At 38.3% G+C, this 68,251-nt stretch overlaps 4 protein-coding genes, 2 long non-coding RNA genes and 1 pseudogene across 8 annotated transcripts; 3 read left to right on the forward strand and 4 right to left on the reverse strand.

Annotated features, from left to right (window-relative positions):
* Window positions 1–632: 632 nt before the first annotated feature.
* Window positions 633–16,735, reverse strand: LOC109154579. Its single transcript, XR_002049747.1, has 3 exons — window positions 16,723–16,735; window positions 11,934–11,935; window positions 633–734 (listed from the first exon to the last, which is right to left on the reverse strand). It is a non-coding gene; the product is annotated as an uncharacterized LOC109154579 (long non-coding RNA).
* Window positions 2,901–7,690, forward strand: LOC109154578 (40S ribosomal protein S15a-5-like). Of its 3 annotated transcripts, none has more exons than XM_019302360.1 (4): window positions 2,901–3,082; window positions 4,441–4,618; window positions 4,935–5,095; window positions 7,306–7,690. In XM_019302360.1, the coding sequence occupies exons 2-4, from the start codon at window positions 4,489–4,491 to the stop codon at window positions 7,402–7,404; spliced, it is 390 nt and encodes a 129-aa protein (XP_019157905.1). In that variant the 5' UTR covers window positions 2,901–3,082; window positions 4,441–4,488; the 3' UTR covers window positions 7,405–7,690. The 3 variants fall into 3 exon arrangements, with proteins under 3 accessions (XP_019157905.1, XP_019157906.1, XP_019157904.1); XM_019302361.1 differs by having other exon boundaries at window positions 4,464–4,618; XM_019302359.1 differs by having other exon boundaries at window positions 4,481–4,618.
* Window positions 16,736–29,341: 12,606 nt separating the features above from the next.
* Window positions 29,342–30,324, forward strand: LOC109154467. Its single transcript, XR_002049699.1, has 3 exons — window positions 29,342–29,483; window positions 29,955–30,038; window positions 30,152–30,324. It is a non-coding gene; the product is annotated as an uncharacterized LOC109154467 (long non-coding RNA).
* A 689-nt stretch (window positions 30,325–31,013) lies between these two features.
* LOC109154429 (mitogen-activated protein kinase kinase 5-like) lies at window positions 31,014–31,976 on the reverse strand. Its single transcript, XM_019302223.1, has one exon. The coding sequence runs from the start codon at window positions 31,974–31,976 to the stop codon at window positions 31,014–31,016; it is 963 nt and encodes a 320-aa protein (XP_019157768.1).
* A 5,455-nt stretch (window positions 31,977–37,431) lies between these two features.
* LOC109154430 (serine/threonine-protein phosphatase 7 long form homolog) lies at window positions 37,432–39,467 on the reverse strand. Its single transcript, XM_019302224.1, has 4 exons — window positions 38,904–39,467; window positions 38,722–38,809; window positions 38,472–38,623; window positions 37,432–37,516 (listed from the first exon to the last, which is right to left on the reverse strand). Exons 1-4 carry the CDS (start codon window positions 39,269–39,271, stop codon window positions 37,432–37,434), a joined length of 693 nt encoding a protein of 230 aa, XP_019157769.1. The 5' UTR covers window positions 39,272–39,467.
* A 10,570-nt stretch (window positions 39,468–50,037) lies between these two features.
* On the forward strand, window positions 50,038–52,516 carry LOC109154354 (annotated as a pseudogene).
* Window positions 52,517–59,211: 6,695 nt separating this feature from the next.
* LOC109154432 lies at window positions 59,212–60,210 on the reverse strand. Its single transcript, XM_019302225.1, has one exon. It carries the CDS (start codon window positions 60,208–60,210, stop codon window positions 59,212–59,214), a length of 999 nt encoding a protein of 332 aa, XP_019157770.1.
* Window positions 60,211–68,251: the final 8,041 nt, after the last annotated feature.

The raw sequence follows: 68,251 nt of genomic DNA on the forward strand, positions 1-68,251 counted from the left end.
CAAAAGCTTTGTTCGTTAACACTCCTACTTAGGGCCATTCTGTTGCACCCAATCAAGGAACACCTAGTCTTAGTCCTAGGAATGGAAATGGAGCGGGATGGGTGCAGGGGATATATCCCCCGCCCCGCACCCGCATTCCCAACCCATTCCCCGTACCCGCACCCACACTTGCGCGAGTAATGAAATTCCTACTTCATACCCGCCCCTGCAAGGGTTTTGCAGGTGCGGGTGCGAGTAATACCCAACCCGCAACTCTAATTATTAATATTACACTTAAATCTAATAAATATTTTATATTACAATTCTAATTATCACATGGATTTTTATATAAGTTTGAACATAGCTATAAAATTTAATAATAGCCAATGAAGTTAGTCCTTATTTGGAACTAAAATTGTGTTGGTAGTATAAATTGTATTAAGTATTTACTCATTATGTTATTTGTGTTGTTCCTATTCAAATTTCATAAACAAAAAACTAAGAACTTTAATTATTATACAATTTTAATTATAAAATATAAAAAACTTATGTAATAAATGAATACTAATAACAATATATATTTTTCAAAAAAAAAAATAACAATATATATAAGTGCTGGTGTGGGTGAGGGGCGGGATACTCCCCCACACCCGCCCCATACCCGCACCCATTATCCAAATTGTGCGGGTATTTTAAAACCCGTAGGGGCGGGGATGCGGGGAACCCATTGGGTGCGGGTAGAATTGTCATCCCTACTTAGTCCCCTCCATTGACTTAATTGCTTCTTTACAATTACTTGTTGCTTCACTTTACTTGTTACTTTGATAGTGTTCTTGAGACCTAGCTTTCTACGACTCTTACGCACTTGTGCTTAGCCTCGCATTGTTCAATTCCCATTAGCCATCCTTAGAGAATGACATTCCGCGGAAGTTTCACCGTTCTCAAACCTTCTTTCCATCCCACGCATACTACAACTATCACAACCCAAATTGAAAACGGACCCCACATATATTTGTACTACAAAATATACTTACAGCTCGTTTGGTTCGCTGGGAAATATTTGAAGGGAAATGGAATTGAAATTCCATGGAAAATAAATTCTAAGAAAACAGATTCCATTGTTTGGTTGGTGGAAAAGAAATTACTGGGTATATGAATTCCATTGTTTGGTTGAGTTTGGAATGGTAAAGAATAATGAGTATAATGGCCAATATAACCCTACACAACAATAATAATATAATAATAATAAGAGTAATTAATAAAGAATGATGAGGGTAAAATTGTCATATTAGTTTTCCATGGAAAAGGTTTTCCATGGAAAACAAAATACCTAGCATAAGCTAGGAATTTGTTTTCCTTGCTCTTAAGGAAAACTTTTTTCAATGGAAAATGTTTTCCATCCAACCAAACAACATAAAGCATCATTTTCTTTCACTTTTAGGAAAACATTTTTCATGGAAAATGTTTTCCATCCAACCAAACACCCCCTTAATATGTCATTTTAACTAAAATTTGCAACCGAAGAAAATAACTGGTGGTGGTATGACGACGGTGGCAGTGGTGGTGGTGGTGGTGGTGATGGTGTGGTGGCGGTGGTTGCGGTGGTATGGTGGTGGTGGCGGCGGTGGTGGTGTGATGGTGGTGGTGGTGTCGGCGGCGATGGTGTGATGGTGGTGGTGGTGACGGTGGTTGCGGTGGTGTGGTGGTGGTGGCGACGACGATGGTTGCGGTGATATGGTGGTGGTGGTGGTATGGTGTTGATGGTGTTGGTGGTGGTAGTGGTTGCGGTGGTATGGTGTTGGTGGTGGTAGTGGTGGTGGAGTGATGGTGGTGGTGTGGTTGCGGTGGTATAGTGGTGGTGGCGGCGGTAGTAGTAGTGGTGATGGTGGTAGTGAGGTGGTGGTGGTATGGTGTTGATGATGTTGGTGTAAAAGTTGGAAAATGACTTCCCCCAAATCAAGCCTATTTGGTAGTTGTAAAATGGGAAGTCATTTTCCTCCAAATCAAGCCTATTTTCCAAAGTCAACGGAAAATGATTTCCGTTGACTTGATTTTCCAAGCACATCCAAACAATGGAAACTTGGAAAATGATTTCCAGAACTCATTTTTCAGGTTTCCAAACACACCCTAAGAAAAGCAGGAAAACATTTTCCATGGAAAATGTATTCCATCCAACCAAACACCCCCTTAATATGTCATTTTAACTAAAATTTGCAACCGAAGAAAATAAGAAAAGCTACTGGCTCTATTAAGTTGTAGTATCTGTTCATATACTTTCTCAAGCTACTGAAACACAAAAAACCAATAACGCCTCCATTAAGGCTCAAACTCATAATCTTCCAAATGGAAGTCCAACCCGAGTACCATTAGACCACATAGTCCTAGTGGTCGATCTTACTATTCAGATCAATATATTATAAACTTTTACCTTTAACTAGACTCCGTACAATAACACATATTTTTTTAGATCTTATGAACTTTATTATATTATTACTAGTATTATCTATGCGTGATGCGCAAATATCGATGTCCAATATTAATACTTTATATTAAAAATCTTAAATTTATTTAAATTTTTAATATTTATATTATTACCATTGAAGAAAATTAAAAAAAAAAAATATTATGGCTATATGTGCATGGCAATAATAGTTGAAAAAGATAACGGAAGTCATAACTGTATGTGTATTTTTAACCAAAATATTGTATAATACAACTCTTATTACATAATGTATAAAAAAAAATAACGAAAAAAAAGGACATAAATGAAATGTATAACATTATTTATTTACACTTATTAGTTTTTACTTTTTAGATTATTATATATTATATATGTTAAATAATACGGAGTAATTAATATTTAATAATCTACTTATTCATCAATGAAATATTGTCCCTATGCATATCAAAACCTAGGAGATACAGTAATTTTCTAACCCTAACCCCTAAACCCAAAACTTTGAGATGGCACTTCTCTAGTCTCTATAATACCCTTCTCTGTTCTCCGCTTCTTCATACAGCGTTCGGCAGACAACATCGCCATCCCGGACAGACGCCATCGCCACACTGTACCTGAATAGCATATTATCAAACTCCATCTCAGGTGAGTCTTCCCCTTACCACATTGAGTTAATCTTTTCTGAAAGGATGAACCTGTCGAAAAGGAGACTGACTTACAATTAACGACCTCCGAATCTAGGATGGCATAGGCTGCTGTTCCATGTTTGTTCTTGTCACTGTTGTCTTTCTTAAACATATCCCCTTCTTCATGTTCAGAGGATTGTCGCTATTTAAGTTTTCTGAGGAGTTTATAGAGTTACATCTCGTATGATAATGCTAAAATTGATATGTAAGATTGTAAGAACACGAAAATGCAGAAAGGATAGTGGGTGACCGTTAATTTTCTTAAGATAGGCTTTGGTGAATTAAAGCGTCAGATTTGGGAAGGGAGTATGCTATGTTTCAAATACCCACCATGTGTTCGACATAATTCCTGTGAGAGATTATTAGTTTTGATGCTTGATATTTCCTGTGTTTGAATATGGAACTGGGATTCCCTGTGGAGACAGGAAGGATTCATAATCCCAGTTGGGGCAAGACCTGTGGATTCAAATTTAATTTGCTCATTTCAGAAAGCGTAGAATTACAGAATGGTTTTCAAATATGTTATAATTTTTATTTTTTTTTTAATTTTTGTTTGAATTTGCTTCATAATAATTCTTCATTAAGTATGCATTTCTTGGTTTTAATTTGTTCCAAGCGCAGATTGTGAATCTATTAATATAAACTTACACCATATCAAGCATTGTCTACTCACAGTAAGTCAGTAACCATAGGAAAAATCACATCAAATATAGATTATGAATTACTCCGTATATAGTATATATAATTCTTAATTATATTAATTCAAGACTATCAAGAATGGGTTGCTGTGATTTTGCAGAATTTTCTATGCATTACTTTTGCTTTAATTTTGTCTACGCATTACTTGAGATGTGCTCCATAAAATTTTATAAGTAGGTAGATCCTATGTTCTGTTACAAGTATACTGTTGACGATATTGAAGGTCAATTAGAAAATCTCTTTTGGTGTATGGCAGGCTGATTTCCTTTGACAGTGAATGAGCAGAAATCAGAACTGTAATTTTATATTACCTGTTGTACTTCTCAGATTAAAAAAATGCTAGAAACACAACTTGCAAGCACGTACACAGGGTGGTTATTCTTGTAATTTAGTGATGTATGAATGCCACCTGCACTTGCATAAATCTCATCTCAGGCTAATATAATTGGGATGGATGAGAGCTCACAAATCACAATGTGCATGAGCAACAACAAAAAGACAATGATGATTGCTCCCCTTCTCTTTTTTCTTTTATTTCCTATCTTCTCTAAAGTTGCGTAAAGCATGTCATTCCAAGGATGTATTACCAACAGATTATTTGAGAAAATTCCACTTTAGTCCCATGACTAACAGACTAACAGACTTACGACACAAGCAGTGGTGGAAATGGGGAGGAGAATACTGAATGACGCATTGAGGACGATCGTCAATGCTGAGAAGAGAGGGTTTGCGTCTGCCCAACTTCAACCCGTATCCAATGTCATGGCTAATTTCCTTCAGATTATGAAATATCGAGGTAGGATTTCTGTCTGCTATTATTATTTCAAATTGTTTCTGCAGGTTCATACATTTTGCCAAAAACTAGCAACCACTTCTTTCTGCATTTTTCTTTGGTTTCTTTGTTAGATCATTGATAGCAGTAATTTGGATGAATAATTTAAAAATCTACGTTTGAATGCCTTGTGTTGATGAAGCTAGACTTAATTACTTGATATGATTCTGAACTTAGCGGTTCAGAGTTGTTAATTTCAATGCATTGATACTGATAACTTTTTTTTTTTTTTTTTTTCCTTTTAATTTCTGAATGGCTTACAATTGTGCTCCATTTTTAGGGTATATTAAAGACTTCGAAGTAGAGGACCCTCATAGAGTTGGGAAGATAACTGTCCAATTGCTCGGAAGGGTCAATGATTGCCGTGCTATCTCGTATAGACAAGATATCAAAGCTCAGAACATTGAGAATTATGCAAAAAGTACCTTACCAACTCGTCAGGTCTGTGTTCTTTCTTTTGATCGTTGTATTTTAGCCTGAGTGTTATAATTAAATGGTTTAAATCAAGAAATCTGGACTGGCCTTGTAAATTGGGTCTTCAAGCTTAACAGTTAATGACTAGTTTATTTTAGTATAGGTGATTTATCTTTCTTCTAGACCATTAATATACATGAATGATTAGTAACTTGCTTATTGATGTGCCACTTCTCCCTTCAACTCATATTTTGCACCACTTGCTAATATGTTGAGTTATATTCTCTTATTAAGTACAACTGCTTCTTCTTTACCATTGTTAATCTATTCAAGTCAATGTATTTTAGAGCACAAAGCACAATAAAGCAATAGGACTTCAATGGCTTAAAGTGCAAATCGAATCAAACAGTTTCCCACAAAGAGAGACAAAGGTGTAAAAGATGTTTTTAAAGTCTCAAACTAGTAATTTTATATGTTAAACAGTGACAGTTGCTCTTTAAAACAACATATAAGTGTTTCATCAAGTAGAACTATATACATTATTATGAAAATCATGCATACCATTTAAAAACCATGTTCACATGATTGTAATTTTAGTTCAACAAAAGCCAACATTATTGTTGTTTAGAAAAGTAAGTGAACAGAGAGGTTTAGAGAAGAAGCCAATAATTAGAGAGTGGAAAAACAGGAGCTTGACTAGGATATGGATTTTGACCAGCCCTGGGATTATCCATAAAATGAAATGGAAATAAGAATTATATGTAATAATAAAGGGGATCCATACCTGGCAACTTGTGGAGCAATTTTTTAGAGAGATGCAAAAATTTTAAGTCAATTTACTGCCTAGTTTTAGGGGCTTGTGGTTATCTTTTAGAATACTTAATAATTTGAGGCTAATTTCAGGGGATTGGGGGTTTATTTTTAGCAAATTTAGCAGAAGTGAGCTTTATCAAGAAAAGTGTTGCATAGTGCAGACATCAAGCAATCGCTTCACTTTACAGGTTTGGAGTGATTTCTTCTTGTGTGCATTACTTCATCCTCTTTAAGTGATGGAGTGCTCACTTTTGACTCAGTATGCAACAATTGTGAGTGCACTGAGTGACAGAACCACCTAAATATAGCTTTATATTGCTCATGCCCTTGAATATGTTGTTTAAGATATAGCTGTATAACATGTGGTGAATGGATCTTCAGTGTCTTTGTCACCTATTACTTGAACTGTTAATTTGGAATGTGCCATCATGTGAAACTTTCATAATTAGAATACAAGTTAGAAGTTTTCATTGTTGTATCAGTGAAGCCATGAGGATCAATCTGTATATTTTAGTAGTTATGCTTCATTTAAAACTCATGACATACTTTGCATTCTTATATCCTTTTTGTTTTCTTGTTAGTGCTGGTTTTCTTGTTATGAAACTAGTTTACTTGTCCTAAGCCAGTTTTGCTATGGTTTAAATGCTAACATTGATCAAAGTGAAGTTTGTGCATTAGATGTTCCTTTTTGTTGACTTTGCAAAACTAGATTTATTCTCTATTATATGTAATTTTATAATTGCCTAGTAGAAATCATAAAAGATGTGATGATATTCATCATGGTTTTAGTTTTCCTTGACCTAATGTCTGGTAGTTAAAACTATGGCTATCCTAATATGATTCTTAGGGATAGCAATTTCAATCTGCCTGGTAGATATCCAACCCACATGCATTGGGTTTTTTTGGTTGATAGCAAATTGTGGGTCTTAAAAAATTAAACGCCCAGTGGGTTGAGTTGGGTTGGATGGCGGATGCGGGTTTTAGATACAAAACCCGCATATAATCCCACCTGACCCATCATGTTATATGTATGTAATTTTTACTAATTTTATTTCTAAACTAATAAGTTTATTTGAAAAAAATTAACAATTTAGTTATTATGTTTGAATATTTTTATTATTTTACGTTTTAATAGAATTAGTAAATTTTATTATGTATAAATCATTTAAATATTACGGAGTATTATTATTATTTTTAAAAACTTTTAATAAGATAATAAGCAGTGGTTACACGCATCTGGTGGATTGGGGGTGGGTTTAAAAAAAATCCACTCACTACAGGTCCGGGGTGGGGTGGGTCGAGTGGTTGATGTCCCTAACCCATTGCCATCGCTAATGGTGCTATGCGTTCTTTCCTTTACCCCTCTTGTTATTACCTTTTGTTTTATTCTTTTAATTTGACTAATACACATCTCTGCAATACAGTGGGGCTATGTTGTGATTACAACACCAAATGGAGTTCTTGATCATGAAGAAGCAATTCGGCAAAATGTAGGCGGTCAAGTTCTTGGCTACTTCTATTGAGCAAACTGAAGACATTAGTACAAGAAGAGGGAAGATCACTTTTGTTTTTGTACATTGATGGAATTGAACGCAAATCACTGTCATTGCAACAGCTCAAAATCATTAGTGTCATGTAAAAGACTGAACCTATTTTGTTGTAGCAGAAGACACTAAAATAAGTTGTTCGTTTGGGTGGATAGGGATTCCTGATTCAATTCCTCTGAGTCTTGTCCTGGTGGATTTTGACGCAGATTTTCTGATTATAGTCTGTTTCTTGTGGTTGCCTAATGCAAACATGATTTTGACCTCTTGGATTGTCATGCCGGGTCTTGTGTCTTGACAGTAGTGTTGTAAAAATCGCGCCTAGGCGCTAGGCGGCGTCCGGCGGTGTCGAGGAAGGTCGGAATCGGCCTCATCCGCGGCCGGGCGCCTAGGGCCTAGACTGCTTAACTGGTCGATCTGTCTCATTTTTTTTTTATTTTTTTTTGCGAAGAATTGTTATTTAGAAAGTCAGAAGTCAAAGGTAGTCTCTGCCACCCCACGTGACCATGCCCATCCGTTGGTTGCCTCCGCCTTGGCTCTGGGGTTAGATGGGTTTATAGTACGGGTTAGATGGGTTTTTGCGAAGAATCAGAACTCAGAAGCACTAAAGCAGTCTCTTCTCCCCCATTCGGCCAATCTGCAGTATGCCAAAGCGCCACCCATGTAACACCTTGTCAATCTGCAGTTTGCCGAAGCGCCACCCTATGCGACCACGCTCCACCGCCAGTCATCGGACCACGCTCCTCTGCCAGTCGTTGGTTCAGGAGTAGATGGGAACAAACTTCAGACTGTTGAGAGAATTAGAGAGATGATGCTTTGATATAAAATTAAAGGTTGAGACTCTTGAAAAAGATTAGACTTCAGAGATGTGAGGCAGTGAGGGTGGGAACAAACTTCATATTAGACTTTTTACTTATGGGAACAACACTCACGCAAAGACTAATGTTGAATTTAAAAAAAAAAAAAAAAAAAAAAAAAAAAAAAGACTAATGTTGATTTTTTTTTTAAAAAAGAAATTAATAAATAAATAAATTGGACGCCTAGGGGGCGCCTAGCATCTTTTTTAACATTGCTTGACAGGGCTTTAATGAACCGAACGAACGGAGGTTGTTTGTGTTCGTTTATTAAGAATTTTGTTCGTGTTCGTTTGTTAAGGTGTTTGAAAATCTTGTTCGTGTTCGTTTGTGAAGTGTTCGTTAGTGTTTGACAACGTTTGCGAACACGTTCATGAATGTGCTTGTTAACGTTAACAAACATGTTCGTGAAGACAAACATGTTCGTTAACAAGCACGTTCACGAACATGTTCGTTTACGTTCGTGAACACTTAATAACTAAACACTTGCACATGTTCATAATAACAATTCGTTCGTGAAAAAAGAAATAATCAATGTTCACAAACAATAACCAAACAAACAACACAACTACAAAACTAATACAAATAACTGAGTAAGTCCAATCGTAGCATCTAATATCAAAATAAAATATCAAATAAAATAAAAACACACACATAATTTGTTTGTTCACATGACAAGCCAAAACATAAAAACATAAAGCATGAGATATTTAAATTATGGATCCAGCATCTAGGGTTGTTAACGAACGGACATGTTCGTTTGTTAAGATTTGTAGAGTGTTCGTGTTCGTGTTCATTTGTTAAGGACTTTAAAAATTTTGTTCGTGGTCGTTTGTTAAACGTTCATTAGTGTTCGTTAAGCGTTCATGAACACTTAATAACCAAACACATGCTTATGTTCATGATCACAATTCGTTCGTGAACAATAAATAATCTATATTCACAAACAATAACCAAACAAACAACACAACAATATATATATATATATATATATATATATATATATATATATATATATATATATATATATATATATATATAGAAATGGGTTCCCGTGTGGTTGACTTTCTCAAGTGCGGTTGCTAAGGTGCGTGGTTTTCCTTCTTAAGGTGCGTGATTTTCATTCTTAAGGTGCGTGGTTTGTGTGCTTAGGGTGCGTCAGTGTTGAAACTTAAGGTGCGTCAACCTAAAGCTTAATGTGCGTGGTTTTCCTTCTTAAGGTGTGCGATTTGTATGCTTAAGGTGCGTCAGTTGTGTGAAACTTAAGGTGCATCATTTTAAAACCTTAGGTGCGTGGTTTGTATTCTTAAGGTGTTTTGTTTGTGTGCTTAAGATGCGTGGTTTGTGTACTTAAGGTGTGTGGTGTGTGTACTTAAGGTGCGTCGGCCTAAAGCTTTAGGTGCGCGTGATTTTTGTTCTTAAGGTGCTTTATTTGTGTGCTTAATGTGTGTGGTTTGTGTTCTTAAGGTGCTTTATTTGTGTGCTTAAGGTGCGTCATTATAATGATTAAGATGCGTCAACGACACGGGAAGCCATCTCCGCTCTAGAACCCTTCCCCACACACACACACACACACACACACACACACACACACACACACACACACACATATATATATATATATATATATATATATATATATATATATATATATATATATATATATATATACACACACACACACATATACATATATACATATATATTCATTTATTCTTTCATTTTGTCATTTATATATAACAATCATATGATAGTTATAATATAAATAAATTTAACTGTATAATAATTTACCTGAGATAATTTTGATAACTCCATTGAAATGCATCAGTAAAGAGCAAATCTCTTCAACTCTTTGCCAATCATCATCAGAAGGAAATCATTTGTAATTTGGATCTCGAAGTTGATGCCAAGGGAATACTTGCTTGAAATTCAAATCACAAGACAACATAGCAAATGTTGCATTCCACCTAGTGCAACAATCTAAAATCAACTTCTTGCTAGGCACCTGAAACTGTTTGCAAATCTCATTAAAACTATGCAATCATTGAGGTGAGACACTAATATACTTGACTCTATTTCTGTCATGTTCAATGCTAAGACTTAATCTCATAAAGGCCATCTTGCACAAGAATGTTCAATATGTGTGTGTGCACAAATGAACATAAAACAACTTATCATCTAGTGGCAAAGTTGTATGAAAAGAATAAGAGTCATGCAACAACCTCATAACTGAATCATTATAGGAGGCACTATCCACCGTGGTTGTCTGCACTTCCTCTTCAATACCCCATCCTTGCAAGCATTTGTATATTGCATCACAAACACATGTACCGGTATGAGGGAAAGCACCTCAACAAAGTTTTGAACTCTTTTATGCACCTTACTGTCCATGTCCATAAAATGAGTAGTTATCACCATGTATTGAATATTCTTGTGACACCCCAAAAATCCAAAGTCGTACCCAAAGTTCCGAAACTCATGTCTAACAGCTCAGATTTTGAGGTGAAAAAAGCCACGCAGATACTTATGTTTCACTTATTAGGAGGATTTCTATTCCCCGAAACAAATAAGACAGATATGAAATTATTTTTGCTTGAGTATATTCGTGATTTTGAATAGTGCGGTCAATATAGTTGGGGATCGGCAACTTTAGCGTATCTGTACAGGGCGTTGTGTAGAGGGGCCCATCATGAAACTAAGACCGTATGCGGATGCTTATTATTGGTACAAATTTGGGCATAAGAGCGATTGCCTATGGTTAGGCCACAAGGCGTTTTGCCTCAGGAATTACTTGGAGATTTGCTACTTGCAGCAAGGTTAGTTGTAAACTTTGATTAAATGCTTGAATTTTTATTGTGTGTGAATTACTTATTGTTCTATTTTGAAACCTAGGTGGAATTGCCGGCATTCATGGCGTTCTGTCCCCGGACACGTAGAACGAGTTTATCGCGACAATTTGATCGACTTAGTGGCTAGTGCAAGCAAAGTGAGTCACTTCAATGTAATGTTTATATTTTTACAATTATAATAGATATTTATATAAATAAAATTTTAACTTCATGACATTGAATTTTATTTTGCAGTTCAGTTTCACTCCATATAATAACATCTTTGGAAGGAGATATCCCGACCGACATAAGCTTTACCCCGATCAAGCTGCCTTCGTTCTTTCTTCTTTGTCTTTTCAGATAACAGGTCGGGCTTCGTGTGAAGAACCCGGTCGGGGTCCGACCGGGAGTTGCCCGAGCGGTAGTGTCGACCACCGAGCGGTAGCCCTTTGGCGAGAGAGCTGGTACAGGACACGTGGCGGCTCTCTACGACGATAGGCAGGGCACTTGGGAGGATGACACGTGGTGGCTACGTGGAGAACATGCCGAACGACCGGAGTCGTGTCTCCAGGCACAGCGGCTATAAATACCCACAGTAGCTACAGTGTAGGGGACTTTTGGACGATCGATAGGTTGTTACTAGAGAATCCCGACCGCAGTCAGTCGGTACTCAGAGCAACTAAGTAGATTGTACTTAGGGCCTTTACCGTGATCAATAAAGTCTTTTACTTGCTTTAATTGGTCTCGGGTTTATTTTATATTGCTTGCGTAGAATTAGCAGTACCATTTTGGCGCCGTCTATGGGGGATCCGTGCGAGAAAGCAACGTCTTGACGAGCACCCGCTCCCTTTCCAATCATGTATCTGTGGGCTCAAAACAACTTCGCCGACGACCAGGCGGACGCAGCGAGTTCATCTGGGCACCACGCCACCCAACAGCAAGGTCAGACGGTAGAATTGAATCTCAATCTCTCAGCACCGCACCCGGTTAACACATACCCGGTCGCCCAACAACCGGTGAACTACATACAACCGGGATACCCAACACCCGGTCAGCCATATCAGCAGCAGCCGATGATGTATCCCGGCCAATATCCATACCCAGTCCCACCTCCGCCGTACGGGTATTGGCCTAGCCAACCGATGTACTACACTCCCCCGGTTGGTTATCCACCATATACGCCTGCTTACACGGCTCCAGCCGCCGCCCCTCCAGTACAACCGACCGCACATGTAGAGCCGCAGCGTCAGTCCGCTTCCCAGGCCCGACGCTCGGCTCATTCGCGGTTGGGGTCGGGGGGTGCTGATGCGATGGAGGCACCAGGGCAGGCCCAGCAAGCGGTCGAGGTTCCCGTCCAAGCGGAGGACCCCGAAGAAACTGCCCGAGCGGCAGCTTTTGATCGTCTTCGACCGGAGATGCGCCAGCGTTTGGGACCCCAAGACCCGAACCGCAGGCAAGAAGACGTACAGATGCAGGAGGCTAGCCAGGAGGCCTCATCTGGGTATAGCGGGTCGAGATCTCACCGACGACGACGCGCTCGGGATACAGCCCAAGCCGCTCAAGCCGCTGAGCTCAACGAGACCCGAGGATTACTCTATAACCTCCAGGCAGAATTTGCGCAATTCAGAAACGCGCACCCTGCAGCAACCCCGGTTGGACAACCGACCCTGCACCAGACGCCTTTCACAGCGGCGGTAATGGCTCAGCCTTACCCGCTCGATTTAAAGGTCTCTGGAGAGAAGAGCTATGATGGCCGATCAGACCCTGAGGCTCACGTCAACGATTTCTACAGCAATATGACGCTGAAGGGTGTGTCGGACGCCATGATGTGCAGGGCTTTCTATTCCACGCTTACCGGTCGAGCGGCGGAGTGGTTCCGAACTTTGCAGCCGGGTTCGATCGACAGGTTTGACACCCTGGCGGTCAAGTTTGTGAGGAAGTTCATCACTTCCAAAGTGGTGAGGAAGCCTTATATGTATCTGGAGAAGGCCAAGCAACTTGAAGGCGAGAGCTTGACCGACTTCCTCACCAAGTGGAAGGCGGCGGTCGGGGAGGTAGAGCCCATGGACGATGCCACCGCCACCCACATGTTACACATCTCTCTCCGGGCGGGGTATTTATATTAGGACTTCATTTTACACCCCCCGTCCACGTATGAGGAGGCCCTTCGAAGGGTCACAGATTATGCCAATGCTGGCGAGGCGAACGCCGTAAAACGCTCGCAGGAGGTCGGATCTTCATCTCGTAAACCGGCCGGCCGGGCGGAACACCGATCGGGTGATGACCATCCCCGATCCCGCACCAGGACTGGTGAGTTTACGGCCTTGAACCGATCCGCAGCGGAGGTCATGCAGTATGCTCAGTCTTGCAACCTCATTAAGCTTCCCCATCCCGATCGAGATGGTCCTGACAAGAGTAAGCATTGCGCTTACCATCGATGTGCTGGGCATGACACTGAAGAGTGTACCCATTTGCTCCAACTGTTGGAAGAATTGCTCAATCTAGGGAAGTTGGACAAATGTGTGGGGAGGAGAGAGGACCCTAAGAGGAATACCGATCGGAGAGAACAGCGGCGCTCTCATCACCGCTCCGATCGGTCGGGTCAGGACCGAAGAGACGATCGAAGGGATGATCGTCGCGATGACCGACGGGACCCTGACCCTCCATCTAGCAGTCGACCAGCAGGAAAGCCGACCATCCACGTTATTTTTGGTGGATTGGAAGACGCTTCCCGACCGCGAAGTAATTGCCCGGTCGCTATAGTGGATTCCCGGGAGACCGGGAAGAGGCAAAAGATGGAGCCCATAACCTTCACCTTGGAAGATCAACCCAGCAGTGGTGACCACGGCATAGAGGCGCTCGTGGTCACAATTGATGTGAAAGGGACGGACGTCCAGAGGGTTATGGTCGACACTGGCAGCAGTGTGAACGTCCTTTATTTGGACGTGTTTGAAAAGCTTGGATTAGACAGGAAGGAGCTGACTCCGGTCGGTGTACCACTGTCTGGCTTTACCGGGGCTCTTATTTACCCCGAGGGAAAGATAACGCTCCCGGTCGAGATCGGCACAGCCCCGAAGTCGACCAAGACGGAGTTAGAATTTGTTGTGGTCAACCTCCACTGCGTCCACAACATTATTTTGGGCCGACCCGCCATTATGAAGATCGGTGGATAATTTCAATGCCTCACCTATGCATGAAATTCCCCACCCCCAAGGGGGTCGGCGTGGTCCGTGGCCATGTCCAATCCGCCAGGAAGTGTTACACCCGAGCGGTTAACAGACGCGATTCTGGTTCGTCTTCCCGGGTGAACACCATAGCCAAAGAAGAGGCTAAAGATCGGAAGGAACAACCAGAGCCTTCCGAGGAGATAGAAGAAGTTCCCCTATCCGAGGACCGACCGGATAGGAAGATCAAGATTGGTCGGGCCCTCATCCCTGATCTCCGAGCAAAAATTTTAGCCATACTTCGGGAGTATGCCGATATCTTCGCTTGGGGGCCCGAGGACATGCCCGGGATCGACCGGTCGGTTATTTGTCACAAGTTAGCCGTCGATCCCGCAGCGAAGCCGGTGGTGCAAAAAACCCGGCACCTTTCTTCCGATCGCCGCGAGTTTGTTAGAGAGGAAGTCAAGAAGATGGCGGCGATCGAGCACATCCAACCCGTGATTTATCCCGAGTGGGTGGCTAATATAGTTCTTGTTCCGAAGCCCCCAGCGTGGAGGATGTGCATAGATTTTACCGACCTCAATAAGGCCTGTCCGCTCGACCCGTATCCTCTACCGAGTATCCACCAGATGGTCGACGAGACGGCCGGGGCCGAATTGATGAGCTTCATGGATGCATTCAAGGGTTATCATCAAATCATGATGCACCATGAAGATGAGAGCAAGACAGCCTTCGTGACCCCGGACGGGCTGTATTGTTACCGAATGATGCCGTTCGGTCTCCGCAACGCAGGAGCCACCTATCAGAGAATGGTCAATATGCTCTTTGCCGATTTGCTGGGCCGAACGATCGAAGCTTACATTGATGATATGTTGGTTAAGAGTCGGGACCGATCCGACCACACTCGGGACCTCCGGGAATGTTTTCAGATTATGAGAAAGTACCAGTTGCGGTTGAACCCAACCAAGTGTACATTTGCGGTTCAAACCGGCAAGTTCCTCGGCTATATGATGACTAAGAGAGGAATCGAGCCCAACCCGGCCAAAGTAAAAGCGATTCTGGACATGCAACCACCTTCTACCGTTCGGGAAGTCCAGCAATTGACCGGTCGGTTGGCAGCCCTCAGCCGATTCCTCTCCAAGTTAGCTGAGCGCGCTTTACCTTTCTTCAAGGTATTGCGAAAGGTCAATGGATTCGTCTGGGACGAAGAATGCCGAGCGGCTTTTGATGAGCTGAAGGAGTATCCCATGTCACCAATTGTGCTCTCAAAGCCCGAGCTCGGAGAAGAGCTAGACGTATACCTCGCCGTTTCCGATCGTGCAGTAAGCGCAGTACTGTGCCGAACCGATCCGGAAGGGGTCCAGCGACCGGTGTACTATGTAAGCCACGCGCTACATGGTCCCGAGCTCCGATACTCCCGGTTAAAGAAGGTCGTCTACGCCTTGTACATCGCCGCGAAGAAGTTGGATCCCTATTTCCAGGGTCGAGCAATTCGCGTATTGACCGATCAGCCGATCGGGCCAGTCCTCCGAACTGCTTCGTCTTCCGGTCGCCTAGTCAAGTGGGCGTTGATGTTGACCCAGTACGCGATCGAGTACCGACCAAGACCAGCCATTAAGGGTCAAGCTTTAGCTGATTTCTTGGTCGAGTGCACCGCCCGAGATACCCGACCCCCTGAAGTTGCGGATCCCGAAGCTGAGTGGTGGACGTTGGCTACTGACGGGTCGAGTAGTAAGAAAGGCGCAGGAGGAGGAGTGGTGGTCACGAGCCCGGAGGGATTCAAAGTTTACTTTGCCCTAATGTATCAGTTCCATTCGACCAATAATGAGGTGGTGAGCTGTCGTAGGCTCCCAAATTAAAACCTTACAAACGTAGTAGCGGGAGTAAGGATCGATCCCACGAGGAATAACTAGTTTAACTTTTGTGCTCAAGGAAATAATGGGGGGTTTGGAATATATCGAGAATAAATATTAAATAAAAGAGAAATTAAATAAACGAGAAATTTAATCGAACGAATAAACAGTGAAAATAATATATCGAAAACACTTATAATAAGAAACCTTGGTCAGTAAAGATCCACCACCGGAGTTTAACACTGATCATTGATTTATAAAGTAATTAATATGCAGTTGAATATTTGTCGTGAAATTATTTCATTTCCGTTTTCCCTTAGTTGTAGGTAACTAAAGCACACGCGGTTTAATTACCCCTAACTACTAAATAACCTAAGACAAGCGCTATAGATTTAATTTAATAGCAGCAATAGGAACTAGGAAAACCGACAAACTAAATAACACAAGCACAAGCGGTTGCATTTAATTTAGGAAAATATTCTACCCGAGTCCAATTATCACTAAGCCGTCAATAAATAACCCAGTTGCTACTGAATATTAGAGTAATTTGTAGCACAACATTATCTAATATAGCAAATAATTATATCAAATAAATAACTAGTAGGTCTCCCTAGCAATTAAATGACACAATTATTTCAAATAACTTAGAAGAATATTTAATACTCAAATGCATAAAAAATATATAATAAAAATAAATAAATAACCTTACAGCGTAATGAACTCCGGGGCTTCAATTCACTAAACCAAACAAGAAATTAGCCGCGAATGGGCATTGATAACAACCTTAAAGAATATTCGAGAGGGGAAGAATGAACATTTTACAATAGAAAACCTTAACTATTTATATATTTTCCCAATCATTTTCTACCACTCATTTTTCCTATTATTTTGCCTTATGCCTGAGTCTTCCACAATTCCAGCCATGTTATTATGATGCATGCCTGTAAAAAAAAGAAAAAATCAATTATAAAGTTTAGATTTATAATATATATATATATATATATATATATATATATATATATATATATATATATAAGTAATTATAATGTAGTACGCATTATATGTATACTATAATGCACTCTATATTATATATATTATATTATATATTATATTGTATATTATATATATATAGTATTAAGTACGTAGTATGTACTCTTATAAATTATATATTATATATATTATATATAGTATAAGAATAGATTATACTATGTATATAAAAAGAACTAATTATTAGATAATATTAAATAATTAATATAAAAATATTATAAAGATGTACCTAAAATATGAGTGTAAAATATGCCCATCAAATTCCCCCACACTAAAACGTTTGCTTGTCCCCAAGCAAAAATATTATTTGCGAAGTAAATAGAAATGAAATTCCCAAAACTCATAACATATCATGAACAACAATCTGAAGCACCCTGCAATTAATAAGTTAGCACCCTGTTTGAAAATGGAGAAAACTAAATAAGTAAGCCCTCACAGGAATATCACTCATCACTCAAGTGTTTGATGGGTATAAATTTCACTCAAGTTCATTCCTATAAAATTGATCTACCATAGGCTTGCATATCTTCTCAATCACCACTACAAGAGTCATGCATGACACAAATCATAAGGACTTTTCACAGGTTGTAATGGGGCTAGGGTTAAGGTAGGGAATTTTTAGGAAATTAGCTTAAACAAAAGCTTCAAACTAGAGGAACAAATAAATACAAGTAATCCAACACCCTCAATTTCCAATCAAAAAACACATCCCATTGAGGTACAGAATGCTTCCTCAGTATTACCAGAATTTCCCCCTTACTTCGTTTATTTAGAAGTAACTTCAACTCAAAATCAATTGCTGATTCTTTCTCATTTTCTCATAAATTTCCAGCAATATTTTTCTTTTTCAAACATATATTCTCCATTTTTCCATTTTCATTTTTTTCAAATTTTCAATTTTTCATGTTTTTTTTTTCATAGAAGACCAACGACATATTGGCAACGAAGATACAACTCACCTCACTCTCAATCATACTAACAAAAGTAAGTGACCTCCCCCACACTTCTTCCTCACAACCTCACGTAGATTACAAGAATAATTCAAAATTTGCTCCACTAGTTATTCAGCTGGGTGAAGGCATTATTTTTAGATATAAAAGGCTTGTAATGTGGTTCAAAATAAAGAAAAGAATGGCCATAAAGCTCAAAGTGGGTTAACGAAGGAAAATAAATCATGGGACAAACCGGTTATTTGGCTAGTGAGGCTCAAAATCAAATAATGGCCTTAATCACACTTGAATCATGCATGGTCTAATTAGCTTTAAAAGAGAATCAAGGCAAGTTCTAGAGAAACAAAATTATGGAAGAAATCACACAAAAGAAAGAAAAATAAGACCGAAGTGTCAGTCAGTGGCTCAAAACACTCACAGGTTTATTGCTTACTTAATATAGCCACTACATATCAAACAAGAGATGCTAACAAACTAATCACAACTTGCCAAACTATTTATTCAATCATGTTATGCATTCCAAGAAAGAAAAAAAATATTATTTTTCAAAATAATACTTATTTTGCATAAAATATTAATAAAATATTTTTTTGAAAATTATGAAATAAGAAAACAAATAATAATAAAAATTTGTTTGACATAAGCAAACAAACAATAAAACTAAATTAAGTAAACAAATAATAAAACTAAATCTCCTCCCCCACACTTATTATCAACATTGTCCTCAATGTTGAATAAAAACATGCAGAAAAAAGGTTATTGAATGAGAATAGGGAATAAAATAAAATAAAATAAAATAAAAATGGAACAAACACACCTTAGGTTGCCTCCCAAGCAGCGCCTTTGTTTATCGTCGTTGGCTCGACTTATGATATATCTTTAAATTTCCATCGTCTTTTTGAGTACCTTCGATGATTATGAGTATTCAAAGAAACAGCCCCTTCATGCAGATTAGGACTCAAAGATGATTTATTATTTGGTTCTTCTTTATTTTCAATAGAAGCAATTGCATTAAATTTAACAAGTTTCAAGGAATCAACAAAAATTGCAAAATTATCATCACTAGGAGATTTCATGGTATCATAAATATTAAAGTTCACAAATTTACCATTAGACTCCATTGTAAGCATGCCACTATGAATATCAATTTTCGTTTTTGCGGTTTTTAAAAATGGTCTTCCTAACAAAATATGAGAAATTTGATTATTATTTTCCATATCAAGGACATAAAAATCAGCAGGAAAAACCAAGTTATTAACTTTAACAAGCAAATCCTCAACCACACCCCTAGGATATGTAGTAGATCCATCAGCCAATTGAATTATTATACTAGATTTACGCAGGGGTCCAAGATTTAAAGAAGCATAAACAGAATATGGCATGACATTAATAGAAGCTCCTAAATCTAACATAGCATTTTCAAATTTCACCCCACTTATCATGCATGGAATAGTAAACATACCGGGGTCTTTGCACTTTTCAGGAAGATTGCTTTGACTAGCCATAGAGACATTCTCTTGCACTTTCACTTCCTCAATTCTTTCATCATTTCGTTTCTTTTTCATAGTGCGTACCTCTTTTAGAAAATTTGCATAGCGAGGTACTTTTTCCATAGAATCTAAAAATGGTTTATTAGTCTCACATTCACGAAAGGTCTCATACAGATCATTATTTGAGTTTCCTCTTATTGGTTCTAAAAGAGCTTGAGGAAATGGGGGTACTGGTTCATAATCAGAAAAAGAGGAAAGCTTACCTTGGGACTTCTCTTTATTGTTGGCAATGATTCATGCACTTATTTCCTTGTTTAAATCAACATTCTTTTCCAACGACATACTTTCAACACTAATTGCACTTACATTCTCTTTTGGATTAACCACCGTTTGAGATGGTAGTTTGGCGGAACTCTGTGCTTCCAACCGACTTACCGTAGTTGCTATTTGGCCCACTTGCCTTTCTAAGTTTTGAATACTAACCTTTGTTTCTTGAATACTAGCTCTTGTCTCTTGTTGGAATAGTTGTGTTTCTTGTTGAAACTGCAAAGTGTTAGTAGCAAGAGTTTTAACAATATCTTCTAGATTCATACCTGAGCTAGAGCTTTGGGCTGGTTGTTGGCTGGAAGGAAATTGTTGTCTATACTGTTGAAAATTGGAACGATTCTGAACAAACTGGTTCCCTTGTGAGTTCCCATAGCTAAGGTTCGGGTGATCCCTCCATCCAGGATTATATTTATTAGAAAATGGATCATACTTACCTTGAGGTTGTCCAGGAAAACCTCCAGCCATGTTGACTTGTTCAACTTCTTGAAGAGTTGGGCAGGCATCAGTTTGGTGCCCAACTACCGAGCAAATTCCACATGCTTTTACAGTTTGCATATTGCCTACAGCTAATTGACGAACAAGAGTAGTTAAACCAGAAATTTGTTGTTCAAGAGCAGAAATATTTACCTCATTCACTTGCTTAGACGGTTGGACAAGTCTATTGCCAAACTGTTGAGAATTTGCAGCCATGTTTGCAATTAGAGTTCTCGCAGCGTCCGGTGTCTTGTCAACTAAAGCACCACCGCTTGCGCCATCAATCATGCTTCTATCCATAGGAAAAAGTCCTTCATAAAAATACTGAATGAGTAATTGATCACTAATTTGATGGTGTGGGCAGCTTGCACATAGTTTCTTGAAACGCTCCCAATATTCATACAGGGACTCTCCATTGTTTTGCCTTATACCACAGATTTCTTTCCTAATGTTGGCCGCCCTTGGAGCTGGGAAATATTTTTCAAGGAATGATGTCTTTAAGTTATTCCATGTGGTGATGCTCCCAGAAGGTAGATAGTATAGCCAATCCTTCGCTGAATCTTTCAACGAAAAGGGAAAGGCTCTCAACTTGATTTGTTCTTCAGTAACCCCTGTGGGTTTCATACTCGAGCACACCACATGAAATTCCTTTAAGTGTTTGTGCGGATCTTCACCTGCAAGTCCATGAAAAGAAGGCAAAAGATGAATTAACCCAGATTTTAGTTCAAATTGTATATTAGCATCCAGAGCGGGGAAAGTAATGCATAAAGGTTGCTGATCCAAATTTGGAGCTCCAAGCTCTTTTAAAGTCCGATTTTGAGCCATGGGTTCCTCTTCTAAATCAGAATTGGTAGAATCGGTAGAATCGGTAGCCAGATCACTAAACTCCAATTTTCTCAAAGCTTGTTTCTTCCACCTGCGTATAGTTCTTTCAATTTCCGGATAGTACGGCAAGAGTTCTTGATTAGCATATCGAGTTATAGGCATAAACAAAAAGAAAATATATATTGATTTGCAATTATGTAAAAGTAATGAAAGAAAAGAAAATTATTATTTTTATTTTCGTTTGGGACAAATTGAAAAACAAATAAACAAATAACAAAATAAATAATTAAATAAATAAACAAACACAAAATAAGCTAGAAAATCTCCCCGGCAACGGCGCCAAAATTTGGTGAGCTGTCATAGGCTCCCAAATTAAAACCTTACAAACGTAGTAGCGGGAGTAAGGATCGATCCCACGAGGAATAACTAGTTTAACTTTTGTGCTCAATGAAATAATGGGGGGTTTGGAATATATCGAGAATAAATATTAAATAAAAGAGAAATTAAATAAACGAGAAATTTAATCGAACGAATAAACAGTGAAAATAATATATCGAAAACACTTATAATAAGAAACCTTGGTCAGTAAAGATCCACCACCGGAGTTTAACACTGATCATTGATTTATAAAGTAATTAATATGCAGTTGAATATTTGTCGTGAAATTATTTCATTTCCGTTTTCCCTTAGTTGTAGTTAACTAAAGCACACGCGGTTTAATTACCCCTAACTACTAAATAACCTAAGACAAGCGCTATAGATTTAATTTAATAGCAGCAATAGGAACTAGGAAAACCGACAAACTAAATAACACAAGCACAAGCGGTTGCATTTAATTTAGGAAAATATTCTACCCGAGTCCAATTATCACTAAGCCGTCAATAAATAACCCAGTTGCTACTGAATATTAGAGTAATTTGTAGCACAACATTATCTAATATAGCAAATAATTATATCAAATAAATAACTAGTAGGCCTCCCTAGCAATTAAATGACACAATTATTTCAAATAACTTAGAAGAATATTTAATACTCAAATGCATAAAAAATATATAATAAAAATAAATAAATAACCTTACAGCGTAATGAACTCCGGGGCTTCAATTCACTAAACCAAACAAGAAATTAGCCGCGAATGGGCATTGATAACAACCTTAAAGAATATTCGAGAGGGGAAGAATGAACATTTTACAATAGAAAACCTTAACTATTTATATATTTTCCCAATCATTTTCTACCACTCATTTTTCCTATTATTTTGCCTTATGCTTGAGTCTTCCACAATTCCAGCCATGTTATTATGATGCATGCCTGTAAAAAAAGAAAAAATCAATTATAAAGTTTAGATTTATAATATATATATATATATATATATATATATATATATATAAAAGTAATTATAATGTAGTACGCATTATATGTATACTATAATGCACTCTATATTATATATATTATATTATATATTATATTGTATATTATATATATATAGTATTAAGTACGTAGTATGTACTCTTATAAATTATATATTATATATATTATATATAGTATAAGAATAGATTATACTATGTATATAAAAAGAACTAATTATTAGATAATATTAAATAATTAATATAAAAATATTATAAAGATGTACCTAAAATATGAGCGTAAAATATGCCCATCATGAGGCCGAGTACGAAGCCTTTGTTAACGGCTTACAGTGCACTTGGGACTTGGGGGCTGAATACATTCGAGCTCAAACAGATTCTGCGCTCGTGGTCGGCCAGGTTCTCGGAGACTATGAGGTCAATGGAGAGCGTCTACAGTTATACCGAGACCTAGCCCTAGAGAAGCTTGCTCAGTTCCGGGGGTATACCGTCCGGCATATACCCCGATTGGATAACGCTGATGCAGATATCTTGTCTAAATTGGCTCAAGACGCCCCAGAGCACATGTCGAAGATAGCTCGGATTTTGGTGATCCCGAGACACAGCATCCATCGCTTACCGGTCAATCCAATCCAGCCGGTAGAAGATAATTGGATCACCGATCTAAAGGAATTCCTCGAGCACGGTCGACTCCCCGACGATCCCCAGCGTGCTCGGAAGGCCAAGCTTAGGGCCCCGAGGTTCCAAGTTTTGGATGGTCGTCTTTACAGGCGATCGTATGGAGGCCCCCTCATACGTTGCTTGACCGCATTTGAGGCAGATTTAGTCATGAAGGAGTTGCACTCGGGAATTTGTTCTTCACACCAAGGAGGCCGATCATTAGCCCGTCGTATCATGCTGATCGGGTACTATTGGCCGTCCCTCCAGCTAGACTGTGAAAAGTTAGCTCGGGAATGTGAGACGTGCCAACTGTTTGCCCGGATGCCTGGACGGCCGGCAACCTTCTATCAGCCAGTCACGACTGCAATTCCCTTCGCTAGGTGGGGGGTAGACATCTTGGGCCCTTTCCCTCAACTCTCCGGTCGGAGAAAGTTCGTAATTGTCGCCATCGATTACTTCTCCAAGTGGATAGAAGCCGAGCCCTTAGCCACGATCACTTCTCAGCAATGTGCTCGTTTTCTTTGGCGCAATGTGATTTCCCGCTTTGGTGTGCCCGTGCATCTCATAAGCGACAACGGCCGCCAATTCGTAAGCCAATATTTTCAAAACTTTTTGGCCACGATCGGGACGACTCACGTTCGGTCGTCGGTGGCTTACCCGCAGGGAAACGGACAAGTGGAGAACGCTAACCGGACGATTTTGGAAGGTCTAGAAAAGAAGTTACACTCGGCCGGTCGTAGTTGGGCCGATGAGTTGCCGTATGTCTTGTGGACTTATCGGACGACCCCGAGGGAAGCTACTTTGGAGACCCCTTTCGCCCTGGTTTATGGAGCAGAAGCCCGGCTCCCAATCGAGGCTTGGATCCCGACCGATCGAGAGAGAACGTACAATGCGGAGGAAAACGAACATGCGATGGTCGTGGATCTCGATGGGGTCGAGGAAAAAAGAGAGCTAGCTGCTCGGCGTATGGCCGAGTACCAGAAGCGGGTCAAGAGTTCGAAAGATGTTCGGGTCAGCCCTCGTTACTTTCAAGTGGGAGATTACGTTCTACGACGAAGGGAGGCCAGTCAACCTTTGGAGGGCGGAAAGCTAGCTCAGAACTGGGAAGGGCCGTATATCATCAGCGCGATCATACGGCCGGGTACATACCGACTGGAGACGACAACCGGTCGGGTAATTGAGGGACTTGGAATTCCGAGCACCTCGTTATGTTTAGGCATTAGCCTATTTTTTGTAATCTCTAGACGAAGTGGGGGCTCGACCTGCGAGTTAGTCCCGGTCGTCATTTGTAATTAAATTTTATGATTGTAAATATTTATTTAACCGCCTGCGAGCGGGAAGGTTTAATGTATATACGATCGGTGATTGCTCGACCGCTTGCATGCGGCGGCCCGGTCGGTTATGTTCTTTACCTTTAGTGCACGCAGATCAATTCATCTTCCAAGTTACATCGACCGGGCGAATCTATCGACCGGTCAAATGCGCTCCACATCGGCGGACATTTGAGTCACGCCACTAATCGGGGAAGCCAGGAGCTCTCAGCACAATTCCCCGATCCGTCCAACTTCTTTCACTATCGCACCCACTCGTGCCTCGAGCGCACAATAGTGTGGGGGCTGGGATGAAGGAAGTATCTGTAAGCCCGTCGCTCGGATATATCCTGACCGTGGAGGCTTACCTATTTTTCAAAAATTTCGTCAAGGCCTGGAGATCGGGTTGGCCAGTTTCACGACGGGACCTCAGACGCACGACCGGGCTATAAGGCCTTAAGGTTGGGCGTCAACGGGGTCGAGTATTGCGAGACCGGGCCAGATGGCCGTGAGGTCGGGAGTTTACGATGAGGTCGAGAGTCTACGATTGGAGTGCGCATGGTTGGGAATGAAAATATAAAACGAAAACATAAAACGAAAGATAATTGGATCAAAAGAGAAGTTGTCATTAATTAAAAGGTGCTCGGTACAACTCGGGACCGGGCTCCCGGGTAAGCGTTTACAAAAAAAGGAAAGAAACCGGTGGCCTTCACTTCTTTGCGGCTTCGGCAGCGGTCGGGTCGGAAGGCTTCTCAACAGCAGCCCCACTCGGGCCAACGATCTCGATCTCCGGATCGTAGGGGTCTAGCCCGGGGTCGGGGACTTCGGTCGAGAGGGTGGTCAGAACCAGCTCGAGGTCATCGCCTTCAAGGGCCTCCCTCATGTTAGCCTCAGTTCGTTCCCTCATGTCCCTTTGGCCGCTATTGTAAGCCCAGTGACTGAAGGACCAGAAAAGCTCATCCGCGACCGCGTTCTTCCGCATCTGCCGAATGAAAGCCATCCCAGGCTCGACCTCCCGGAAGAAGTGCTCGATTGCGGCAGTCGGGTCCGTGCTTCGTCTGACCGCTTCTTCCCGAGCTTCCTTCTCTTTTTGTAGCGCCTTCGACAAGGCGCTCCGCTCGGTCCGAGCTTTCTTTAGGGCCTCCTCGGCTTTCTTCAGCTCGGCAGATAGCTCCTCCAGCTCTTTGAATCGCCGGTCGGCGACCTTCTTTAGCCGTATGGCCTCCGTGGCCAATAACGCCTGGCCGTGAAGGGCCGCCCCGACCCGTGATGCCTGCAAAGATAAGCATGTTAGTCTGGTCGAAGATCCTTCGTATAAAATGAAGGAGGGAAAATTCTTACCTCGGCCAGCTCGCGGCCGAGCCGCTCTGCCAGTTGGGTCGGGCTCAGCTTGGTCAAGTCTATCTCGACCGGCGTCAGATTGCCGATCTGAGATAGCACGGAGGCATCAGCCATGACCGACCCGACCGCCGGGGTCGGGCTCTTCTCGGTCCTCTGCCTCTTGCTCCCGGCTGCGTCCTCCGCCGGTCTCTCCGTCACTTGGCCTTTTGGCCTGCTGGTCACGCGGGTGACCAGGGTGTCCGAACCTTCCAGGACCCCGCCCTCATCGGTGATGATCGGGATGGGGCACAAGGGTCGGGCGACCGGGATGGAATCCCCTCCCGAAGACCCGGCAGTCGTCTTCTTCTTCCCCAAGGTTATCTTTGTTCGGGGAGGAGATTTCGGAGCTCCGCTATTAAAGCGTTTTGGCGCCATATCTGCAAAAAAGAAGCAACTATGTTAAGTCGGGAGTAAGTTTGTTGTTCGGGGAGTTGTGAGCGGGGGAGTTAGTTAAGGATAGACATGTCTTCTTCCGTTTACCCCGAGCAGGAGGACCTGCTACCACCAAGCCCATCGGCACGGGCTTGTATTTCTCCTTCAGGCCGTATACCGGGTCGGGTAACCGGGCGGCGGCCAGTTTCTCTGCCGATTGGAAGATCTTGTATTCGTGGATCTCGCTTGAGATCCGGGCTTCAGCTTCCCGAAGAGCCGGAGTCTCGACCGGCGTAACTTGCTTCCTAAAGCGGGTACTCCAAACTCTCTTGGTCGGGAGGATCCAAGGGTCATACTTGACCGAGAAAATCCTCTTCTTCCACCCTTTGTTGTTCCCGGGCAAGCCTGAAATCGAGCATTTTCCCTCTCGGGACTGCACCATCAAGAATCCCCCTCCGTAGCTGCCCGAGAGGACCTTCACCTGATAGATGTGGTTGAAGAGCTCCATCGTGCAGTGTACCCCGTGCCGAGCACAAATCTGCGGGAAGCACGCTATGATGCGATGCGAGTTCGGGCAGATTTGGGCTGGCATGACCTGGTAGTAACCCAGGAAAGCGGTCAAGATGCCCGTGAACGGGAAGACGACCGGGGCCATTAGGGAGTCGTAGTGCATCCCGATCCATTTGCCCCGGTGGCGGTCGATAATGTTTTCGAGCCGCCGACTAGTGTCGAACTCCACTCGACCGCCTAGTCTTTCTGCGATCCGTGCGGCTTCCCCGTGCGTCAGTTCGCTCATCTGTTGGGCGACGCTCTCGCTGTTCAAATATACGAACCCGTCATCCTTGCTGGTCCCCGGTTCGCTCACCTCTTCCTCGACCGGATCATTCCTACCCGAAGGCTCGTCTCCTTGGGGAACGGTTCCCGGGTGATCCCCTATCACCCTGGTAGGTGTCTCTCTTGCGACCCCACTCTCGCGGCCTGAGTTTCCCGAGCTGCTCGAGCCCGATCCCGAAGATTCGCTTGAGCTCGAGGATCCCTGCTGCTCGGGGGCTCGCTCGGGAGCCTTGCCCGGTCGTCGAACGATTTCAGGAGAATCAGGCATGATCTCCACCTCTTCGTCGCTAATTTGCTCGAAGCCGTGGTCGCAGTCCGCGACCGAAACGTTTTGGCTATCCGAGTCCGACATATGGTTCTACCTAAAGGCCGGTCGGGGTTAGTACAGGGTTCGGGAAGTTAGCTCGAAGTTAGTTCTATCCTACTTCTACGCCAAGTTAAGAATGAGGGAAAAGATAAGGGGCTAGGAGCTTACCGATTGATGATACTTGGAAGGAAATCTGAAGTTCGCTTTGCTCGATCGGATCGTTGAACTGCCGCTCGGGACTCTCTGAGGGTACCGATTGCTTCAGTGGATTGAGGAAAGTTCAAATGAAGGCCTCAAGGGCCTATTTATAGGGGAGCGTTTAGGCGGGAAAACAGGTCCACTTGCGTGACGCGACCCGCACTGACTCCGAGGCGACCGTTACGGTCGCCAAGGCCGGCAGTGGCCGACACGTGGCGGGGAAGGAATGACAGCTGGCCGGTCAGTTGGATGGCCGACGTTAGGGCTTCGTCATCCCGTCCCATTTTTCCCGGACGGTCAAAAAGACCCGGGCTGGGGGGCTTTTGGTAGGAGATATCCCGACCAACATAAGCTTTACCCCGATCAAGCTGCCTTCGTTCTTTCTTCTTTGTCTTTTCAGATAACAGGTCGGGCTTCGTGTGAAGAACCCGGTCGGGGTCCGACCGGGAGTTGCCCGAGCGGTAGTGTCGACCACCGAGCGGTAGCCCTTTGGCGAGAGAGCTGGTACAGGACACGTGGCGGCTCTCTACGACGACAGGCAGGGCACTTGGGAGGATGACACGTGGTGGCTACGTGGAGAACATGCCGAACGACCGGAGTCGTGTCTCCAGGCACAGCGGCTATAAATACCCACAGTAGCTACAGTGTAGGGGACTTTTGGACGATCGATAGGTTGTTACTAGAGAATCCCGACCGCAGTCAGTCGGTACTCAAAGCAACCAAGTAGATTGTACTTAGGGCCTTTACCGTGATCAATAAAGTCTTTTACTTGCTTTAATTGGTCTCGGGTTTATTTTATATTGCTTGCGTAGAATTAGCAGTACCAATCTTGAATAGCTTGCCCCATTATTGCAAAGCAGGGCAAGAGTTTTGGACAGCCCGGGTGCCTCTAATTTTCTTTTACATTGTTGAGTATCATTACCCATATAGGTTTTGTAGACAATTTCATGGCCTTCAAGATGTCCCCACTCATGTGACATATAGTCACAAATTGCATGAAACAGACGGTCGTTCGGGTAATGCAAATATTGATTGGAGTGTAAAGCACGCGACGCATGTCCTATGTTTGTATCCCAAAAAAAAAGGTCATACTTTTTTATCCCATTCAAAAAACCTTCCCAACCGACGAATTCACCCGTCGTACGTGTACTATGGCCGGAGAGGGATTCAATGCAGGCTAAAAGTATGTAGAGTCATTTTCCTTAAAAAAAATCTCATGTTAAAAAATGTACATAATGTTATACTAGAATACACATAATTGTATACATGAATGTACATAATTATATAACAAAATACACATACTATTTTTTAAAAGATAATACACATAATCTAACATAATACATAATAAACATAAACTTTTAACATAATACACATCAACTCTTAACATAATACACAAAAATTTTCTGATTCGGATGTACATAATTGTATAAAAAAAAATATACATAATTGTATAAACAAATATACATAATCATATCAACTTCCTACCGCCCTTCCAAAACGACATCGTTTTAGGAAGCGTGGGACGCACAGTGCACTGTGCGCCATGGTGGAAGGTATAATGATTATACCTTGCACTTCTAAGTGTCAATTCTTAATTGGTTCATTAGCCCAATTAAGCCTAACCTCAAGTCATAGTCTTCTCATATGTTACAAAACAACCTTTTGAGCAATAAAACCCGATGATGACTAGCGATTCATCCGATTTGGTTCTCCATCGCGGGATTTTATTCTACAGAAACAATTAAACGAACACACTCTCTTTCCCATTCTCCATGATTTGTAAGCTCTGAGCTCAGAACTCTCCGACTAGGTGAAAAGGTAAAGCTCTAGAGCCTGCTCGGTAGGCTCATAATAATAATTGCAATTTATGATCTTCTTCTGTTCAAATTTCGACTTTCTTGCTCTAATATTCCACACGAAATCCCAAGTAGCAATAGGTTTTGTTACAGACTCACATAACATTTCATTTTCATACTCATTTTTCATGTTTTCTTGGCTATTGTCTCGAATTGATGCGTGTGGAATTCCCTAATTTGTTTCGAGATTATTTTTACTCCACGTTTTTATGGAAATGTACTCTGTATTTGTTCGGAATGAAAACCTTAGAAGTAATTGCATTTCATTTCTCTTTCTTGATCTGCAATAAGTGTTTGTGTGTATGCTGAAGTTAGTGTCTGAGATTTTTTTCTTGTAGTTGTTGTTGTTGTTGTTGTTGTTGTTATGAGATACTAAGCAAGCTGTGTAAAGAGATGCATTCTAATATTTAGGTTTGATTTGTTTCTTTGATAGACAATTGCTGCTAGTATAAGGATGGAAAATGCAGAGGATGAAGGCCATGTTGGAGGTGGACACCAAGAGAAACATGAAGATGAGGTATAATGCCATGCCACTTTTGTTCTAAGATATGGCATTTGAAACTGATTCCACCAACTGTTTAATGATAATATTAAGTTATAAAGACTGTTTGCGAATTTGTGATGTTTCAGGAAACTGTTGCCCGCCTTGAGGAATTCAAGAAATCTATTGAGGCAAAAATGAGTCTCCGCCAGAGCAATTTTAACCCAGAAAGGCCAGGTTGCTTTTAAGTATTGCATACTGTTGCATGCAGTTATTCTCTCACTTTTCATTTTCAAAATTGGGAGCATACTAAAGTAACTGGATTCTAATTGAGCAATTATGTAAAGCACACAATAAGTAACTGAATTGCAATTTGAGCACTTATGTAAAAGCACATAATATTTATTTATTGATGTTTATTCATTGCTCGTCTTGATGTAAAACTTTATTGGATACTTATAATTTATAAATTCTAGTTTAAATATGATTTCATAATTTAAGATTAACAATATAGGCGCTTCCAAGAAGTATTTCTTGCTCATCGTGTAATATATGCCTACATGGACATAGGTCAAAACTAACAGGGAATTTGATGAATTCCAAATTATAATCTTTTGTAATATTTTAATCTGCTGGACAATTTGTTGGTTTCTTTTAGCAGTTGAATAAGAAAAACACTTAAATTCTCGTATTGATGTTTTCTGACTTTATTTTTGTTGTTAAACCAATTAGGAATCTCCATACGTGATTCACTGGTTCCAATAATAACAAATGGAAGTTAGGGAAATCATGAAAGTGTTCTTTCCTGGAAAATGAAAATCTGGTGATGACTTAGATTCAGACAGGAATTCAAGTGTGAAAAAACTCAAAGATAAGAATAGTTTATAAGTAGTGTATTTGAACTAATTAAGTGTGTAATCATCTTGGCAGTGAAGTATGAAGAACAACTGAACAAGTGAAGGTAGCAACTAAGCTAGTGGGCCAATGCCAAGATAAGATAAATGCATGATTTCAGATGAGAGGCTGGTTGGTTTGGTACTTGGAAATGAAGGGGTGGCCCAACAGATCCCCGGCCCTCAACCTATTCTCAGGATGTATCTCCAAGCAACGGGCAATGAAATTTCTCAACTCTAGCGAAGTCGTGTCCGGCATCAGCATCACTAGAGGCATCAACTCCCACTCAGAAATAGCGCTCTTGACAGCTGCCAAATTTCCTTTTAAGTGGTCACCTAATGGATACTTCCCCACGTATAACTCCCAGATGCTCAACCCAAGGCTCCATATATCCCCTGCATATGCATGCGCTTCAGGCAGCCCCTGTTTCAAGAGGAGGTCGTGGATCCTCTCAGGGCTCATGTATTCCGCCGTTCCGGGGGAGAGTTTGCAGGTTTCCATAGATTTGTAGTTGAGGATTTTCCAAGTTCCGAAATCAGCTATCTTTACCCGGCCTTGAGAGTTGAGGAGGAGATTGGCAGGCTTGATATCAAGATGAACAATTCCGCGAGTGTGGAGGTAATTAAGACCTGAAAGAATCTGTTTGGCCACGGCAGAGAGATAGGCTTCGTTTGGGAAGTGTTTCAGTTCAAGGGAGCCGAGGTCCATATACTCAAGGAGCAGTTGGGTACGGAAATCGTCCTCGTCATCTATCATGTAGCCAAAGAATTTGATGATGTTGGGGTGGTCAAGGTTTGGAAGTAGCTCGATCTCGCGATTGAAATGTTGGCGGACCACGTCATCTCCAAGCGTTACAGTGAGCTGCAACTTCAAAGCATAGTTGTTGCCACTCGGCGGGTGGAAGGCCTTGTACACATCGCAAAAGCCCCCAAACCCAATGAAGTCGTGGTAGCTCCACTCCAGTTCCGAGATGTTGATAGGATGATTAGGAAGAAGAGTGGGGAGAGTCGCCGCCGCCACAGATGAATACGACGACGAAGAGTCGTCTGAGGTTACCGGTGTTGGCATTGAAGAATCCATAGAAATTAAGGAACCAATTACCTAAGAGAGAGTGCGTGTTCTGTTGTTGAACAAAGATAAGAATAAGAGATCAAGATAGATGAGGGTCCGTTATAGAGATTTGAATTTCTTTCTTTTGAAAGAGGCGGTAGCTAGAGGGATCGGAATTCGGAAGAGAGAGGGCCATATATATGTATATTAGAATTCTTCTCCCGCTCATATTAGTATTAGGAAAATAATTCTATTTTGAAATTGATTACATAGATGATTTGAGACTAAAATTTATTAATTTCTCAATATTAAAACTTTTTAGTTTTTTTTTTCAACTCAAAAATCTAATTAAAACCAATATAAGCTTATTGACCCAAAAAAATAATAATAACTGGATTATTAATGGAAAGTTTTGCAATTGATGTATAAAAATATGCTGCCAAACACATCAAATTCCGAATATATATAGATTTGTTTTCCTATAAGAATTAGTATTTAGCTATGAACGTGTGTGGTATAATCCTTACTGGATTTGATTAGATCTAATGATTATAATAGGTTTTTTTTTTTTTTTTTGAAGGCATGGTTATAATAACAATTCATGAATTAATTGAGTAATTAATCCTATTTCGATTGAGGAATTATTTCTCAAAATCCTGAAATTTAATACTTGAGGATTAGTATTTGACTAGTCAACTACAAAGTCAAGTTGTACCTTGACCTTTGAAGGGAGTTCCCTTGTTCCTTACACTTTCTAATGTTAGTAAGGGCATTCTTGACCTTTCACCTAGTGTTGGTATTGTAACCTAACCTAGTAGACATCTTCATTCTACCCCTTACACTTTCTAAAATTTAGCTCTACCTTCTCTCTAGAATGGTGAGTAGCTTTTCCTCCAAGTTAAGTTGATCCCTTGCCAAGACTTCAAGAGTTGCTTCCAAGATTCAACCTTTCACCTATTTGGGCATCTAGGAGGGTAAGATCTAAGTCTATCTTGTGTTTTTGGTTCCATCTTAGAAGTCTTTTCTTAAAAGTAGGATCTTTATGATCTTTTGGTTTGTTCTTGAAGTGGGTTTGGAAAGTGAGCCTTGTGAGAAGCTTGTTGAGGTGTAAAGTGAAGTCTTTTAGTCTACAAGAGGTAATCCATGCTCTACAAAATCTATTTTGCTTACCTATATGATGATTTCTTAGATTCTACATGTGTTTTGATATGAAATGTGAGTGTTTATGCATTTATCTTGAGAAAATGCATATCTAGAGCTTGTGTTTAGGGTTCTTTTGTGCCATTGCTTGGCATTTCCTATGATTCAAGTCATTTTGTTGTATTGGGTGAGATTTGGCATGTTTTGGACTTGAATTTGAGCTTGGAGTTGAAAATCTCCGAAGGGATTATTTTGGACACATGGATGTACCCGCGGGCGAAACGACGGGCAGAGCCCTACTCGCCGCCCACCCGCAGGTACATTGGCCTCGTGGGTAGTGTACCCGCGGGCGGAACCACGGGTAGGGGCCTACCCGTGGGTCTACCCGCGGGGAACACTTCGGTGTTGTGATGGGATTTGTTCCCCGTGATTCTTTTGACTCGGTATTTGGTCTTTTGACTTCCCGTTGTTCTTTTGTGGAACTATTTGAGTGTCTTCTTGATGTTTCGTATGTCTAGAACTATATGGTAGGATTCCATGTAGGTTTTGGTGTCTTGAATCGTGCTAAGTGTTCAACATTGTGTTTCGTTGAACCGTGATGTGTCTTGTGTGTTCTTCGGAACTATCTTTGGTTTACCCGTTTGATAAGCATGCTAGTTCGGTGTTTAAATGCTAGCGTGTGTGTTGTTTGTACCTTCCTATTGGTGGATGATAACTTTTGTTATTCATCGTTGTTGTTGTTGGACTGTGATCCATTCCTTGATTGAGTATGGTTTCATATCTTCGTTGTGATCCGTTGATTGATTCCTGTTGAGGTGTGATGCGTGTGTGGCTGTACCTGGATTGCACGATTTCGATTTATGGGGCCTTAATCACCAAGGTACGTCAGCGGTCTTCGTGGTGGCCGTGATGCGATTATGGAGTTTGTGACCTGAGTGATGGGTTCACGTATTTCTCGGGAGGCATGTGTTGCCCTGTGTGTGATCGGTACCCTCGTGTACTATGAAATTGGTGGTCTCGTTGGTGGGGGACGACGGTCTCGGAGGGAAAAGGTTAGACTAAGAAGTACAGGGGTCCTGGAGGTAATGGTTGGAAAGAAGAAACAAGGTTGGGGGTAGCCATAAGGTTGGAACCGGGCATAAGGCACGCATACCAACTCGTGATGGGTGATGTCACGAGGGCTATTGTATCCATTGTGATGAGTTCTTCTCTTGTGACGTATGTAGTCACAAAGGCATGTGTTGCCGGTTGTGTAAGTCTTATTCTTTTGCGTTGTACTTGTCGGGTTTTGATCTATTGAGTGATGATAGATCATGCCTTGACTCTTTTGTGAGTCGTGTTGTTCTTGTGGTCTTGGGATGTGTTCCCGTGTTGTTTGTTGAGAGTGTTGAGTCTTATGTTGGCTTTGACTCTTCGTTTTACACTTATATATATGTATTCCGTTTTGAAAATGGTTTTACAACTTATATCTTACCTATGTATGATATTTCACATGTATTGGTGGGTTACTAGCATTATTCGCTGACCGGGCGTCGTCCCATGTTTATTTGTGTTCTTTCAGGTGATGTCTAGACGAGCGCGATGTCTAGTACCCGATAGTGTAGCTCCTTTCGTTTGTCTTATGGCCTGTGAGCCGATTTAGTTTTAGACTAGTGAGTTTGGGATAGTTGTATACCATGCAGATTTGGCCGTAGCGTTTATCGTTGTTGATAAACGTGGCATAACACCCCATGTTTTAGATTTTCGTTTGTCCAGCTACCTTTTATCTTCCGCTGTGCTAGTGTTTTGTTGTGATATCTGCATGTGTTAGGCTTTTTATATAGCATGTTTTGGGGGGTGTTACAATTCTAATTTGATATCCATATGTCAATTGTGATACTAATTCTGTGATTTTGTCAACTGAATTCAACAACCCTTGTACTTGTTTCTTTTCTAGCTCATAAGTTGACCAACAATCTTTTTGTCGTTGCTGTTCGACCAATTCGCTCATAATATGGACTTGCAGTTGGCATGACTATGTTGAAGAGTTCATACTCAACAAAGGAAAATGGCAATAATTTATGAACCATAATCATGTGAGATATAACCTCACTCATCCTTGTGATCATATTTCCAACTCTGAACACCACTAACACTCTCCGATTTTTGTGTCAATAAAACCACTCAAATGTTCCTTTGCCTTGAAAGATTGATTCTGCGTTTTATGCAATTGTCTAAATGTCTTTTATATGTGTGGTTGTACCATCTATTTGCCTTTTCAATTTCAAGTTGCAGTGATTGCATTCACTCTTTCTTCCCGTTTTCAAGTCTCATCACTGTCATTTCTTGCCAAATAAGTGATGATTTTTTCCTTTGCTTCTTCTTATAAGGTTCACATTCTCCTTCCACTTCTTCAACTTCCCTGCCAACGTCATTTTCAACATCACCTTCTAATCCTATGATTTCCACATTTGTGACATTTGGTGTTGGATTTCCTTCTGTCATCTCAATAGGTATTATTGAAAAACCGACACTTGTTCTTGAATATTCATCAATTGTGTTGTAACATTCATAAGATATAACTATTATACATAATACAAACAAGTAATTAAAAAAAATTATACAATATTCTTTCTATAATGAAAAAAAAAAAAGGAAAATGGTCAAATAGGCACTCAAACTTTTGTTAAAAAGTCAATTAGCTCCTCCAACTTTTTAAAGGTGCAATTACACCCATGAACAATGCATTTTGATGCAATGAAGCCACAATATAGGTAAATGACCTGCTATCATAGGTCATTGAAGATCCGACCACTTTCCGACGTGTTTACAGGCAAAAAAATGATCGGCGGCCCAGTGGTACTAAAAAGAAAAAAAAAAAAGTAAAAAGGGTAGGTGGTTGTTGTAGGCTGTGCATGTCAGTATGTGTTGTCACCCTCAAATCACCATCAAAGTAATTAAAACCACTCCCAGCTCACAAATATACGTTCTCCACCGTGTTTCGCTCTATGCAGTGCTTCTTTCGCTTCTTCTCCCCAAGCACGCAGCAACAACGGTGGTGCGGTGATCCATCTCCGGCGGTAGTAGATGTCAGCGTGTGTTCCTGGTTGAGGTAGCGATCTCCGGGGGAGTCGACAGAGAAGAGGAAGACTTCGGAGGGCAGCAGTCCAGTGATCTTCATCAACTCCGGCGGTCTCCGATGACTTCTGCAAAGTATCTCCAGCGACCGGCGGTTTTTGCTACGGACTTCGGCCAAAACAGCAACGGACTTCCATCGACTTCAACGAAGAATGGTCTCCGGAGCGGTAATCTTCCAACGGCGGCCTCCGGCGAGAGCAGCAACAAACCTCCAGCGGCATCCACCTCTGGCAGCGTTGGCGGTTTAGCGGCGACTTCTGCGAGGAACTCCAGCGTTGGCAGCGAGGAACTTCCGATGAGGGGCTGGGCAACGTCAACGGTTGGGCATCAACTTCTAGCAGCGACGGAACTCCAGCTCACCGGTTGGCCTTCTGCAACGGAAACGGTAGGGAAGATGAACCTCCGCGATGCGATCCTACAGCAACATTCTCCGGCGAGAGTCTGAGCAATGTCATCCTTGAGCGGTAGTCTTCCAAAATAGCAACGGACCTCGAGCGAATATCTCCTGCGCCAACAAAAGTAGGGAAACAGAACTCTGCAATGGCGATCCAACGGCGACTACCACGAGGAACAAACTCCGGTGAAGGCCAGCAATGTTTCCGGCGATCGACGGCTCTTGCGAACAAACTCCGGCAAGGCGCAACGAATATCCAGTGACTTCAACGAAGAACGCTCCCCGGCGAACGACATCAACAGTTAATCAGTAATCTTCCGACATCAGCGACCTCCGACGAATCAACACTAGGTTTCGAGGGTGATTTTGCCGGTGAGGAAGGTTATAAACATGGGATCCCTGACAAGAGGGAAAGTGTCTTTCCCATAGGCGAGATTGGGCTTTTCATATCTCGCCTAAGGGAAAGTTGATATAACATTTATATTTCTCAGATACGGTGCACCACCGTATTTACCTATAAACGTCGTATTTACTTATAAACCAGCGTATTTACTTATAAACCAGCGTATTTATAGTTGTAAATTAACGTATTTACGTTTGAACGATCGTATTACAATTTTGTTAGATAAATAAATCCAAAATAAACGCTAAATAAATTAAGGTGTCCGAGTACTTTGGTGATTTTATGTTAATTAGTAAAAGGACGAATAAATAATTGATGCAAACTCCTAAAATAATTTAGCTATTGTGAATGATGTTGTTAAACTAAAATATATTGCAGTAGAGAAATTATTTATCAATATCTAAACATGAAATAATAATTGAATATTCAAGCTAGAAAAAAATTTGCAGCCATTGATGCGGGGGGTGCATATAAGATATAAAATCTTCGTCGTCGTCTGTTAGCTGCATTGGTTGTCCCATGTTCAAACCACCCTGAGCATTCCCTAACTTCACGAAGCTGAGTTGGGTGGTATGCAGATGTGTTATAGCCGTATGGTGGGTGATTTGGGGCTTGGGGGTAACTAGAAGAGGGTTGGGTGGGGTCAAAAATTTGGCCAAACGATCCCTGCGACTGGTGAGGGAATTGAGCGGTTTGATCAAATGAAGTGTATCCTCCCGTTTGAAATGCGCCGCTACCGTCGTACAATTGTCCCAGGACAATTGTAAGTGCAAGTGCATCCACATCGTCCCCTACAACATTGTCCGCCGCAGCCGGATGTTGCATTCCAGGTGCCGGAGCATCCATGCCCTCATCTACCCTAACACCCCTACGCCTCCCACCCTGTTGCGATTGACCACGCAAATGGTCTCGCTCACGTCGTCGATCTCGGCGACCAGGACCAACAGGTGCGTCCACTGGCTCAACATTGTACATTTCATTTGGGAAGTCCAGTAGAAAACCGTACCCGACTTTTTCAACATGCGCAGGAAAGGCCACACGGTATTCCCGCCACCAGTCCGATTGACGCTGCGGATCATCTCCAGCTTCTTCCATACCCAAGTTCATTTGGCTTAGAAAATGCATCTACATGAAATATAACGATTATTAATGTTCAGTTATAATAAATTAAGTAATATAATAAAATTAAGTAACAAATTTTACCGTGTCATTTAATGACGCCGCAGTTTGGATGTAACCCTGATCTTGGCAGTATTCTGGGTTACCAATGATGCGACGACCATGCGCGTGGAACCATAACCTGTATTCGCACGTTGCATTTGGGTTGTCCATCACGAACATTGCGAATACATATTCGTGGCGATGGTTCCACCTATCGATATATGGCACGATAATTTGCGTTGCATTATTTGTCCAACCGTCAATAGCGTGCAATTGCTGGTTGTATTGCACGGGGGCCGGGATATTTTGTTGAGCACCAAACTGCCTGCAAAAGCGTGAGGGGAAATACTCTTCAACTACATAACCGAAAATCAACGGAACTTCTGCAGTCCATATATCCTCCCCAGCTCTGCAATAATCGGGCAAGCGGTGCAAAAGAAGACGGTAGGGTTGGAAGACAAACTGCACAAAAGAATAGTACTTATTTTAGTCAAGTCCTTATCACTGTACATTATTATACATTTAAAAATGAAAAGTTTTCAAATAATAAAATAACTTACACTATCAGTTTGGACGCGATCTAATTGGTCGCGATATGCACGAACCACGTGGTTCGGTACAGTTGCCCAATCATGTGGTCCTCCCCACCTAAAATTGCATTTGGAAGAGGAATTAAATAAGGACAAGAATAATATACTGTGCTCAAACGAAGTTTAGGCAAGGAATTAATATTTATACTAACCGTGATGCAAGTGGCAAGTCTTGTCCGTCATGTGCGGGTAAAAAGCCCTCAGGTCGTACCATTGGCAGCCTCTCCCACGCCCAAATTTGCAAAAGGAGTAGACACCCGCACACATGAGATTTGGCGTGCTCAGAAGCATTGCACAGAGCTCTATACAGAAAGGCCAAAACAGCTGATCCCCAGCTGTACTGACCACAGTCCTCAAAATCTTCCAGATACGGCAGCAAGTTAAGATTTAACAAGCTCTTTGACGTGTCTGGAAAAAGAAACCCCCCTAGCACGCGTATTAAATACGCGCGCGTTGCAAACGCGACATCATCATCTGTGCTCGCATCTGTCAACCGGGGAATGTCCGGAAGCAGCGTCATACTTATTTTTTTGGCCTCGAAAATCTGTAGTGTTAGGAGAGAAACGCAACAATTGGTCGCACATAAACTGCCATTGTTGTTTAGTCCGTTGCTGTCCTACCGTAACAGCTAGACCATCCACCTTTAATCCAAATAACACTTCAACATCTTGAAGTGTTATACCGACCACACCGAATGGTAGGTGAAAGGCGTGAACCTCCGGATGCCAACGCTCAACTAGTGCCAAGATCAACGAATGATCTAACCTAACGCTGTTAATGAGCGACACACCATAAAAACCGCTAAGGCGCAAGTTCTCGATCATTCTGTGATGTCGCGGTTCAGCCAAATTCCCTTCATAGCGACAACACTTAATATGTGCATTGTTTTCCACATTGACATCTGTCCAAATTGATCGTGAACGGTGACTGTGTTGCATTGTCAGCACTCAGCATAGAAGTGTCGATTGGACCGGGATTGACCATTCTCTGAGCCATAGCTGCTAAGATAAAATAGCTTAATATTACGACATAATTCATCAATGAACATATGCAATTCTGTACTCGCTCACTCGTTCGGGGAAAAATAATCAAATGTAATTGATATAAATAAAATCCTGAAAAAATATCTATTTTCGCCTAACTTTCAGGCGAGAAAGTTAAAACAAAATTTGTTTTTTCGCCCAAGGTTTAGGCGTGAATAGCAGATAGCTACAATAACAAATCAACATTTCACAATTAACAAATCAACAATAACAAATCTGAACACAAATTCTTATATCGCCTAAAAATTAGGCGTGAAGAGAAATCATAACAAATCAACAATAACAAATCAACATTTCATAATTAACAAATCAACAATAACAAATCTGAACACAAATTCTTATATTGCCTAAAAATTAGGCGTGAAGAGAAATCCTAACAAATCAACAATAACAAATCAACATTTCATAATTAACAAATCAACAAGATAAGGGTAATGTTTGCGGACAGGCGAACAGCAGGTCAGCGGATGCAGGAGAAAGGGTTGCGTTGGCCGAACAAAATTAATAAGCAGTTGAAGAAACTAGAGTCCATCGCGTACAATGCCACCATAGAAAGATATAATGACTCCATGGGCTTGTACGGGGTCGCTCTAGAAAGGCAACACGCAACGCAACGTCAACCGCGGTTTTTTAGAGTCTGCTTGGCAGAACCCTCCTGCGAATGTGGCCATTGGAACCGCAACACCCTACCATGTGCACATATCATTGCTGCCTGTGAATTTCAAAGAGTTGCCTACGACTCATTCGTGCCAAATGTTTACTCATTACAGCACTACATAATGTGTTATGCAGGTAATTTTAATCCACCTACCTATGAAATTGATAGGAGTAGTGATGTTACAATACTTCCACCAGTATCTGCAAGGCGAGATTCGCGTCCCGGTCAAAGACAAACTCGTCGGCACCCAATGGAAATGGACCATGGACATTCAAGATCCACGCCACGATGTCAGTATTGTCGCGCTAGGACACATTCTTCAAACCAATGCCCAAGCTTTATTTCACGGTCGTAGTGACATTTAAAATTTACACCCCTTGTACGCAGAACTTAAATGAAAATGCGAATGGTTTCTACTTTCTATGTTAACATATTTTTGTTTACAAGTTTCACATTTCCATTTCACCGCATTCTCTTTTTTTTTTTTTTTTTTTGGCTTGCAATATACGACGTCGCAATAAATAACAACTCAAAAATTGAAAAAAAAAAAACAAAAAAAAACAAAATAAACAACGGAATCTGTGATAACGTCTATGCCATACGCGTTATTCGAATAATGTGCAATTTGAATAACGCCTATGGCATAGGCGTCATTCGAATAATGTCAGTATAAATCACGCCTATGGCTTAGGCTTTGTTCTAATAATTTCAGTATAAATCATGCCTATGGCAAAGGCTTTATTCGAATAATGTCATATTTATACCTACTCCGTCCATTGTTTATAACCACATCGACTCATTCTTCAATTTGCTCCCCCTCCAGCACAAACCATTTTGTTCCAAACTCGTAATCCATTGCCAAACACTTGCCCAATTTTAAGTTTCTCTCCAACGATCATGGATATTTTTGTAGAATTTTCAAAGGTTTCATGCGTCAACCAACAACGTTATAATATGAAACGTTATTTCGCAACTACAATCAATGGGAGGAAATTATTGTATGCAATTATACAGCATACATCGGAAGATCAATATATATGTTTTGCACCTCCTTCATGGGTCAAATATATGAAAATGCTAGGAATAAACGTGTCCGAACCAATTGCATTTCATAATTTTCAAGATGCAGAGCGTTTTACCTATGACGTCCTACAACATGGATTACGAACACTAATACTTCCCTCACGTAAGTCAGTTCATTTTTCAAATTTATAATGTGTAGTTATAACTATTTTTTTCTTTCCTTTCATGTAGCTTGCAATGATCAAAAACATTTTCCGGATATTACGAGATCTACTATTGTGTGGTTTTTTATTATAATTAGGTCGCGTGTCACCATGGTAAATTAATCTAATTAATTTTATTTTGCACTTTTTTCCTTTTCAATTCTATTCCAAATTATTTTTTTAAATGCGCCCTAATTTTCTTTGTTTGTTTTTTTTTATTAATTACATTAGAAAATCCCAAAATTGCATGTATCGACATCTAATGCAGCACTTCACAACGACTGTGATCTTGAAATATGGTTCGTCGTTCGGAATTGAAGTGTCTGTTGAAAACATGCACTTCACTACGGGAATTTCTGATTTCATTACTGCAAATTCGTTACGAATAGGGGACAGTGTGCTATTTAGATATATTGGTTTCTTCACTTTTGAAACCTTTTGTTATACTTTTAAGGGTATGTTGAAGAGGTACCCTTATTTTCAACCAAATGCGTACCACATTCCTTCTCGAACATATCGACCAGGTAAATCTTTAATTAAATGAACATCCACCATTTTTGTTACATGTTCCACAAAATAATATATCTTTTTTTTTTACCTTAGACCGAATACGTGTAAAGGCCAAATCTGCATTGTCCCCAGCATATTCAATTCAGGTAGAACGACACCGTTCTTTGTATACGAATTTCTCACAACCTGGAGCGGTAAGAAATAATCTACGATGATAACATTCTAATTCATTTCTAACTACTATTTACTAATTCTTTTATTTGTTTCGTCACTATAGAAAACTCGATTGTCTGCATTTCTCAGAGATACCGACGAGTTCATAGACGCTCCGCTTCAAATAGTTTGTGGATCACGAAAGCTAGATCTATATTTTGACACATCTTTAACTTTTTTCACAGAACAGTGGGAAGAAATAACAACACATTTTAATATTAATACAATGGAGGACGATGTCGTTTTATTCAGTTTGGAGGACAACGTTGTACTCCTGTTGGTGATTGGTTCATGTCATGTGGAAAATATTTATCCATGGTCGGTTAAATACTTCATTGATGACAATGTGTATGGTGAACTTTACACTTTAGACGTATAATAATAATAGTGTTACCCGTTTCGATGATTTTATTACATTGTACCTATGTTTCACTTTTGTATTATTATCTACTCATAAATATTATACTTTAATTCACAACAGTATTATACAAACTTTATACGATATATACGGTAATCTGAATGTCGCCAAACATAAATCCGAATTTCCAAAAGATAAATGTCGCCTATCTAAAAGGAACTTTCCCTGATTGGTATCCCACTTTAGGGATTTCCCTATTTCGAATCCCACGCTAATTTTTTTCCCCGATCAGTTAATGATTCAGGTTTCGAGCAGTACAAGTGGAAATCCACCTCCGACGGTACCGCAATGGTTCCGCTCTCCGGTGGTTGTTCCACGAGATTGGCAAGAAGTTCTAGGCTCCTCACGGCATCAGCAATCGGTAGGCAACATTCCGGCGACCTTCAGTGAAGAGCCTCTGCCAGCACCGCGACTCCACTCCGGCGACCTTCAGTGAACAGCTGCCAGGTTACTTTCCCGACGTCGTTCATGTTGCTCCGTTCCTTCTAACTTTTGTATTGCAGCCGCATGTATCATCGTTTCTGCATATAGGAGACAATATATATATATATATATATATATATATATATATATATATATATATATATATATATATATATATATATATAAAGAAAAAGGGTGAATATACCTTATTGGATGACAGAGTTCCAGTGATTAGCTCTTCGCTTCTTCCTTAGTTTCCCTTTGTGTTTGAAGGGATTGGTGAGTTGATGTAGGTATTTATAGTGCCCGGTGAAGGCATTGGAGTTAGAGTTGGACTCTATAATCCTAATATGATCGATACAAAATTTCTGCAAACGTGCGGGGAAGCAGTTATGCTGCTAGAATCACGGATGAAATAGTGTGAACTTGGTTGGAGTTAGGATTCATGAAGACTTATCCTAATCAAGATGGATTCTGGCTTGAATTTGAGATGGCCTGGAAAATCATATAGGTTTGGGCTTAGTATAAGTGGGCTCGTGGAATTAAAGCGTGTTGCGACATTTTGATCGTTTGTGATTAAAATGACTTTGGGTTCATGAAATATCCACTATCCAGGCAAACGTTTGGGCCTATGGAATCAAGATGCACTAGACCAATGTCATTTTAAAATAATTTTGGGCTCACCCAACGTGAATGTGTTTTGGACTCAAGAATATTATGCATGTGTTTTGGACTCAGGAATTTAACGGACCGTTTGTTAAGTTTCAAAACTTCCTCGCTCCAAGCACATCAAGCGGCATGTCCCGACCAGTCTCGAGGGGGCAATTTGTAGACACAGAAAATTTGAATCCAACAAATGGACTGATAAATGGTTATTGGACCGACGTCGAGATTAATTATTGGACCAATTTAATTAATTGAATCATAGAAATTAATTTAATTTAATTAGTCCAATTAAATTCGACTTGGACTGTTGAATTAATTAATTAATTAGTCCAAACTCATTTCATGTTTAAATTATAATTATTATTATTATTTGGATATAATATAATTTTATTATATTTGGATTAAATAATTATAATTTAATTTAAATTTGAATTAGATTATAAGATCATGAACCAAGACTTGATTTTATGCAAGGTTTATTTTCTTAAATAAATAATTAACTAATAATTAATTAAAAAGGGGAGTTTGTTGAGGGATTTTAGTTAAGCCTTCATCACTATAAATAGAGCCCTCATTTTCATTCCAAAACACAATTGAAGACTTGAGGTGTTGAGAGCATTTGAAGAACTTAAAGATTTGAAGGCATTAAAGAACGCTTGAAGACTTGAAGGCATTTTGCGGTTTTGAAGATTTGAAGGAAACTTGAAGCCATTTTGTAGGTACTTTGAAGCTTTGCAGAGTTGATTGTCTCGAAGATCTTGAAGTCTTTTGAGGGCATTTGAAGACCTTAAGGAAATTTGAATCCATTGCAGGTGCTTTAAAACTTTGCAGGGGTTGATTGCTTCGAAACATGACGTTTGCTGTTGAAGATCACGCCAATTGAATCCCGGAAGCTACGCCATTTGAATCCCGGAGGCACGCGCCAATTGAATCCTGAAGTCTACGCTACTTGAATTTCAGAGGCATTTCAGTAGACAACGTTAGTGAAGAATTAGAGGACTACACAGAGATTTTGTTCCCGCATTTTGAATTATATACACACACTGTAAACGAATTTTATGAAATATATACAAAGTTTATTTTTTGTGTTTACAGTCTTCACCATAAGTGATTTTTTTACCACTCCTACCAAATAACTCTTTCCATTCATTAATAAGAGCAAAATTCCCTGCCTTTTTCCTCCTTTAAATATCAACCTTTCCTTAAGGAAACCTCGAAATAGCTTCAACATCAAACTATGTTATACACACCCCAGTCCCATTTGTTAATGTCAATATGTTATTCCTAGGGTTATAATTGCTGACAAGCTAGTGCGATAACTATGTTGGGGGCTCTGCAATCTCCAAATACAAGAGGCTCCCAAAACCAATCTCTTCAACAACAGCCCTCTGAAGTTGATTAAAATCTTGATCTGCATACAAAAACTGGTGAGTTGACGACATTGAGTTTAAGACCGGCAAAACACTTCGGTTAACCCGAGGTTTCTTTGATTTTGAAGCTGGCATTCCAACTGCCATATCACTAGGCCCCACTTCATTCACAGTGTCAGGAACCAATGCTAACTGAGACCTTGATCATTTGCGACGAGTGGCTACTACTCACAAATCAACAGAGAAAACAATATAGTTACATATAGATAGTATATAACAATGCACTACAAAATCGGTAAAAAAAACACACAAAAAAAATACAATAAATATGTTATTTGTATAACTTTGCACTATAAGGTGCATAACTTTCCTTGATTTGTAGTTTTCTTGCATTAGGTTTCAATAATCCAGAATGAAATACTTCTAAAATATATTATAGCCTTAATTGCATAAATTTAAACCTTAAGGTGCACACATTTCCTCTTTAATATGCACGGATTTAAAGCTTAAGGTGCATTACTTTAAATCTTGATTGCCTTACACTAATGGCATGTTTGGTTCATGAAATAGGTCAGTAATGGAATAACATTCCTTGGAATAGACATATTCCATCGTTTGATTGGATGATTTTGTCATGGGAATAGCATGCCTAGGAATGAGCTATTACCTTCGCAAGGGGAATAGCCATTCCTAGGGGGGCCTTGGTGTTAGCTATTCCCATGCCCTTGGGAATAGCTTTTATATCACAAATACCAAAAATACCCTTTGCACATTATATAATATTTATATTTATTTAATAAATATAATGTATTATATAAATGTATATATTTAATTAATTATTATTTTTATCTATCAATCTATCAATAAATATATATATTTAAATAAATTATCTATGTGTGTCTATGTGTGTGTGTGTATATATATATATATATATGGGTGTGTGTGTGTGTGTAAATAAAAAAAATTAATTGTATAAGACTCCTTAATTATGGAGTCTTGACTCCTAAATTAAGTAGTCTGCCCATATGCATGCTTAGCGGATGGGCATTGCAAGCTTGCCTAGCGGATGAGCATTGCAATTGAAATTATGGAACCTTGATGCTCCTTTTATAGGAGCCTCAAGGCTCCATTCCTTACTTCTCCAACCGATGTGGGATAAGTGAAAAAATAAATATAAATATAAATATGTATTTGTATAATAATAATAATAATAATAATAATAATAATAATAATAATAATAATAATAATAATAATAATTATTATTATTATTATTATTATTATTATTATTATTATTATTATTATTATTATTATTATTATTATTATTATTACTAGTAATTCACCCGCGCGATGCACGGGAAAAAATTATGTTATTATAAATATTATTTAATATAATAATATTTTTGAGCTTCCATTGGTCAAGTATTTATTATTTTTATAGAATACAAAATATAAAATTACAATTAAAATTATAATTTTATATGGGTAATATAATCTCTAATTATGTGCATATTCAAATAAACTTATAGAGAGAATTTATATAATTACATTGATTTATTCTTAATTGTATTTCATCTATATTATAATTTTCACAATACGAATAATAACTAAGATAATTGCATTTGGAAAGCAAATTTCAAATTTTGTATGTGTAAATTTAAACTCTAATTGAACACATTTTTTATATGATTATATAATATATAGCTATTTTATTTTTCAAAAGTATATTTTTTATATGATTATATAATATATAGCTATTTTTTTTTAAATGTTGTGTTTTTTTTTTTAATAAAGGATGTTGTGGCATTAATTGTAACATTAATTATTTCACAAACCATATAGCTTTATTATATAATAAAGGATAAAGGATTAAGGATTATTATTATTATTATTATTATTATTATTATTATTATTATTATGTATAAGGGTATTTATGTCTTTAAAACATATTCCATTTCTATTCTTTTAACCAACCAAACACTGAAATACAATTACTCAAGTCTATTCCTTCAGCCAACCAAACAACAGAATACAATTCTTATTCAATTCCTTACCTATTCCATTCCCTATGGAATAACATTCCTATTCCCTCCAAATTCATTCCGTGAACCAAACGTGCTGTAAAAGGTAAGAATAACTACTGCCAAGCCTTAAATGCATACTTTTAAACTTTAAGGTGCACAACTTTACTCTTTAAGGTACATTACTTTATTATAACTTAATGTGCACATATTTATAACTTAAGATGCGTAGATTTGAAAAGTAAAGTGCTTAAACTTAGGCTCTGTTTGGCAACGATAAGCTAGGAGCTTATAGCTTATTTTAAGCTACTAATAAGCTATAAGCTCTGTTTGGTAATGTTCTCAAAATAAGCTTCTAGCTTAAAATAAGAGCTTATTTTGGAACGCTACTTTAGGTAGCGTTTCAAAATAAGCTACTAGCTTCCTAACTTTTTTTCCATCTTTACCCTTATTATTTTAAAGTAATGACATATTTTAACCTTATGAATTAAAACTCTTTCTCTTCCCCTATCCCAACTTTCACGTCAATCCCTTCATCTTTAGCTTCTTCTTCTTCTTCTTCTTCTTCTTCTTTTTCTTCTTCTTCTTCTTCTTCTTCTTCTTCTTCTTCTTCTTCTTCTTCTTCTTCTTATTATTATTATTATTGTTATTGTTATTGTTATTGTTATTATTATTGTTATTATTATTATTATTATTATTATTATTATGGCTTCAACCAATGACAATATTGCTACTTCATTATGGGATGCTAGACAATCATGATCATCCTAATAGTTTTATTTTAAAAATGTTTACTTTTTTTTAGAAGACGAAATGTTAAATTTTAATATGTAAACAAACTAATTTAAATTTTATGAAGATGTCTTTTTTAGTCTTTTTACATTTATCAGTTTATCAAAAAACTAATTTTACCAAACACTTTCAATCATTATTCCAAAAGGCTGAACCCCAACCTTACTCAACTGAACATGAACCATAGAGGCTAGACCAGTGCTCACTGCGCACAAGGAGCCCCCCTCACTTTAAGAGGTTGCTCCCACACTGCCGCTGGTGCGCACAAGGAGCCCCCCTCACTTTAAGAGGTTGCTCCCACACTGCCGCTGGTGAGACTCGATCCCTGGTCATTATTCCAAAGTTTCACCTCTATGACCAGTTGAGCTACCCATGCGGGCAACACTTTCAATCATAACAGCTAGCTTAACAGCTCTTCAATTTTCAGCTCCGGGCTTATAGCTTTTCAGCTTTCAGCTCCTTTTCAGCTATCAGCTCATAGCTTATAGCTTTTCAGCTAGGTTTGCCAAACAGAGCCTTAAAAGGTGAGTACAAAGCACTGAAGACTAAAAAAATCCACTAGAACATAAATCAGTAAAATCATAAAAACTAAAATCATAAACACCAAAAATACCTAGAAACTATGATGATGCAATCCTTTACTTAAACATACTACGGTATTTTGATGATTAGGTAAAATGTACCTTGTTTAGCCGATGTCGGTTGCTGCGGTTGGGGTACATTTTGTTCAAAAGCTAATAATCCTCTGTACTACTTCGCGAGTTCGCGCCAAAGGTATTAACGTTGTTCTAGATTTCAAGTGATCGAAGATGGAAAAGATACAAAGACAGGAACCAACAATGGAAGAGATCACTTCGCCTGACATATTTACCTTCTTCTTGCTTGCGGTTGATTACAAATGGTTCGAAAACACACACAAAGCATGCAACAATGGAGACTGAGTGAGAGAAGACGACGTAGTGGAGAAGATTGCTTTGAATTTTTTTTTTTTTTTAACTTTTTTACCTCTCAGTGGGCGGACTACTTTAGAAACCACCGTCTCTCCAAATTCAAGATCAACGGCTGAGATTCGTTGATGATCATTGAATAAAGGGTTGCGATTAAAGTTTAAGGTGCATTAATTTCAATTACTACTTCCAAGCCTTAAATGTATAAAGAGTAAATAGTCAAAATGGTCCCTCGACTATAGCTAAATTCACAAATTAGTCCTCAACTTTCAATTTCAACCAATTAAGTCCTTAACTTTGCAATTTTAACACGATTTGGTCCTCCGTCTATTTGACCGTTTGTTGACCATGATCTTTGAGAATATATATGTAATTTCACGATTCTGCATCATTCGCCGTGATTCTGCATCATCGCCGGCGACTGCGTCGTCATCGACGATCTTTAGAAGAACTTGCAGCTCTCGTCGGAGCACATGGAGGCCTCCAGGATGACGTTGCACCGTTTCGGAAACACGTCGTCTTCTTCGCTCTGGTACGAACTCAACTACATTGAATCTAAACGTAACAGTGCAGTCTGAAAATGCAACCGAAACCTTAAAAAACCGACGATGGACCATGAAATTACATATATATCCTCAAAAATCACAGTCAACAAACGGTCAAATAGACAGAGGATCAAATCGTGTTAAAATTGCAAAGTTAAGGACTTAATTGGTTGAAATTGAAAGTCAATGACCAATTTGTGAATTTAGCTATAGTCGAGGGACCATTTTGAGTATTTACTCATGTATAAATTTAAACTTAAGGTGCACAACTTTACTCTCTAAGATTCGTGATTTTAAAGTTTAAGGTGCATTAATTTGAATTACTACTTCCAAGCCTTAAATGCATAAATTTGAAAGTGCATTTATGAATAGATAGTGTGGGTGATATATATTCTCTTTGTACTTTTGAAAAAGTAGCTATGATTATAAACAGATACCCAGAGACTCAGCTGTACTCAAGTATAACCAATAAGATCTCAAAGCCCTAGAAAGGAATCAAGGAGTCTCACCAAACGCATACTACGCAAGTGAGCAGCCAAGAACCACCGCTCTCTCTAAACCCATCTCGCTTCTTGCGGTAAGTTTTCTTAGTTTTAGGTTCCTCCGGTCTATGGAATATTCTAAATATTTAATGCGAAGAAGTAGGAGGAACTTGAGTAGAATGCAAATCTGTGATATTTCAGATGGGTTTTGCTTTACTTTTTGCTTCGATTTTAAAGTATGAGAGTCTGATTGTGAATTTCTTAATTTGAAACAATTTAGTATGAGTAATTAGTAGCTGTGGCTTCACTTTCACTACGCTGTATAGGTACTCCATTTTTCTAATGAGTTTAATCTTGTAGTGTTAGACCATTCGCCATTATTTGAGATGAATATACTTGTATTTTTTGTTTTTGTTCTCTATTATAGTGATTGGTGAAAAATTTTGGGTAACATTTTCTCAAATTTGCTGAGATTTAATCAGTTCATTTGAAAAAGTGCAGAATTTCAGAATGGTTTGGATGTATGTTATAATTTTGCTTTAAATTTTGTTTTAATTTGCTTCAAACTAATTCTTAGTTAAGTATGGCATTGCTTGGTTTTAATTTGTTATAAGTATAGATTCTGAGTTTATTGAAGCAAAATCACATCAAGTATAGATTATGAATTACTCCTATTAATTCAAGCATACCAAGTATGAGTTTATGTGATCTTGCAGAATTGTCAATGCATTGCTTTTGCTTTAATTTTGTCTATGCATTACTTGAGATTTGCATCATAAAATTAAGTAGAACAGATCTTATGTTCTGCTACAAGTGTATTGTTGATGATGAAGGTCAATTAGAAAAGCTTTTTTGGTGCCATGGCAGAAATCTGAAATTGTAATTTTCTATTGTCTATCTTACTTCTCATATTAGAAAATGCTATGAACACAATTTGCAGGCAGATACACAGGGTGGATATTCTTACAGTATGGCTGATGAGAATTCAGTATGTGATTCTAATTCAGTAGGTGATTCTAATTCCATCTACCTCGGCTATTCTGTCCAAGGCTTTCCAACTGCTCCCCCATTCTTTTCAGACTCTTCTTCATCCTCATCCTCGGACTCGGATAATCCTTTTTCGGAACGAAATATCATCCAATGGTTCATGGATGATACTCTATCCAAGCTTATAAATCTTAGAAAAGAAGCATTGGCAAAAGAAGCCTCATCCTCTCGGCGTAGGAGGAGGCCAAGACGGGTCATTGAGAGAAATCGTGAAGTAGCACATCAACGTTTATATAATGATTATTTCTCCAACAATCCGACATACACCGACGACATATTTCGACGAAGGTTTCGAATGCGAAGGCACTTATTTCTTCGAATAGTTGAAGGTGTTACAAATTATAACAAATATTTCCACAGTAGTGTAGATGCCACCGGTAGACAAAGCTTTTCACCCCTACAAAAATGTACTGCGGCTATGCGTGTGTTAGCATACGAGACTTCTGCGAATGCTGTTGATGACTATCTACAATTGGGCGAGTCCACTACAAAAATGTGCATTGAGAGATTTGTTCAGGCTATAAATGTTGTGTTTGGGGATGAGTATTTGAGAAGGCCGAATGATGTAGATCTACAAAGGCTAATGCATATTGGCGAACAAAGGGGTTCCCAGGTATGTTAGGGAGTATTGATTGTGTGCATTGGGAATGGAAAAATTGTCCAACCGCATGGCGTGACCAATATGCTAGAGTGAACCATAGATGTCCAACCATAATGCTTGAAGCCGTCGCTTCTGCAGATTTGTGGATATGGCATGCTTTCTTTGGTCTAGTTGGAACATCAAAAGATATTAATGTGTTAGACCGGTCGCCAATCTTCCATGAGGTCTTAGAAGGTAAAGCACCCCAAGTAAACTTCTTTGTTAATGGTAATCAATACAATTTGGGCTACTATTTGGCAGATGAAATATATCCGAATTGGGCGAACTTTGTGAAGTCAATCTCATTACCTCAAAATGCAAAACACAAATTATTCACAAAGAAACAAGATGATGCCAGAAAAGATATGAATAGAGCATTTAAAGCGCTCCAAGCACGCTTTGCTATCATTTTTAATCCATCACGGATGTGGTGCAAGGAAACACTTGGACAGATTATGAGAGCATGTATTGTTATGCACAATATGATTGTAGAGGATGAATGAGATTTATATGATGATGATTTTGATTATACAGATGAAATTGTGAATGCCAATGTATCCATGCTTGAAAATGCACAGGACAATCTAATTCAAACTGATGAATATATTCAAAATTATGCAAGGATTCATAATAGGCCAACTAATCATGGACTACAAGAAGATTTGATTGAAGAGATATGGGATCGGTTTGGTGGAGATGAGATGAAATAAATGATCAAGTCTGTTTGAACATTTATGTAATTTATATATTATATATTTGAACTTTTAATTTATGTAATTTTAATGATTTTAATTAATTTTATTTTTCATAACCTTAAGTCCTATATATTTCAATTTTTATATAATATTAATTATTTTATTTTGAATTTTTACATAATACGAATTTTTTAGTTTGAATATTTATTAATACAAATTATTCTATTTCAAAAAATTTGAAAAATAATTTTACTTAATTTCAATTTTGCTTTAGTTTTTTTTTTTTTTTTTTTTTAATATTTGAGATGAATACTGAATTTTATATATATATATATATATATATATATATATATATATATATATATATATATATATATATATATATATATATATATATATATATATAATAGAAGAGAATAATTGTGAAAAGAAAATAATTTATATTAATGAAATAAAATCAAATTTTTTGGTGATGGGAATTTGTGAATATTTTTCAAAGTGATTTAGAACTGTATGTCACGTAAATACGAAATGAAATAAAATAAAAAAGATTAAAAAGATATGCTACTACTATTATCAATTTCTTTTGGCTTTCTTCCTCCTATGTAATTGGATTTGACTCAATTTTACATATACTATATTTGAAAAAAAATAAAAATTACTCTTCTTTCCTTGTCTTCTTATATACCGGAGTAATTGATATAATTGGGTTTGATTCAATTTCACAAAATATTATATTCACAAACAAAAAACATACTCCATATATATATTTAATTCAAATAAATATATTTAAAAATATTTAAAATTCATATTTTTATTGAAACACTCATTATTCTTTTCATACCTAAAGAGAACTAATGTCACTGCACTGGGATTCAATCATGTGGCTACTCATAATAGAAGTGAGTAGTTAAGTTTTTTTCTTCCAGACTTAGGGGCATTTTTATAATATCAATCATTTGGATGAAAATATAGTTTAAAATTAAAATTAATTACGCTTTTCTTTCCTATGGTAATTTTATGATAATTTTTTAACTTGAGTTTATTTTTCTCTTTTTTTTTTTTTTTTTTTTTTTTTTTGTAAAAATAAAACTAATGTATAAAAATATATCATTAAAAGGCTCTAATTAAGATCTTTTGAATGACATCCATGTTGATATATTTTTATTTTTTATTTTTAAATAAATCTATACGTACATAAAGTCATTACTTTAGTGTATTATTTATATACATTAAGTTTTGTTTTTATTAACATATAGAAATAACATTATGAACCTAGTATCAAATGAATGAAAATACACATGATGTACATTTAGTTTAGGATTTTTAGACATTACAACTTATATGTTTATAGACATATAGAATAAATATTAGAATAAATTTCACTTTTAGTCCACTGACTATTATAAATGTTATCACAATTGGTTATTGACTATTAAAATTTTCTAATTAGATACATAACTATGTAATTTATTATCACATTTGGTTCTGCCATCCAATTTTTTGACCAACTATTGTCAGAAGTGCTCCTTTCAAAACGTACAAGTAAATGCATGCAGTGACCAGAAGTGGTTATTCCGAAAGAAGCAAATATAGCACTTCCGGCAATAGTTAGGTAGAAAATTGGACGACAAGACCAAATGTTATACAAATTACATAGTCATGCACCTAATTATAAAATTATAATAGTCAATGACCAAATGTGATTCATGTGTAATAGTCAAGGGACCAAAAGCGAAATTTTCTCTAAATATTATGAATATAGTACGAGATGAATGTTATTAAACATGATGCATCTATAGTAATATTTATATACATTTAACTTTGTTTTTATGAACATTATGAACCTACTATAGAGTGAATGTAAATACATATGATGTATATTTAGTTTAGTGTTTATGAACATTAATGTTTATGTAACTATGTTTATGGAGATATAGAAAAAGTATTATGAGTATAGCACACGATGAATATTACTAAACATGATGCATCCATAGTAGTATACTGTCTATGTATATTAAAATTTATTTTTATGAACATATAAAATAAATATTAAGAATTGAACATACTATAGATGAATGAAAATGCATATAATGTATATTTAGTTTAATGTTTACGTACACTAAGGTTTGATTTATGGATATATAGAACAAATATTATGAACATAGTCTATGATAATGTTATTAAATATGATGTACTAATTGACATTGACATTTGATATAAAACGATGTCATTTCGGACCAGGATCCACAATGGAAACAACGACAAATTATGCTATGGACCCGTGTCCACCATGCACATGGTTGACACGTTATACATTCATAATTTCTATACTGTAGATTCATAATTTCTAAATTGTAGATTCATAAAATTTATAATGTAGATGCATAATTTCTATACTGCACATTCATAATTTATGTACTGTAGATTCATAATTTCTGTAATATAGATTCATAATTTCTAAACTGTATAGTTATCAAATTATGAACACATAGTTATCAAATTATGAATCTACAGTACAGAAATTATGAATGTGCAGTATAGAAATTATGAATCTACATTATAAATTTTATGAATCTACAGTATAAAAATTATGAATCTACAGTATAGAAATTATGAATCTACAATACAGAAATTATGAATGTGCAGCATAGAAATAATGAATCTACAGTATAGAAATTATGAATGTGCAGTATAGAAATTATGAATCTACATTATAAATTTTATGAATCTACTGTATAGAAAATATGAATCTACAGTATAGAAATTATGAATCTACAATATAGAAATTATGAATGTACAGCGTGTCCACCATGCACATGGTGGACACGGGTCCAGGGCATAACGCTCCGGAAGCAACACACATGGCTTGTATTTACTAAAGAAATATACTATCTTGGAAACCTTAAACAATACACATAGCCTGCACTTACTAATAGAGCAAATTACACTTTTGGTCCTATGACTATAGGGGGCGTGTTAATTTTGATCCGTGACTTTTAAAACTAACAATTTAGTCTTTTAACTATGCTTTTTTTAGCAGATTTGGTCCTCCCAGCCAAATCACTGGTGGAAATTGGCCGGAAAAATTTAAACATTTTTAAATTTTTTATTCATGAGGGTAAAATGGTCTTTTTACGTTAAAAATGGAAAGTTATCTACCGCCGGCAAGATGGAGCTTGACGTCGACAACGCGGCAGAAGATGTGAGGAGGGAGGTTATACGCGACGGCAAGGTGCTCCAAGTGGCTCTGCGCCAGATACACGACAGCGCTGCCTTTCTTCGGCAACGAAATCAACGGCCCCGCACAGGCGTACCAGAGCTCCATACACAACAACCCCAGGGAAGAAAACTCCGTCAAATCCGAATTATCCGGCGATGTTGCCGCCGTTTCTTCCTCGTCGACGTTGTCATTGTTCATGGTGTTCAGATCAATTAATCCGCTCATCATCATCATCATCCTCTCTCTAAACCCTACGATTCACGGTGTTCAGATCGACGTGGTCCTACGCTGCAAGATACCGCCGCCGCCGCTTAATCTCTTGTAGTGGGCTCGATGGTACGGTGGCTCTCGAAGGTGAACGTGAAGAAGAAGAAGCAGATAACTTTTCAATTTTTTTAAATGTAAAAAGACCATTTTGTACTCGTGATTAAAAAATCTAAAAAGGTTTAAATTTTTCCGGCCAATTTCCATTGGTGATTTGACCGGGAGGACCAAATCTGCTAAAAAAAACATAGTTAAAGGACTAAATTGTTAGTTTTAAAAGTCACGTACCGAAATTAACACGTCCCCTATAGTCATAGGACCAAAAGTGTAATTTGCTCCTTACTAATATTACATTATATTTAGTGTAATAGTTTAGTATATGCAACTTCTAATACTATTGGGCAACCAAATACATTATTTGTTTTGCTAACTACATTTAATTAAAATTTTCAAATTCAAAATTATTGTCTAGCAAATTTACTTTGCACTCTAGCTTTTAGATGTCCCTTAGCTTGCTTAAAAATACCCACAAATTAGGTTCAGTCTTTGTGATTTTTTTTTCTTTTTGTATAGTTCTCTTTGTATGCCCATGGTATTTTTGTAGTTTGAGAAGTGATGGGCATATGGTCCTTTCTTTTCTTTATTTATTTATTTTTTAAATTTTATCTCAATACTAAGTCATTATAAAGCAAATTTTGATATTTGGTACTATACATACTTTATTATAATAAGATATTGTTAGAATATTATATAATATTTTGAGTATTTATTTACATTATTTAAGTTTGATAAATAATATAATTATTGAATATATGTTACTATCCATGCATCGCACGGGTGCTATACTAGTCTGAAATAACAACAAAGGTGTCATCACATTATGTTAGTTGGCAAATTTCATATTTAAAAACTCACTTAAAATTTTAAAATGGTTTTAAATTTTTAGGGAAAAATTGTCAAATAGCTACTTGAACTTTACTTAAAAAGTTAATTAGGCCTTTAAACTTTTTAAGATTAAAATTAAACCCATCAATCTCTCATTTTGGTGCAATGAAGTCTAAAAACTGATTAGTGATATGTTATCACAAGTCACTAGACACTAGGGTTTCGGTCAATATTCTTACCAATTCAAGCGATATTTCTACTAACTTCGACAACATTTTCGACAATAAAATGATCGATCACCGAGAATGGTCGTCGGTCGCCTTTGAATCATTGGCAGGGCCGACCCTAGGCAAGGGCAGGCTAGGCCCTTGCGCAGAGCCCATGCTCGGAGGGGACTAAACTCATAACAGAATACACATAATCTAACATAATACATAATACACATAAACTCATAACATAATACACATAAACTCATAACAGAATACACATATCTAACATAATACATGATACACATAAACTCATAACATAATACACAAACTCTTAATAGAATACACATAAACTCATAATAGAATACACATAATCTAACATAATACATAATACACATAAACTCTTAACATAATACACATTAAATCAAGGAATAAGGGTCAAATATACCATTCAACTGCGCACCAAATTGCAATTAGGCCATCGAACTCAAAAAGAATGCAATTGAGTCCCTGAACAACGCAAATGCATGCAATTCAATCCAAATTGACTTGTTTACCTGGAAAGGTGGTTACCGAATTTTTTAAAATATTTTTTAAATAATTATAAATAAAAATTTAAATTTAAATTTATTAAAAAAAAAATCCATTCGTCTCCGGCGGAGACGAAGGGGTGGCTTCGTCTTGGGCCGTCTACCCGGCCATGGAGACGGCCTGAGACGAAGCCACCTTCGTCTCAGGCCGTTTTCATGGCTAGGGAGATGGCATGAGAGTTGCCTGCCACTTCGTCTCCGGTGGAGACGAAGTGGTGACTTCGTCTTGGGCCGTCTCCCCAGCCATGGAGATGGCCTAAGACGAAGCCACCTTCGTCTCAGGCCGTCTCCATGGCCGGGAAGACGGCCTGAGAGTTGCCTGACACTTCGTCTCCGGCGGAGACGAAGTGGCGGCTTCGTCTTGGGCCGTTTCCCCGGCCACGCATGGAGACGGCCTGAGACGAAGCCACTTTCGTCTCAGGTCGTTTCCTTGGCCAGGGAGACGGCCTGAGACGAAGATCCCTTCGTCTCCGGCGGAGCCGACAGTAGTTTTTTTTTTAGTTTTTAATTTTTTATTTAAAATTATTAAAAAATATTTTTTAAAAAAATTCGGTAACCGTCTCTCCAGGTAAACAGGTTATTTTTGGATTGAATGGCATAAGATTGCGTTGTTTAGGGACCGAATTGAATTCTTTTTAGTTCGATGGCCTAATTGCAATTGAGTGCGCAGTTGAGTGGCCTATTTGACCCTTATTCCTAAAATCTAAACAATAAAAACGACGTCGTTTTGGTTAGTGCGCACAATGCATTTGTGAGATTTATTTATCATTTTGAAATCTATTTATAATTGAGTAATTTAATAATTATATTTATAACTAGTGTTATCTTGTGAACTTTTATAATGAGTTATGAATTGTAAAAATTATTTAACTTGATTAATTAATTTATATGAAATATATTTTAAGATTTAGTTATTAATAAAAACTAGTATTTGTCCCGTGCGATGCACGGAAAATATGTTATAAAAATATACCCTATATAAGGTTTATTCATATATAAAATTTTTGTTATTTAATAATTATCACCCGCGCGATGTACGGGAAAAAAATTATGTTATTATAAATATTAATAAAAAAATAGAAAAAATAAAAATATTTTAAATTGTTTAAAATAAAAATATTTTTGAGCTTCCATTGGTCAGGTATTTATTATTTTTATAGAATACAAAATTACAATTAAAATTAAAATTAAAATTTTGTATGGTTGGTATAATTTCTAATTATGTACATATTCAAATAAACTTATAGAGAGAATTTACATAATTACATTGATTTATTCTTAATTGTATTTCATCTATATTATAATTTTCACAATACGAATAATAACTAAGATAATTACATTTAGAAAGTAAATTTCAAATTTTGTATGAGTAAATTTAAACTCTAATTGAACACATTTTTTATATGATTATATAATATATTCTTTATGCACATGTCATTCCATAAACCCAAATGTCATTCTATAAATCCAAGTCCACTTTTTGTGGAGATAATTCAAATGTATTTTTTTCTTTTAAAAGTCCTAAGTTTAGAAATTCAAAAAAACATTAAAGACTCATACGATATATACTTTTTTTTGAAAAATATATGTGGTGTTTCATTAGAAATAAGCTGAAATAATGTCTGGTGGGTGAAGATCCCAGTATATAGCAGCAGGTTGCTGATAAGCCGTAGTAGCTAATGCATGAGCTAAATAATTGTCTAGTCTAGAAATAAATTTAAATGAACAAGACTGAAATAAAGTGGTGGTTTGCCTACAAATGTCAATGGCATAGCCAACGTAAGAACGGAACGCAGCGGATGGTGTAGTAAGATAGTGTTGAAGTGTCAAACAATCTGTGTATACCTCGATATTCTGTTCTCCCCAATCCTTTAACCATGATAAAACTTCCTTGCATGATAATGCCTCGGCCATAAGCGGTGAGAAACAATTTGGAAGTGGTGCAGTGTAGGCCGAGATGTAGCCTCCATTCGCATCGAGCAGGATTGCCCCAACAGTAGCCATGCCTGTTTCGTGCAGATAGCCAGCGTCGACTCGACACCTCCTTAGCGCCGGCACAACCTGTTCGGCAGCATGACCAACGTCTCCTGCAAATTGTTCGGCATGGTCTTCTTCCCCCTCTTGGGCCGGTGGTGTTGCAGCTGTTGGAGGAGCAGATTGGGCAGCAGCAATCAGATGGGTCTGGCTCCATGCATGTTTGGCGGCGGTAGCGGCTTTGAGTAACGAAATTGGTCGTGGTAGGCATACCTCCCAAATCGCCCCATTTCGTGCTCTCCAAATATTGTATAGAATCGATGCTACATATAATATCCCATCAGAATCCGAAACATTTAGAAGTTCACCAAACCAAACATGAAAAATATTTGTGACAATATTGGGGATCGTAAGGTTAGATTGTTCCCAAATGTTCTTTGCAAATTCACACAACACTAATGCATGCATTGTATCCTCTTGTGATATCCCACACATGGCACAATATGGATCCACATCCACTCTCCTTATAAGCAAATTATTAGTGGTAGGCAATATATCACAAATGGCTCTCCAAAGAAACATTCTCCATTTTGGGGGATTTTGAGCTTCCATAGGGTCAACCATTTGGTAAAAGTTCCACTATTATTCTCATAATTTCCCACTATTAGGCTGTACCCATTTTTCACAGGATATATTCCTCTCGGATCCCCATGCCAGTACCATGTATCATTATAATCCGGGGAAACATGTATTCTCATAATTCTTGTCACATCAGTAGGTTGAAATAAATCTGTTAGAATAGAATGATCTCATGTACCAGTTTGTTGATCAATCAATCCCACCACTTTGGCCCCCTGTAACTGTATTGGCATTTCTGTGTGTACCATGGGGTCCTGCTCATCCTGCAACCAGGGGTGAGTCCATATGAGTGTAAACTCCCCATTTCCAATTCTACGTCTTACCCCACTACAAATTATACTCTTAGCTGCCATAATACTCCGCCAACAAAAACTGAGATTATTCCCTACCTGTGCATAAAAAAAAAAAAGTCCTCTGGGCAAAATAGCGGGCTTTATAGACACGAGCCACTAGGGATTCAGGTTTAGTAAGCATTCGCCAAGCCTGTTTCCCCAACATAGCTAGATTAAAAACACGTAAATCTTTAAAACCCAGGCCTCCATACTTTTTAGGAATACACAACTTATCACATGCCTTCCAATGTATTCGTCTGTCAGTGCCAGAGTCCCACCAGTATCTATTCATAGTTCTCTCAATTGACGTGCATACTGACATTGGCAATAGGAAGACACTCATTGAAAAGGTAGGCATAGATTGTGCTACACTTTTCAAAAGGATCTCCTTTCCTGCTTGTGACAGCAATCTCTTATTCCAAGATCCAATCCTTTGGCGAATCTTATCCTCAATATATGCGAAAGCTGCCTTCTTGTTCCTTCCAACAAAAGAAGGAAGTCCCAAATATTTGCCAAAATTTGGAGCCTGCCCCACTCCCAAAACCTGAGCCACACTTTCCCTGTCTGTATAACTCGTATTTCTGCTATAACATATGCTTGATTTGTGGTAGTTAACCACTTGCCTAGATAAATTCTCATAAAACGACATGCACCTCTTTATCTCACTTGCCTCTTCCACATTAGCCTTAAAAAATAAAAGACTATCATCCGCAAAGAATAAATGAGAGATTGGGGGAGCACTTGCTACTCTGCATCCATGAATTGACCCCACACTGTGTGCCTGTTGCAATAATAAGGAAAGCCCCTCTGCACAAATAATAAATAGATATGGAGACAACGGATCTCCCTGCCTTAGACCACGTGTGGGTACAATAGGGTTACTTCGAGAGCCATTCACCAGAATATTGTAAGAAACTGTGGTGACACATTTCATAATCAAATCTACCTACCTACTATGGAATCCCAGCGCCAACATCATGTTATGAAGAAAAGACTATTCCATACGGTCATACGCTTTTGCCATATCCAGTTTAAGAGCACCCCATCCCCTCAATCCACACAGTTTCCTGTTCAAAAAATGCCCGACTTCCGCATCTAACAAAATATTATCAGTTATCAATCTATCCGGGATAAAAGCGCTCTGTGATTCCGATATTATCTCCTCCATTAAAGGCTTCATTCTATTAGATATTATTTTAGCCATAATTCTGTAAACCACATTACTAAGGGCTATAGGGCACAAATCAGTTACCAACTCTAGGGTATTCTTCTTAGGGATCAAAACAACATCTGTATCATTCAATCCATGCGGTAAATCACAAGATTCAAGGCAATCAACCACAAAATTCGCTACATCCCCCCTACCACATCCCAAAAATGCTGATAAAAACCTGAATTCATTCCATCCGGGCATGGTGCTTTATCAGGATACATAGCAAACAATGCATTCTTAACTTCCTCAGGGGCAAAAGGTGGTAATAATTGTTAGTACTGTACTATGTATATATATTTATATATTATATACTTAATATATACATTACGTACTTAATATATATATTAGCTACTTAATATATATATATTACGTATGTTTTATATATATATATATATATATATATATATATATATATATATATATATATATATATATATATATATATATATATATGTATAAATATATATACACATTAATTAGTATTTAGTTGTTGGCATAAAATCAAACAAAGGTGTGGTCATGAATGAAAGTAGGAAATGGATGTATACATGTGTACGTGTGCTGTGCTTTATGGAAAAATGAGATTGCAAAAATGTGGTTGTGCAAACATTGTGGACATTGGAGTGGTGAACATGTGTGTGAGTAATGTGCATGGAATTAGGAAAGTGGTGGATTAGTTTATTACATGCAGCGTGAATCAAGGAAAGACATTACTATAAATTGGGAACATTGTAATGAAGAAGATCGAAGTTTCCAAAAACATAAAAAGACAATACAAATTTCGAAGGTGCTACAATTGATTACTCAGAAGACACTACAAGGAAACTTCAGACGGGAAAGGATTAGTGTACTATCTGGAGAATTTAGCTCCACGTTATTCAGTACAAGTTGAGTTAAAATCCAGGTTGGTTACAGTTTGTTTAATTGGTAGAATTAGTTCAAACTGTATTGTAAACTTTTTCATAGAGTTGTTTTACGAGATTAATGTTTAAATAGGTGGTAGACCTAGTTTTGTAATTCATTGAACCTGTAATTGTAAAAACCGCGGGTTGATCTTGAGTGAAAAAGTTTTGGGCGTGGCCCCGCAGATTAGGAGGTGTTCTCTAACTGCATTAAAAAATTCAGCTGTGTACTTATTTTGGCGCGTCATTTATTTTTACATATTGTGATACATATCTGCATTACATATTTTCAATAATGATTCATTATGTGTATGTGATACCCGTGGTACAATTCCCTCAAAGAAAGACTCCCCAGATCCCGGATTTCCAGAGCAGAAAATATTATTGAAATAATCCAAAATAGTATTTTTCATAGGCTCCCCTTCCACCCAATCCCCATTGTCATTCCTTATTTTAGATATAGTATTCTTTTTCTTACGATGAGAGGCATACCTGTGAAAGAATTTCGTATTGGCATCGGCCTCCTTGAGCCAGTGATGTTTTGCTCTCTGTCTCCAGTAGGCATCCTCCTAGGCCTCAGTGCAGCTTAGTATTATTTGAGCAATGAGAATAGAAGCATATTTGTTGAGTGAAATGTATAGAAATTGCTATGTTGCAAACCGAGCATGATGATATATTCTTGAATACTTCATGTTAGTTTATACATGATGTAGAAGCATGTTATAGAGCATTTTGGCATTTCAAATGAGTCATATTTCAAAAATGCATAAGGGGCCAACGTGAGCCCAAGAATACTTTCAAAAACCATAAGCATGTGGTATATCATTCTTTGATGTATTGAGAAGTAGTAGAATTGTTGCATGCATGAGATTGATGCATGAGAGATATATCTATGTATTATCTATATCAGTGAGGTTTTGGAGGATACCGTTTGGACTATGTTCCTTTTGGGAGATTTTTATGGACATTGCGGTCCCAGTATATGTAACGCGGCGTATTCCCACGTTACGAGGTTGGAAACTTCCCGCCAGGCTTGAACCATGAGATTGGTTCCGTAGACGGTAGGATATATTGGGTCGGAATTATGTCGTTCCCGATAGGGTAAGTCACACTTCTATGAAACCCTAAGCCGTCTACGAGTATAAGAGAAAGAAAGAGAGTCAAAAGAGACTCAAGAAAGAGAGTCAACAGAGACTCAAGTATGAGAGTCAATAAAGACTCGAGAGAAAGAAAGAGAGTCAAGAGAGACTCGAGAAAGTAACAAAGAAACCTCCACAGAAAGTACTCTAATTTATAAATGAGTGTATGATTATATTATTGCACTAGATTGCATAAGAGTATGATTACATTGTTGCACTAGATTGCATAAGAGTATGATTATATTATGAGTTAATTCCAGCAAAGGTCCTCTGACTATAGTGATTTTCCACATTTGGTCCTCGTCTTTTAATTTGGACGAATTAAACCCTTGACTATCATAATCTTTCCATCATTGGTCCTTCCGTTAACTCACTGTTATTTTGCCGTTAAATTAAAGGGTAAAATGGTCCTTACATATATTGAGTGTCTTCTTCCTCACTGTTGGTCCAAATCTGTTGCACTGTTCTCCCTTTTCTTTGCCTTTACCAGAAGCTCCTTCCAAAGGCAAAATGGCACCAGAAATGTATATCTACCTTCCCACATCACTAGATTGGAGGGATCAATTTTGACAATAATTTTAAAAGATGTGAAAGTAAATATTAAAAAAATAATAGTGAGGGAACAAATGTATATCTCATAAAAACTCTTTTTTAGGCAAGTACCGAAAGTTGCCATCTCCGATCAGTACTATGTTCCATTTCTTCTTACCAATCTCTATATATTCTCTGTACACTCCCTCCTTGACATATATGGCGTAGCGGCGGGAGCTGAATTCAGGGGCGACGCAGATGGCGTGTTTGATGGAGGTGAAATTCCCGGTGCCGTCAAGCGCCACCACAGCATCCGCCACCACCACATTGGACTGTAGAATTCTCTGGTCACGAGATTTTAGCCAGGAAGGGAATTCTGCTCTAAGCTTCCTGCCTTGAAACTTGGGGCCGGGAATGGGGCGTACCATGGCTAGAACGTTGCGGATGGAGGAAGCTATCTGGTTTAGGCTTCCGGCGACCAAATTCTTGATCAGACCATCGGTGTCGTCGAAGCCTTCAATGCAGGTGTCTTGATTGATCATCGCCCCGCTCAACCACGCCCTTAAATCATCACTCAGATTGCTCGTGTTATTGTTCCTTTTACCTGTGAACAATGCAATAAATAAATTTAAATGAAATTGATCCAACGTAACTTTTCAATTATCTAGACAACTACATCTAATCTAATTAATATTAAATTCTAAGAAACGGTAGATTGAAAAACATATATACCATTATGATTCTGAGATGCAGAGAGGGTGGAGGAGAGTTCATCAGCAGAGAGGTCAAGCAAATCAAGGCAGTTGGAGACGGCATTAGAAGCCTAAAATCTCCAAAAACATTGCCTACTTTTGCCACCACAGGCGTGACCTGCTGGACAACGTCGATGGTGGTCTTCACAGACCCCACGAAATCCGATGCAGAAACCTTCAAAACCTCCACCGCTGCCGGCGGCGGCGGATCAAAACCTACTCCGCCGCTGCCGGACAGATTACACAAACACAAGATTACCAGAAACAAGCAGGCAGACAAGGAATGAACCATTTCAATTCCGATAGATAATAAATTTTAGCACAAAACGCAGATAGAGCGAAATAGAGCACTTAAATTGGAGATCCCTTAAACTGATGAAAGAAGTCATGAAAGAAGTCCACCCTGAGGAAGAAGACACTCAGTATATGGAAGGACCATTTTACCCCTTAATTTAACGGTAAAATACAGTGAGTTAACAGAAGGACCAATGATGGAAAGATTATGATAGTCAAGGGTTTAATTCGTCCAAATTAAAAGACGGGGACTAAATGTGGAAAATCACTATAGTCAGAGGACCTTTGCTGGAATTAACTCTTATATTATTGCACGAGATTGCATAAGAGTATGATTACATTGTTGCACTAGATTGCATAAGAGTATGATTATATTATTGCACTAGATTGCATAAGAGTATGATTATATTATTGCACGAGATTGCATAAGAGTATGATTACATTGTTGCACTAGATTGCATAAGAGTATGATTATATTATTGCACTAGATTGCATAAGAGTATGATTACATTGTTGTACGAGATTGCATAAGAGTATGATTATATTGTTGCACTAGATTGCATATGAGTATGAATATATTGTTGCACTAGATTGCATAAAAAGTATGATCATAGTGTTATACAGGATTGTATGCGAATAGAGCATCGTAAAAGATTGATTAATGAGAAGTTTAACTTGAGATATCCATTGAGCATGATTATTGAGTTGTATTAGAAGCTCTACTTATCAAGTTATGTGATAAGAATGTGAAAGTATGTAAATACCTGTTATATGGTCTTTTAGCATGAACCTATTTGTAAGCATGAGATGCTTGTTAAGTTATTTGAGAAGTCTATATGTTGATGAATATACGTGATCAGTCTTATACATATATGAGTATGCCAGCCGATATTATAGGGTGCAAGCATTTAGAAAGAATGTGATAAATCTTAAGATGATTTGAGATTAGCTTATTGCTATAAAGATATCAAATGTTTTAAAAGTATATGCTAGAATGCTTTATAGGGTTGAGTGTGGTTATACTTAGCTTCGTGCTAACGGGTGTTTTTCCTGTTGTCTATGTGTTGCTTGCAAAACCCCTTTCAGGTGGGCCCAGCGGTGAGAAGAGATCGAGTTAGATTAGTCTCTTAGTTTGAGATGTCTAAACTCTAGTTTTATTTATGATCATGTTATAGATTTAGACTTATGACCTTATGTTGGAGGATTGATGTAGACTGTGTTGGGGTGATGTTTTTCCCCTTTACTTTTCCAGTATTTATTTTTAGTACCCAGACTTAATCTTATTTGTAGTTTTACCCCTTTTAGCCTATGCAATCACCAAAGAGTGGTGGTTGTGGCGGTGACACTCCCACTACTTATCTTCTAGTTTTTCGCTGCTTAGTTTATGTTAATGACTGTTTAGAGATGTAATTAAGAGTTAGAAAAGTGGGGTGTTACAACAACCCATTGAGAAGGCGACCAATGTCACTTTCTTTCTAGGTTTCCATGGGTCAGTTGTTTTTGTTGTCAGAAATATCGCTGAAGGTTGTCAAAACCTTAGTGACCTATGATAGTAGGTCACTATCATAGGTCACTAATCGATTTTTAGACTTCATTGCGCCAAATATACAATGTTGAAATTGTTGGTGGTTTTAATTACAAGTTTAAAAAGTTTAATGACCTAATTAATTTTTTAGGGAATGTTTGAAGGTCTATTTGACTTTTTTTTTTCTCTTAATCTATACTATTAATAAAAACAAAATCATCAATTTTAACTTTCCGTCCAAAACAGTCATATACTATTAAAATTCCTATACTATATTAATAAAAATAAAATCATCCTCATTCACTTTCCCGCCCAAACTAATAATAATATAAATATTAATAAAGCTAAATTGGTCCAAAAAAATTAATAAAGCTTAATTGGTAACACAATTATATATGAAAATTAACTAATATCTGATTAATTGGCACCACAAATTAAAGTCAATATGTTACGACTTAATATTTAAAATATTATCAATTTCATACTTAAAAGGGGAAAATTGAAAAGAATCAGTAATATAAAAAATTTATAAGGAAGATTGTGCGAAAATAATGGAAACAAATGAGATATTAATAATTTATTAATTTATTATTAAAGCAAATAAAGCTAGAATCCCATTTGTATTTGCGTAAAGATGGAAGATTTATTTTTCAATTTATTTGCGTAAAGATGGATTCCTTAAGTTATTTGCATCAAAATGGATTCCTTTTCCTTATACACTTCATTATATTTGCGTATAGCTATAAACTTCCAACAAAATTCTGCGTATGTAAACTCCTATTTACACCAAATACGCAGGTATATGTTGTAGTTCTATTCTACCACAGTTGTGAGAGAATTCAATGATGCAGTTTTCCCTAAGCGTATTTATAACAAAGAAGATGATGATTTGTTTGATGAGGTTACTTTTTTTTTTTTTGAAAGGAGCCTGTACGGCATTTATTCAAAATATGCAGAAATAGATGCTGGTGGATCATAGTCCGAGTACATACTAGTTGACTGAGTAATTGCAGTAGATGCTAGAGTATGAGCTAAATAATTATGAGGTTACTTATTTGTCACTAACATTGTTTTCCACTCTATGTCTCTATGTAACTTTATTTAGTTATTTGGCTTTTCCTGCCTTTCACGACTTTCTAGATAGAAATGTGCCTGAAAGTCCTATTGGAACTTTGGAGCCTAACAAGCAATGTGATGCAAAGGATGGTGGATATGTTAAGAGCTGTGAAGGTTGAGAAGCTGGATTGAAATAATTAATAAAATATTTTCCTGCTGAAATCCTAGACATTTATGTTTTTGGGCATTAAAGATTTTTTCTATGATTCATGGTTGATATTT

The sequence above is a fragment of the Ipomoea nil genome, unplaced genomic scaffold (assembly GCF_001879475.1).
Source record: "Ipomoea nil cultivar Tokyo-kokei standard unplaced genomic scaffold, Asagao_1.1 scaffold2647, whole genome shotgun sequence".
Taxonomy (NCBI): domain Eukaryota; kingdom Viridiplantae; phylum Streptophyta; class Magnoliopsida; order Solanales; family Convolvulaceae; genus Ipomoea; species Ipomoea nil.

Coding starts and splice junctions, on each gene's coding strand:
- LOC109154430 (XM_019302224.1), bottom strand. CDS start 39,271: ATGACGCTGCTTCCGGACATTCCCCGGTTGACAGATGCGAGCACAGAT. Junction 38,810..38,903: donor GACTTGCCACTTGCATCACG/GTTAGTATAAAT, acceptor ATGCAATTTTAG/GTGGGGAGGACCACATGATT. Junction 38,624..38,721: donor ATCGCGTCCAAACTGATAGT/GTAAGTTATTTT, acceptor TCTTTTGTGCAG/TTTGTCTTCCAACCCTACCG.
- LOC109154429 (XM_019302223.1), bottom strand. CDS start 31,976: ATGGATTCTTCAATGCCAACACCGGTAACCTCAGACGACTCTTCGTCG.
- LOC109154432 (XM_019302225.1), bottom strand. CDS start 60,210: ATGGTTGACCCTATGGAAGCTCAAAATCCCCCAAAATGGAGAATGTTT.
- LOC109154578 (XM_019302360.1), top strand. CDS start 4,489: ATGGGGAGGAGAATACTGAATGACGCATTGAGGACGATCGTCAATGCT. Junction 4,619..4,934: donor TCAGATTATGAAATATCGAG/GTAGGATTTCTG, acceptor CTCCATTTTTAG/GGTATATTAAAGACTTCGAA. Junction 5,096..7,305: donor GTACCTTACCAACTCGTCAG/GTCTGTGTTCTT, acceptor TCTGCAATACAG/TGGGGCTATGTTGTGATTAC.